The sequence below is a fragment of the Thunnus maccoyii genome, chromosome 18 (assembly GCF_910596095.1).
Source record: "Thunnus maccoyii chromosome 18, fThuMac1.1, whole genome shotgun sequence".
Taxonomy (NCBI): domain Eukaryota; kingdom Metazoa; phylum Chordata; class Actinopteri; order Scombriformes; family Scombridae; genus Thunnus; species Thunnus maccoyii.
Genome location: NC_056550.1, coordinates 3,020,514 through 3,092,602, shown reverse-complemented (window position 1 = coordinate 3,092,602; position 72,089 = coordinate 3,020,514). Strand labels below are relative to the sequence as shown.

At 42.2% G+C, this 72,089-nt stretch overlaps 4 protein-coding genes across 5 annotated transcripts in view; all 4 read right to left on the bottom strand.

The window, feature by feature from the left end:
* Nucleotides 1-10,905: 10,905 nt before the first annotated feature.
* On the bottom strand, nt 10,906-17,767 carry hoxb4a (homeobox B4a). Of its 2 annotated transcripts, XM_042393813.1 has the most exons (3): nt 17,086-17,767; nt 15,095-15,318; nt 10,906-11,121 (listed from the first exon to the last, which is right to left on the bottom strand). In XM_042393813.1, exons 1-3 carry the CDS (start codon nt 17,555-17,557, stop codon nt 10,921-10,923), a joined length of 897 nt encoding a protein of 298 aa, XP_042249747.1. In that variant the 5' UTR covers nt 17,558-17,767; the 3' UTR covers nt 10,906-10,920. The 2 variants fall into 2 exon arrangements, with proteins under 2 accessions (XP_042249747.1, XP_042249748.1); XM_042393814.1 differs by lacking the exon at nt 10,906-11,121 and having other exon boundaries at nt 14,339-15,318.
* Nucleotides 17,768-37,639: 19,872 nt separating this feature from the next.
* hoxb5a (homeobox B5a) lies at nt 37,640-40,750 on the bottom strand. Its single transcript, XM_042393812.1, has 2 exons — nt 39,927-40,750; nt 37,640-38,489 (listed from the first exon to the last, which is right to left on the bottom strand). Exons 1-2 carry the CDS (start codon nt 40,615-40,617, stop codon nt 38,242-38,244), a joined length of 939 nt encoding a protein of 312 aa, XP_042249746.1. The 5' UTR covers nt 40,618-40,750; the 3' UTR covers nt 37,640-38,241.
* A 4,718-nt stretch (nt 40,751-45,468) lies between these two features.
* Nucleotides 45,469-49,564, bottom strand: hoxb6a (homeobox B6a). The gene is made up of 2 exons (XM_042393815.1): nt 48,719-49,564; nt 45,469-46,634 (listed from the first exon to the last, which is right to left on the bottom strand). Exons 1-2 carry the CDS (start codon nt 49,290-49,292, stop codon nt 46,354-46,356), a joined length of 855 nt encoding a protein of 284 aa, XP_042249749.1. The 5' UTR covers nt 49,293-49,564; the 3' UTR covers nt 45,469-46,353.
* Nucleotides 49,565-66,372: 16,808 nt separating this feature from the next.
* hoxb7a (homeobox B7a) overlaps nt 66,373-72,089 on the bottom strand; it is an 8,589-nt gene continuing 2,872 nt past the window's right edge. The window contains exon 2 of the mRNA XM_042391546.1: nt 66,373-67,761. Within this exon, the coding sequence (XP_042247480.1) occupies nt 67,496-67,761 (266 nt within the window). The 3' untranslated portion in view covers nt 66,373-67,495. The remainder of the gene's footprint in view (nt 67,762-72,089) is intronic.

Below are 72,089 nucleotides of genomic sequence, written 5' to 3'. Positions count from 1 at the left end.
AGATGGGTATTTTGGGGCATATTTACCACGATGTTAAAATAGCCTATGATTCAGTGAGAGGGATGCGGGCGAAGGCGGCGCAGCGGCGTAGAAGATGAGGAAGAAGAAGTGTGGTTTCCCCCCATGCAGTTCCCTTCCTTCCGCAATACTCACGGTGTCCACAACGACCCGCAAGACGCACACCCGTCCAAATTTGTTTTATTGCAGCCTCCTTCTCTCTTTTCTCTTCCTCTCTCTCTCTCTGTTGGCGTTTCTCAGTGTCTCCTCTTCTCCCCCCTCTACCTCTCTCTCTCCTTTTTTTTCTCTCTCTCTCTCTCCCCCTCTCTCCGCTGCTATAGGGGGGCTTGTATCTTTTTTTTTTTTTTTTTTTTGAAAGGACAGTTGAATTTTCCACGTCAGACACACACACACTGGAGCAGCACCATGTCTTACCGTTATATTCCTGACGAATACATATCTATTCTGCAACCTCTGCATTAATTATTTAATGAATCACGTGACGCGTTGGTCGGGGGCTGGGGGGTGTGAGGTGGGGGCAGTGGGGGGTATCCGTGCGCCTCTCTCCGTTCGTGGGACCCATCCGGACCTGTGCACGCATGCAGGGGTGCTGTTCGATGCAGGACTCTGTTTAAGTTATAAAAAAAATGAACATAAAATTCTATGGGATGACTTCTGCTCACCTTTCAGCCTTTTCAGTGGGAGGCAGTGAGTGGTGTGTGTGCTATAAAGTGTGAGGTGGAAGCAGGGGTAGGCCTGTGGCGGACAGAGAGAGACCGATAAAAGATGATTGTCACCGACTATGTTCGTTTTAAAAAATGACTGCACGCCTCAGACTCTTTCTTCGTTATTCCTCACTGTCATCTCTTTCTCAGGTCGCCGTTAGTCGGCAGAACAAGGGGAATTCCTTATATTGTCCTGTCTTATATTTCAATGTATCTGTTCCCAGCATTTGGAAATATTCGATGTTGAGGGCACACAGCACGAGCATATTTTTTATCAGACTATTGAGCATCACAGCAGAGTATATTCCTCCTATGTGGTGTCATATTCACGCGGCCTGGAGCTTAACTAAATATTTAACAAACACTCAGGCCAACTGTGTCAGTGAAAACAAATCGTGAAAGTGTCTTTTTTTTTTTTAATAATTACAAATTCATCTTCCGCATCGAAATGTGAGTTAGGCGGCTGGAAATCAAAGAGAAAAGGGTGTAAACCCTGAACACAGACAAGGCCATGCTTTTCTCTCATCTCTTTGTAATAATACGATTTAGAATGACATATTTAAAAAAAAATATAAATAAATACATTGTTCAAACGCGCACCTTCTTTTAGCCTTTTAACAAGTTCTCCTGGCGGGGTGGCCGCAGAGGAGAGGGAGACAAGGAGAGAGGGAGAGGCACTAAGGAGGCAGAGAGAAGAAGAGGGAGAGAGAGAGAGACAGACGAAGAAACAACGGAGAGACAAAAACCCCCGTTGCGAGGCCGTGCAGGGCAACAATGGCACGTTGGAGCCTTTTGGCTCTGTCTCCCGGTTGCACAGCTCCAGCCGCCTCTAACAGAACAATGGAGCTCGAGATTCAAAAAAAGTGCTCCGGCTGCTATAACAGAGCTAACCTAGCTACTGAGTATCTAAGAAGAAACACTTCAAGGTCAAACAATGGGCCTGAAGACACGTTGCTGCTCCTCAGAGGAACACAGCACCGCCGCCTCTCCGCCACACTACCGGTCTCCTCCGCATAGCCTACATAGACTTCATTTCTACCAGGAGTGTCAATTCAAACTTAACCAATATTGTTTTGTATTTTATCCAGCTAATTTTTAAAGAAGTGGGACGCCAGAAAGGGAGACAGAGACAAGTAGTGACAAATAAAAGATGGTTAATATCTAATGCGATTAGCCAGAACTACTTTCTGGTGAGATCAGAGCAGAAACGCAATCGGCCAGTTTGGATTGTTTGTTACTAAAAATATAATCTGCAAGATGACAAAGGCATAAAAACAATTAGGAAGAAGGAAACAAATGTAGTTCTGAACCTATTATCGGTGAAACAGTTGGGTGGTAATTTATTTATTCCACTTTTTTTTGACGCACTAACAACGCACAGATGAAGTCCTTTAAACTTGCATTCCAAGCACCGCGGCGGTTCCATGAGATTTTACCCACAACAAGATTGAAATCAAACATTTGCGGTGGTGATGATGGCGTCTGTAATGACGGCCATAAATTATAGCAATCACAGTGTGAAACAACAGCAAAGATAAGTAGCAGCAGAGACCTGGGCCGGCCTGACAACAGCAATAGGAATCAGCTCTGTAAACTTGGCACAGCCGCATATAAAGCTATTACACACAGAAAACCATTTCAATAGCCGGAATATCTGAATTATGATGGGCGGGGGGGGCTGGTAGAGTCAACTGTAGTGTTATAACGCTGAAGATGAACCATTATAAACATGCATTTAGTGACATTAGACTGCCGCCATAGCTGCATCTGAGTAAACAAACAGGGACGTCTTAGTGACATGGCTACACCACTTTAAATCATTTGTTTGCACTTCAGTATTTTAATATCATGAAAACAAAACGACAGAGATATTTTAAGTAGCTTGACAACACTCTCTTAATGTAACCAACTAATACATAGTATAACCACAAAATACAAGCAGATACTGTATACAGGAAGTCAGCATTAAAGTATGGCTTACAGCTTATTCTAATGGTTATTTGAACATTTCTTATCTAAGTGCAAAATAATAGTAAGAGCCAATAATAGAAGTGATGTTAGAGTTCTTTGGGATCGTGGGGGTCTCTTGGTCCGTGATGGATTAAGACAGGTAGATTCTTCCTCCTCGTTAATGATTAACTAGGCTTTGAATAAAAAGAGAGAAACTGAAAATGTCTCTTTGTTAAGATGTAGAATGGCCATAAAATAAAAGTGTCCAAGGCCTGTTTAAGAGGTTATATATTAGATCAGTAGAGATGTTTTATTAATAATGTATTATTATTATTATTATTATTATTATTATTATTATTATTATTATTATTATTATAGACTGATTCGAAAGAGAAAGAGAGACAGAGACAGTAAGAGAAGAGAGAGATTGATTTACCAAGCCCCGACATCTCGCCTTTTACTGCGGCTCGTAAATCTGTCTCGAGACGGCAGCACGCGCACAACCGGTTTTTGAAATATATTCTTCTGCTGCGCGAGACGTGAGGTCTTCCCCTCCCCAGTTATGGGATTGCACCAGAGACATCCCCGGCCGGTCTCCCGGGCGGTGTAGCTTGGCCGGTGGAATCCCATAACCCCCCTCCATTATTATTGTTCTCTTTTTATCTGTTAAGTAAAGAATAAATCAATAACCTATAAATAACATTTGAGTAATTAAAAGTTAAATATATATATTCATGAACAAAGCCAGGATCCTTGATATTGTAATATTTGCAAGCCGTCGTCTGTACTCTAAACAGGCGATAGAGCGCAGTTTAATAGGCTTGTGTGAGTGTTTTGTTGTCAGACATGACAGGATCAATGACTTTTGAGCAATGTTCAAACTGTCTCGCCATTGTGGACTTTATAAAGCCTGGGAGAGATCCTGCTGAGTTACAGTACACTGTGGATCAATTACACCTTACAATTACACTTCTCATGTTGGTCTTTTAATTGAGTGATTCACACTGCTTCCAGTCGTAGATTATAAGAATATAACGATCTGAACAACCATCACAATTTGTAACACAGTTAAGCCACATGCTTTTGTTTGTTTTGGTTTAATACTAATGGATAAGTACCTCTGGATTACTGGTAATATTAACTGTTGGCTGTACTGAGTGATCTTGAATGTAGGCTACAGCTCCAGTCTTACAGAATAACTGACAGTAAACTGGACGCACGCTAAAAACATTTTGCAACAAGCGCTTCATTTGCCAACATATTTATTCATCTACATATATGTCTGTTTTAAATCATGGTCCATATATGCGGGGACAGGGATAACTGGCGAGTATCAGTATTAACAGTAAGGAATTTTACACCGTCTTTTGGGTCCTTAGGATGTTTTGACGTTATTGAGGCTTATTATCAAGCTTTTTTTGTGGATTTCTTGTTCCTCTACTTTCTATTTGTGATCTCACTACACGACCAGCAACAAAATCACTTCTAGTAAACTGTGAAGATATGCGACAGGCTGATTTTGTCAAACCCGAATTCTAATCTTTGTGTGTTTGAGATTTTCTGTCCGCAGGATGTTATTATATATGATATAACAGCAGTCAGCGCGTCCTTGTCATTAGGATATTGATAAGTAAAAGGTAAAGAGGGGCTGAGGGGTCGTTTAATATTTTACTATCAACACGCTGCTGTACGGGCCTAATGTCCCAACATTAGTCATAAAGGCCACAGATGCCTATTTATCACTCACATCTAACGGATATGAGCGCTGCTGTAACAAACAGAGGTACGATCATCACACCGCAGGCCTGCTCGCCTCCATTCACTAAATGCAGCATCGCTGATACCACGCTGTCTAACAGCACTATCACTTTGCAATAAAGGAAACTTACAAGGTGCATTATTAATCATTAATAATTCATTTATTATTGAATCAGTTCAAGTTAAAAGGCCCTATGATGCTTTAATACACTATGCAGGGTATTTGGGTTGCCAGGTTGTGATACAACTGCTGATTTGATGTAAAACGATAACAAAGAAAATTGTTTTCCGATAAACAATCAAACCAGTTAAAAACTTTAAAAGTAATTCATAGTTTTGTAAAGATGTTGTGAGTCAAGAGTCCACTAAAAGACTCTTCTTCCTTCCTTCCTGTTGCTAACAAAAGAACAAGCAGTGCTGGCGGGATGCACCAAGAGATTTAGTTTGGATTTTTAAATTCTTGTTTGCATGAAGACTCCGATATCATAATATATAATCTGTTTGAATCATTTGAAATAACTGCTGATAATTGATATTACCTATTGACTAACGTTACACTCGGAATCACCGCCATGCCACAACATTTAACAGGCTGGCCGATAAACAGAAATAGTGTATGTGGCTGCTACAACTTGGCAACCATTATTTGGCTCTCTCTTTTCAATATTTAATACATGTCTACTTTTAAATGGCTCTCTCTCTTTCACACACACACACACAGCCGGTGCAGTAGTAAAAGCCTGGCAGCCATATATCTCTCGTGACGACCTCCTCCTGCAGCCCGCGCGCCTGCACCGTGACCTCCTCGGCTCCTCGCACTCTCCAGAATAATAAATTTCTCGGGCAACGCGGCTGCAACAAGCGCGAGGGGGAAAAACCGCGCAGGCGATTTGTCTGGCAATTAGCAAACCACCGCGAGACTCCCCGGGCCAGAGAGAGAGAGAGAGAGAGAGAGAGAAAGAGAGAGAGAGAGAGAGAGAGAGAGAGAGAGAGAGAGAGAGAGAGAGAGAGAGAGAGAGAGAGAGAGTTGTTGTGACTGTAGTTTTATGTGTGTGTGTGTATGTGTGTATGTGCCACACACACACCGTGGAGACATATTTGGTGCTTGTCGTTTTAGCATGCATGTCACAGTACATGTAAGTGAGTGTGTGCATGTGTGTGTTTTTGTGAACCCTGAAAGCTTGCAGCTTCCTGTGTTAAGCTGGCGTTGAAACATCAGCTCCATCAGCTGGTTCAAACCCTCCAAACATCTCAGTGACAGCAGACTGTAAAGCTGGAAGCAGCTTCTCTATAAACTGCAGGTCAGAGTGAGAACCATATCTCACCCGCCTGCCTGACCCCTGCTGCTTCATGCTTTTACTTTACAGTTATTTAACTACTAATACCACTGAGATTACAAAAACAAATCTCCTTTTGGATGGGGAGAAGCACAAGGGCGAGTAATAAAGCTGCAGAAAAAAAACAACAGTGTGTAGCAATGTGCAAAGGCAGAAACACACTTAAAATCACAAAAAAGTAAAGTCTGGTTTCATTAAATGAGAGCTCAGCGGGCGTTTATGCAGCGGCAGAGCAGCAGGAGTTTTAATTTAACAAGCGTGTTTTTAATGAACCTGCGTGAGCTCAGGGCAGAAATTAGATTTTCTCCATTCAAGGTTTCAGGATGAGAAACTTTACAAACTACTGCAGAGCATTTCTTTATAAAGCTGAGGAGTGAAGCTATGGCATCAATACTACTAACTTTTAATTTACCTGGGTATATCATATTTATAACATCATGTCACCTGACTGCAAGATTTCTCACTAAAATGCATAAACACACTGAAAACATATGAAGTTTTGCTTTGAAACCTGCATCTTCTTCTCTTTGATTAGTGCACTGCTATTACAAGCATTACAGCTATCAATTTCTACTGCCAGTAGCAGACATGTATAACCTCATACCTAAATGACAACATACGCTGTTCCTCAACACTTTGACCACCCAAACCTCCACATCATACACTGCACTGCACTGGGAATTCCACATTACTTCATCCTTGATGTAAACACATTGTAATGGTATCTGAACAAACAGCCAATGTCGCGCGCGTGTGTGTGTGTGTGTGTGTGTGTGTGTGTGTGTGTGTGTTGTGTTAGTTCTTGTACACATGTCAACATAATACAAGATACAAACAACACAGGAAGCTGCTCATCGTCACTTTGCTCTACAGCACCACTAGCTTTCAAAAACTCCACAGGGCAGCTTTAACCATACATAATATACTTTAACTTCAGTCAATATGTTTCCACAGCAACATTGTTACTTTACAAAAGTGCAAAATTACAGTTAAAGCATATTACAAAAGACAGTGCTGGAGGATTAGCTTGTTGGCACATCATAAAGAATATTATGAGGATGAGTTTTGTTTCTACAACATGTATTTTCAGTGAGTGTTAGAGAATTGTTCTCTGTTCTATCTTCAGTCTGCTGAATGAAGCCGCTCTCTTCTATCTGTATCAGTTCAATACTTTGTGGAAACCCTTCCATGTCCCATTTAACAACAAATACACAAAGTAATAACACATGCAAGGGCAAATAACAGAACCACAATAAAAAAAGCCACATCTGTTTGGTTCCCTTTATCATCATTCTCCATCATCAGTGATGATTCCTGCCTCACCAGAATCACATGTAAAGGTAAACCTGTAAACCTGTGGTTGAAATATGTCCGTGGCACATATAGAATATGAAACGCAATAGAAAACGGTTTAGTCCTGAAAGTTGGCACTAAATGCTTGGTAGATTAATTAATGCTGTTACTATTTATTGCTTAATCAAATATTGGCTTATTTGAATTATACTTTTGAAATTCTACAGACTGTAAGTTATTTGAATACTTCTAGTATTAAGATAAATAACACACTGATGCAATTTATATATTTAAGTGTATTATATTCAGTGGAAAAATAATGCTGTTGTAGGAAACGTACTCAGCTATGTAACATTTATCTTGAAATGGGTCCTGGCACTCAGGTATCATATTTACACTGGTTCCTTAGGATTTTTAATCATCCCCAAAGTGCTGTGACCTCTGACCTTTCATATTATATACACCCCTATATACCAAATGATGATATTGAATCATCATTAGCATCTTGTTTGCTGTAAGTGGAACTTTCTGAAAAAAACACAGAGCTGAGAGAGCTGTGTTTGGATGACGCAAGGGAGCGTCTTTTTGTAAGCAACTCTGTGGCACATGATTGGCACATACAGTATTATTGGACAAAGTTTAATTAAATGTAACAATCTGTCTGCTCTACATCTTTCTGCAATACATAACCATGCTGGTAAAATTGCAACACCACAGATCTGATGCAGCTCTTCTTTCTGCCTTACAGGTGAGCTCTTCCTTCAGCAACTTACACAACACACACAGAGAGCACTGAGTGGCTGCTTTAGTATGTTTTAATACGTGTAATATATCAAGGATTGGGATAGTAGTTTAAGAGGACAATTAAGAGAACAAAAAGTCACAGGAGTGATCCCATCAACAGCCATGTGTCCCATTAAAGAGTCCTTGAGGCAATACTGAACCACATCCTGCTTGCACCATTGAGAGCAGCAGATCAAAATCAGAATATTAAATACTTCCAAAGTCAATTGACGTTTCTGGATTGCCACAATCAGGGCATGTGTTGCATGTGATATGACAATATTTGTTGGTGTGAATTTGGATGAGGTACAGATGATTATTAGACTGATTTAAATCCCCTTTAAGACAAAATTCCCCATAATTCAATTTGATTTGGTGTCTTTGGATACTGACATGGATCTGAACAGAGCTTTATTTCACAGCAAGTCAGTGTAAACATGGACCCATCAGTGGGTCTTGCAAGGTACCAGAGATTGTATAGACAGCACTATTAAATGTTGCATGTCTAATGAGACCTTGGTCAAATGTAGAGCAGAAAATACAGAGGGAAATCTATGCTATATGGGAAATATTTTATTGCAATGAAGGCATAGTGGAACCAGAGTGGCCTACAGTATTTCCCCCATATGCCATTGATTTGATTAATCAGTACCCAACCAACACACACACACCATCCCTGCCCGTTGCAGGTCGGATTACCCAGCTGGAAAATGACCAGCAGCCACCAGCCCAATGCTGGTAAATAACTGAATTGCACTATGATAGTACAACTTTCGCAATTCTGATGTATTTTATGTTATTCTTTGGCTACTATGAATCAACTTGTCAAAATGAGTGCTGTTATCCTGAATTTGACCAAACATAAACTACAACATGGTAACAGAGCTGGAACTGGCTTGGAAGTTAAAAGGGCTGCTCAGCAGCTTTTCAGCAAGGCAATCCGGAGGGGCAGGCTGTGTTTACACTAAGCTCCCAGTCTGTCCAAATACTGTCCAGTATCAGGCTGCACATTCTGAGCCCGTCTAACAAGCCTGGCTGATTGTTTCATACCAAACCATACAGTTATACATCTGTATGAGTGCCCAATGCTTTAGATTGAGACAGAGGACCAACTTTGAAACACTGCTGGGGGGATATATTGACCGAAGGTTGAGAAAGCTACTCTAAAAATGATAAAACATAAACATTTTATTTTGGGCGAGGCGTATTTCATCTTTTATTTTTACATTTCAGCCAGCCTTATTTAACTGACAGTGAGCAGTGGCCTGTAGCTGACCCCTGCCTAGGTGGTTGGCTTACTTGTCATCCTGTCTGTCTGGTTGTTTGGGTGTGGGAGCGGAGATATCGCCGCCGTGCCCCCGGGTTACAGTGCCCTGAACTCGGCCTGTTATGACTAAGTGGCCCGGGGGCTCCGGAGGTCTGGGAATGTCCAAGGGAGCGGAGGGTCCAACAGCCTTGCGAGGTCAAGGGGGACCAGGAATGATGGGGGTAGGAGTGGTGTGTGTGTGCGGGGGTGGGGAGGGGGACTAACCACGGGTCAGCCTCTGGCTTCAGAGCCAGTGGACCTCATCGGTCAGAAAAACGTGTCCTCTGGTTGAACCCTCTGTGGCCGCAGCTTGGCCATTCCACTGCCCCTGCATGACCATCGATTTTTTCTCCTCCTCCACCTCTCTCTCCCTCTCTCTCTGCCTTTCCTTCGATACCAGCCACTTATATTTCTACCATTTGTTTCTCTTACTTCTCCACGCATCGCATCACGGCACGGCCTGAGTCCCCATGAGAGGCCGGAGCCCCTCCACCAGAACCGCTGCCCTTTTATTTTTAAACGCGTGCAGATTGATTTCTGAGGGGGTCAAACAGGAGTGAGTGCGCTTCCTGCGGCTGCTACTGCTCGGATCAGCAGATACCGGAGGCCTGAGCGCGCACGGCGACCGGCGATCGTTCGCAGTTCATTTGGAAAGCCTTGAAAATCGTTTGTTTTCGAGGTAAATTGTTTTGGAGCGCAACCGAGAGAGTATCCATTAACCAGCGCTCAGCTCACTTCTTTTAATTTTTCTTTTTCACCTTCCCCCTCCCACTGCACCCCTCTCTCCAATTGAGCGCCGTATTATTCATATTCCCACCGCAGTCTCTGTAGCCTGTTTGCACCTGGCCAACAAAACACACGCGCGCGCGCACACACACACACACACACACACACACACACAAACACACACACACAACTGTATCTCATTAAAAGCTGCAGGCCTAAACCACAGCAACACTTTATAACCACAGAAACACAGCCAAGACAAAATGCATAATAAGCTCTGGGTGAACCAGGAATTATTCACGTGCGCCATACTGTCATACAGACCTCTTCTGAATTTTCCTAGAGTAATACGACCCTGAATATGCAACTGCGTTACTCTCATAATGCAATTGCATCATATAATCCATTTAAGCTGAATCTTATAAATTCCACATAAATCCCGTGCGTAAAAAAACCACACACACACGATAGCACATTTTACGCACAACAGATGCTGAAGAAGCGGCAGGCCTCATGAGTGGCAAACAGACGCTGAAGTGACACCACCGCAGCAAAGGGGGGACGGAAACAGTTGCACAAACTTTGGAGAAAACAGAAAACAGCACAACACAAGCCCGTCATCTGTAACTGTATACATTGCATGCAAACACACAGTCACACACACCTTCCAACACAAACATGTAGCTAAAATCAAAGCCCCCGCGGCCATACATGCCCCCTTTTCCTGACCTCGCCAAATGCGTAGGGGGGCAATAAAACCATAAAAACGCCACCGAGCCGTCAGACACAGAGGAGCAAGAGAGCCAAAGACAGAAAAGGGGAGACAAAATGAAATTCCCAGGCCTCTTACCTTAGACGCCATCACTTTCAGGACTTTCTGGACCATTTTCTTCTTGTGCTGTGAGGGCTCTCTGACTGGTTTGTTGCAGGGATTTTCTTCTTTCCAGTGAGGAAGAAAAACTTTTTTTTCTTATGGTAGGATACTTGTGGGGTGTAAAAATAGCTTGTGAATGGGTGGGAAGGGGAGGGAAGTGTATATGAGTGTTTATGTGTGTGTGTGTGTGTGTGTGTGTGTGTGTGTGTGTGTGTGTATGTGTGAGGAAGGGAGGGAGGAGGAGGGGGGGGGGTGTCTTCCAAGTGTCTTCCAAGACGTCTTCTTTTTCTTTTCCTGTGTCTCTCTGTTCCTTGCCCCCTCTCTCTCTCTCTTTCTCTCTCTCTCTCCTGGCAGAAGGGGTCTTGTGTGTGGCTGCCGGATGACAATAGAGAAGAAGAAGGAGAAGAAGTGTTTAAAGAAGAACAAGTGATTAATGATTTTTTCTTGTATAATTCTCGCATTTTTCTTGAGGTGCCGTCCCCTCTGTCCTGTCCAGAAAATAATGGCGGTGAACTTTTTCGGAGGGGGGGGGGTGGGAGGTTGGGGGTGGGCATCCTCACAAAAAAAAATCTGCGCCCATTCACAGAAGCAGCAGAAGGCCCCGGCTGATAAAGGAGGCTAAAAAAAGAATAAGGATTCCTTGGTGGATTTTATTGTGCGCGGTGTCACCCTGCACACAAATTCATTTATTTCAAATCGGACTGCAAGTGCTCAGGGGATTTAAGGGTTATTGTGAAGGCACATATGTGTGTACATGTGTGTGTGAATATTGGGGAGGAGGGTGTCGAGATGCTCCAGTATAGTACGGATGGTAGTGTTGCGAAAATTACAGCATTTGGACACAAATATTATCTTATGTGAGGAGAGGTAGACCGCCTGAGGGTTTGCGTGTGGAGGAGGAGGTATTAAAGCTCATAGCATTCTATAGAAGAGGGAAAATATATATGTTGCTCGTTCTCACCAACTGGAAATTAATATTTTCTAGAAAAGCTACAACTTAAGTGAAACTGGAGTGAAAACGTGCTATAGTCCATTTGGAGCAGAGTGTTTAATATTAAAAAGGGAAAATAAAAGAGTTAACAGGAATGAAACAATGGAATGCGCGAGGGTGCAGGCTTACAAGCCTGTATACGAGCCACCATATGTAAGGCTTCACGCTTTTTGGCGCAGTGTGCGCGTGTTTGAGCAAATGTAGGTGTACAGTTTGATAGGAGGGCGGTCTTGCGCTGGAGGAGCCTTTCATAAATAGGAAGAAAACAGATAAATGGGCAAAGGGAGTCTCTGTGGCAAGAGGCCCAGGGAGAAATCAACCAACAAGTAATAGGGAATCTTCTCTGGGCCGAGGAATACGAGCGGACCAATTTGGGGGGCAGACTTTTTTTGTTTAAAGTTCATCGAGAGGAATGCTATTTTCTCGTTCTCCCCCCCTCTTGCTCTATATTTTTCGATACCTGCTCTAAGAAAAGAAAATGAAAATTAATACAGGAGCCGAGCCTTACAAAAGAAGCCATTCGTCTTGTTGATTATCTATTTGGTTGTCAGGGTTTGAGCTATGGCGCCGGCCCGCTCCCTTTTTGTAATATATAAAAAATAAAACACACATGCGCGCACTGCACCGATGCAGAAAACACAGACAGAAAAAAAACTGTTGTGCAAAAATTACACTCATTAAAGCATTAAAAGACCACGAACCGAGAAACTATTTAATTTTTTTTTTTTCTTCAGAAACAGAAGAGTAGGGGAGGGGGTGTCCCGTACTCTGTGTCGGGCCGGTGCAAGCGCGTCTGAGCAGCCGTTAAATTAACGGGAGAACGGGAGTGAAACGGAGGGACGGTTTGTGATTTAAAACGAGATTACAGGACGTAATGTACCAAGATCACTCACGGCCGGGACAGATTAATCATTGCAGGCCCCTGATTTCTCAAGACAGGTTGCGCTGTGCGATTGTAGGCAAAACCAACAGTGAAATTAAATGAAATTATTTATTGTGTGTGAATGTGGAAGCGTGAGTGTGACTGTGTGTGTGTGTGTGTGTGCTTTATATGCATCCTTCACCCTTAAATTTCGCTGAGAGGAGAGAAGAGGGCGTATGTTTGTTCTGTCAGACCTGCAGTGCAAAGCAAAATGGAAATTATTCTCTTCTAAGAATATAAAAATATATAAAAATTAAACCTGTAATTTAACAGGTAACATTTGAAAACGTGATTTTATAGTTAAACTATACAATTTTATGAGCGTTTGCATAACTCCAAACCTCTTGACTTGGTAATATTTCACAGCAGATGTTTCATTTTAGAACTGACACCGAACAGAGAATGAGTTGGAGAGAGGAAATGAGAGAAAAGGGTAGAAAACGATACTTTTTCAGCCATTTATTTAAATTTCTATGAACTATTTACAAATAATAGGAAGGTAGACACACTGAGGAGGCATAAGCAGAGAAAGGAGCAACTTACATATCGGGGGAGGTAACACATGTTCAACAATACCATCATTATTATTATTATCATCATCAATAACGATAGAAACGGATCTTTGGAATGTAAATAAAATAACATCAATTTTTTAAAAAAAAAACACTTGCAGAATAAAATATCTAAAAAGTGGCACAAGGTGAAAGAATAGAGGGAGAGGGGTATAAAGAAGTGTGCGCGCATTTAATGTGCGGGGAGAGACATAGAAGAAGAAATAGAAAAATAAATCAACACCATTCAGACATGCAATAAAAGGCTCCTTATTTTTCTGAGTGTCCCTGGCTAGGACAACTGCTTATAATTAAATTACTTTTTTTTTTTTTTAATTTTCCACTTAGCCTACAAGAAATGAATAGCGCTTTTTGTATTGCAGGTAATAATAATTATTATAATAACTCGTCACACAATTCCAAAAATATAAAAGCTCGAAAAGCTGTCACTTCATTAAACGAGCAAAAGAAAATAAGATGACCAAAAAAATAAAAAATATATAAGTACAACTGAGGTAATAGGTAGTACATTGTATAGTGCTGCGTTTATACTGTGTTGTGAGCTATTTGTACCAGGATTTTGGTTTTGGATATTAGTGTCCTTTGTTTAGGCAGCTTCATAAACCCTGTTTGGAAAATGCCTTATTTGAACTTTATTTGACTTTAGTCACCCTGTCAGTCTGTGTTTCCCTGTATACAACATCACAAAATGAACAATCAACGGACCACATAAACGCTCCTTGTCATTCTCAGCAATAACAGCATAAAGTAGGCTATCATTTTACAATCAACACTGAATTCAAAAATAACTATAATTAAAATTTAAAAAGCTATATTTTGTCTTTAAACAAAACAGAAATATCGACAGTTAAAATTATAACAACAAGACAGAAAACTGCCTGATGTCATTTTGGATGATACGGAGGTTATATTTCATGTTAGAGTGATGTAAGGAAGGACGGGGGGATATGAGCATGCGTGGTTTTTGTATGCGTGTGTGTGTGTGTGTGTGTGTGTGAGGTGGGGTATAAGAATACTATTCTTGACGACACGATAGTTCCATTTATTACACGCGCGTGTGCGTGTGCGTGTGTGTGTGTGTGTGTGTGTGTGTGTGTGTGTGAGGGGGGGTGCTGGGGGTGAGAGGAGCAGTGGTGTGGGGAGGGGTTCAGTGGGGTAGGGGCGAGGGGTAATGGGCAGAGCCGCGGTTCACCCCTTTGCTTTGTACCCGCAGAGTAAACATGACAAATGGGCCCCGAGTTTGGCATGATTAAAGATGAAAACGAGGATCCATCTTCACCAAAAAAAAAAAAAAAAAGTCTAGAAAAAAAGGAGTAAAGAAACCACACACACGCAGGCATATCTCCTGCCTGCCGTGCTCTGTCAGAGAAAGAAAGAGAGGAAGAGAGAGAGGAGTATAAAAAGAAAAAGACAGGAGACAGAAATATAAAAAGCAGAGAGAGGCAGGGAGAGAATGGGGGGGTAAAGCAAAGAAGCGGCCGCATCATTTCCTCAGTTCTTTCAGTCTCGTTCTTCGCCTACTTTTGTTCATTTCATGTTTTATGAATGGGAAATCTCCCCTCCACCCCCCTCCCGCGTCATAACGTCATATTAGTGTGTAACATCAGCACAGATCAGGGCCGAACAGGCGGCAATGACATCCCTCTCTCCCTCCAGAGCAAAGGCGTTATTCCGGTCCAAAGTGCAGGTTTCGGTGGTTACAAGCGTGGCTGTCGCTTCGGCGTTCAGTTTGGGAATTAGAGAGGAAAGGGGAAACATCAGACAGAGAGCCAAAGAACCGGGCTGTAGGGGTCCGGTAGAGCGGTTCTAAGAGCCGGTTAGAGCCTGGGAGTTTGTGTTGGTGTTTGTCCCGGAGCGGACCTTGGTGTTGGGCAGCTTGTGGTCCTTCTTCCATTTCATCCTCCGGTTCTGGAACCAGATCTTGATCTGCCGCTCTGACAGGCAAAGCGTGTGCGCTATCTCCACCCTGCGCCTGCGCGTCAGGTACCGGTTGTAATGGAACTCCTTCTCGAGCTCCAGTACCTGCTGGCGCGTGTAGGCCGTCCGCGAGCGCTTGGGCTCACCCCCTGTGTAGTTTGAAGAGACTGTGGGAGAACAATGGGAATAGATGATCATCACAACATTAACTACTCAAGAAAAAAAGAAAAGAAAACACAACAACCACAATACCATGATCCCCAAAATATAACAACAACAACAACAATAATAATAATAATAATAATAATAATAATAATAATAATAATAATAATAATAATAATATATTGGCTGTTCTATAAAACAGAGTATCAAGACACTGCTTTCTGGTTTACAGCAGTAGAAAAACAGCTACCTGCACTACTACTACTACTACTACTACTACTACTACTACTACTGCTACTACTACTACTACTACTACTACTACTAACAGTGCTGGCTTGCGGTAAAAATACATAAAGTGATGACGCAAGACTGTAGTCTATGGTAAGTGAAAACAGCATATGAAGGGAGGGAGAGAAAGAATGTGAGAGTGTGTTATGAGCATGCCAACGAGGAGAAATAAAGCCGCCGGTTGGACCCACAGAGATAAAAAAGAAAATGGCTGCAACACAGGCGGACAATTTATTGACTGCAAACATCATTTATCCCACAATATATTTCTCCGTGCATTCAAATGCAGTTGTGAAAGCTGAGATTGTTTATTTTACAGCATGCTTTGCGTTTTCAGTGAATACATGTTGTCAGGTGTCATTTTAGGCCCTGCGGCGGTGTGAATCCTCGCGGTACAGTCAGACTGACGCTGGTGTCCAAATGTTGTGATATGAGAGCAAATCGGGGCCACGGCAGCATCTAAGGTGGAAAACTGCTGTTCTGACACGTTTGCGCACCCACGGCCAGGAAATATAAATAGCCTACATGAACACAGCACGAGCAGCGACGAGCCAAGCATATCAGATCAGTTACTGTTCTTTCAAGGGTCGTATGCACAGACGCTATGAAGTGAGAGAAAGGATGGTAGCATTGTCTGCTCTGTATAAATTGGTTGTAGAATAAAGGTGGTGGGGGTGCAGCAGCTACACGGCGGAACTGAATGGCCGACTGGGTAATGATTCAACAAATCCCCAAACTACAAGCGGACAGCAGAAACCAAACATGCTGCCTTGAAGTCCAGTGTCTCCTAAGACAGGACAGATAAAATAACAATGCAAAGAACATGCAAGAAAGACTTTTCTTACCGAGTAAACATCCAGTGGAGTGAATGCATTACGGTGACTTTGCAAAAGTGGCATTTTGTCGCTGCGCGAGCATGAGCTCCGATTATCCCTCACGCAATAGGCAGCAAGTCTATTATAACATTACAGAGAAGCCATAATAGACTGGAGCTATTCGCTTTTACATTAGTGTTTTACGGCCGGCTCCATAAACATGAATATTTCAGCTGCCATAAAACTTTCCCTCCCCTGGAACAACGAGTGGGGAGGGAAGGCTCGACAGAGTAAAGTACACCGTTTATACAACCCGACCACTTAAAATCAAATTACCAAAGCATAAAAGCTAACTTATGGGCTCGGTCTGAGTTGTCATAAGGCGAGGAATTAGAGCAGAGGACCCTAAGATCGGACTTCAAAAGGCACCTCAGCGGAGAGGTGTAATAAAAATTTATGGAGGGTGTAATTATATTGGCCCTGCAAACAGACGATCGTAAATCTTGACCCAAGGGCTATCGTCTACTTCTAACAGAAAACAGGGAGGGGAAGCCGTAGATTTTGACGGTGGACACCTAGCTGACGGCATGGGTTTCAACTGCAGGCACAAAGGCGCAGCGAGAGAGAGAGAGGGGGAGAGAGAGAAAGAAGTTTGCATGCAGCACTTACCGATGTTTACATGGACTTTCTTCATCCACGGGTAGACTACTGGGTCCTTACGAGTGCTCGCGGGGGAAGAAGTGCTTTGGTTGTGGGGCGTTTGGCCGCAAGACGGAGGTGGAGGCGGGCTAGGTGTCACCGAGTCGCAGCGGTGGCTCTGCTCCGGGACGGGGGTGGTCTGCAGTCCGGCCGTGGGGAGGACGTGACCCCGAGGCGACATCACCACCGAGGCAGGCTGCCCTGCACGCTGGCACGGCGTGTACGGCGGCTCGGCTCGCTGCTGCTGGTGGTTCTGGTGGTGTGGGTGTTGTTGATGGTGGTGGTAGACAGAGTCCGGATGAAAGGCAGCAGGCTCCTGCCTCTGGGAGCTGTAATAGTCCGGAGAGTGGCTGGGTAGATAGTCGCTCTGTGAGTATTCCTCGCACGGTGGGAACTTCGGGTCCACATAGTTGGAGTTGATCAAATAGGAGCTCATGGCCATTAATTTCAGTCTTTTTGTGGAATTGCACCTACTCGGAAAATATATAACTAAAATTTATATCTCATCCCTTTACTCTTCGGTTATTCCTGTTCCGTTGAACCCTCCTACTTTTCTGTCAAGTGAACAAAGTTAAGAAGACACGTGACGGCAGCCAGCCAATGGCGCGGCTCCAGGACGAACCCCGGATAAGGAAATGGGATTAAGCATATACACGGCCCCCGCACGCGCATCATCATATGGCCTCAGTTTGTGGGTATTCACAGTGTTGCCATACTTTCCCCGCTCCCTCCCCGTCTCTCTCCTCATGCACCGTTCTCTCTATATATCTCTCCGCCACATGTCGGCACGCATGCCGCCCTAAGCAGGCAGAGAATCACAACAATAACAAAGCGCGTCCCACATGCTGAAAATACATTCCGCTGCAGCTGCAGCCGCGCAGAGGAACGCGCGTGCAAGGACACACAAGAGCAACAGAGTACAGTAGAGATGACAAGTACTCCCTTATTGCAAACGAACCCTTTCCCCCTCTTACGCGTCTGGCTGGAACTTCAAATAGAAAACGAAGGAAGCAGAAAAAAGCAGCAGAAAGAAAGCGCTTGGGGGGATTTAAAGTGGCGCCTACACCACCCTCTCTGTATATATTTGGGGGTGTGTATGTAGGGACGTTCTTGCCAAACCTTTTTTTTTCTTTCTCTCGATTCTTTTAAATCACTAATAACGGGGAGTAGGAGATTGGCCTGGCCAGGCTGCTGCGCCGCCACCCAGCAGCAGCACCTTGTCAGAGATAAATCTGGCTTGTTTAGGATCGATAGAAAATTCATCAACTAATTCAGGTTACACGGCCTCCTAAATCACTAGCAGACCTTTGCATTAGGAACGAGCATCCAGCACCGTTTCCCTCTTTTTTAAAAACCCGTGTTGCTCCCAACAGGCGCCCATTCCACATTTAACTCCCCTTGCATGATAATTCAGCCTCAGCCAGAGTCGCTTTTTGCTTTGCATGAATGAACAGGATTTATTTCCCCCCACTTCCCGATATTAACATCACTGGCATAGTGAGTCCATACTCCCACTCCAAGGCATATGCCCCATCCAGATTGCGCGGCTGCTTTTGCCCTTGAGCTGTGGCATTACTGAACTGAGATACACCACTCTTTGTTTTTCCTCCTGACGGGAATTCATTTTCCCAGCCGTGACCCACTCACACTGGCTGCCACAGACTTACATAGCCAAATATACCACATAACACACAGTCTCTTATTGTCACTTTCATATTGATAAAGCCTTTAACAGATACATCCCACCGCCCCCCCCCCCCCCCCCCCCCACCCCCACCCCCCACCTCCCAAAAAAAACCAAAACAAAACACAAAAACAAACAAACAAACAAAAATGTTTTGCGTAAAGACACAGAGAAACTAGACAGCATTATAGAAAATATTAATAAGATTCTTTCCATGATCTCAGCAAACAGGTTTTACATGAATCTGACTTTAATGCCAGTAAACCTGCTCGCTGCATTCAACATCATAAAGACGCCGAATGCATCACAATATACACAAACTGCAGCGAACCAATAGAATAGAAACGAATAGAAACAGAAAATAATAGAATAGAATTTATTAGAATTTTTCTCAATCAAAGCGATTGTGTTGAGCACTTTCTAACTAAAAGTGAGCGCACACACAGACACACTAGGAAAATGATGGAGATATCCAAGTCCTTTGTTTCAAGAAAATTGACTGTCTCTCAATCGAAACCTTACACCCTCCCCACACACACACACACACACACACACACACACCCAACCCCCCAATACGCCTAGATGAACAGTAAAGCCAACCGCATCATTTTTCAACAAGACAAATAATAAATAAAAAGAGTCCAATTCCACCTGGAGTTGGCCTTTAAAACTGGCGAGGCGGGCGGATGATCGAAAAAAGAAATAAAATGTACAAAAGTTGAATCGAGTTTCCATCACTTTGGAGGAGAATATACACAACAATATGCTGGATTCATACAAACGCTTCAAAATCAACGCCGACTATCATACAGTCCTGAAATAAATACACCGGCATATGTCCACTTTTACCGAAAGCATTTTCTTCACCTGCACAACTCCACTTTTAGACTCTCTATAAACAAAATCAAATGTAAAGCAGCGACTGAGTGATGAATAAAGGCGTTATAAGACAATGATCACAGCTACAGGCCTCTGCTGTCTGTGTTGGATCCATCGCTGCCGTCGTGTATAAATCTACTATATACTCCCCTAGAAGCGAATTTGTGATTGTTCTAATGATTTTCACACAAATCCGGATCTACAGGGTAGATATAGAAGACAGCGGCTCTCAGGAGGCAGAGGGTTACACCGTCGATAGACTTTTATTGCTTTCATAAACTCCCTGTCAGCCACACTGGAATATTTTCATCCATCTGTACTGTTTCTGACCCCTGACCCGCACGCTGCTGGTGGGGATCTGGGAAATGAAGTTATAATGCTGTAACACGTCCTGTAAGTCAGGCGCGTCCATTAAAAAGCTAGGTCGAAAACAAAACAAGAAGGTAAAATCAAACAAATATGTTGGCGGGTTTTTTTTTTTGTTTCACTTGAATGCAATAGAAAGTGATGAGGGTGAGGAGGAGGAGGGGGTGGGGGGGACAGGTGGGCTCTAAGCTGCATTACAGGCCCGTTTAAATGATCTTTCCATACGACTTTAAATGCCAAACAGCGAAATAAATCTTTACTATAAAAATCTCGGCCTATTTTCTTTATTTCAATTGGCTGTGCACTGAATATTTAATCGCTCGTTGCTATTTTTAAGCTTTTACAATGACGAACGAGAGTAAAGCACACAGGCGGCTAATATTAGGCCCCGGAAATTGTGAAATATGATTTATGATATAAAATAATACTATTTATATCCGGTATAATGTTAAATACTAGTATTTTACTATTGGATTGTTTGAAGAGGACATCCGGCCTTTTTTAATAGCAATTTGTATCTGCTTTTTTTTTTTTTTTTTTTTTTTTTTAATCAATTTGATTATTTCCTTGGTTAATTTAATTTCTCACCACTGCTTTTAAAACGAAAGTTTTATTCAAAATCAAAATATAAAGCTTTAAATAAAGCACACAAGATTTAAATAGAACTAGAGTTATAATTATCCAAAAGAAAAAGAAAAGAAAAAAAAAAAAACTTGGCAGCGCCAACCGTGGACCGTTCTAACAGAATGAGCACAATTTAATGAAAGAAAAGACAAATCGCTTGGCACGGGGAAACACTGTCCTATCAAAAATTGTTCTGAATGATCTGACTGAAGAATGGATGGACCAATGAATAAATGAATAAATGTCCCCTCAGTATAGTAAATGAATTGCGGCAGCCTGTCTCCAGAACTCTGATTTTAACTAAATTAAAAAGTGATCTGACCCGCGCACACAGGGCCTGCACTCCTTATGATGCTTATTTATTTTTCTTTCCAAATAAATAAAATAGATCAGAGTTCAAACAAAGCGCAGGAACATATTTATTCTATTCTAACTAAAAGCAGAAGACATTCTCTCTCACTTTCATTTGAATTGTATTTAGCCTTGAGCTAGTTTACGTTGTACATTGTATTTGAGTGCATATCATATCACAGTGATCGGGTTAGAAGATATATAATTGTCTAGAGTTACACAGATAAAATGATTGATACATGAGAATGCTGCTGCTTGTGGTGCATTCTGAAGCTCTTTGTGTTTTCATGTAGAAATGTTTTCCTTCTATATTCTCCATGTAATTTCTATCGGGTGTTGTGCTGCTCCTGTGCTGCTCCCACATTGATTTTGTGACACTGACACTCCCTCCCTGCTGCAGGCAATATTGCTGTTCTCCGTTTCCTCCAAAAGTTGCTCATACATCACCAGACTGGACAACAAAAGCAGAGAGCACGAGGCTCTTCAGGCTGGAGGGAGAGGCACCGTGCTTCCAATCTGCATCTTTTTCTTTTTCTGTTCTCAATCTATTCTTCATACTTTCTATTTTATCTTCTCCTTCTCATCTCCAACATGAATCTGCTTTAATGTGTAGTGTTTAGTTTCTATTCTGTTCTATTCTATTTGGCGCAGGTGTGAGCGTGTTTCTGTCACCTTGACCTCCCGCTCTGCTGCGGGTCATCTCAGGTATCGATCAAGGTGTGGTGAGTCTGACTGCGGCACTTCCCTTCCCTCTGTCAAGTTTGTCAGCAGCCGCCATTCAGTTGAGTGGGAGCCCATTGTTTCCGGCTACAGGTAGAGGTCAATGTGCTAACCAAAGATCCAGACACACTCAGACATATTCAGGAGAAAAACACCAGATAGATCTACAAGATTCAGATAGAATGTAATGTGATAACAACAATATAGAAATCTCTCAGCATCCGCTCAAAAACAATTACTGATGTGATTGAAATGTGCTTTTTAAAGTAATCTATGCAAAACAAACAACACTCTTTGTTGTGGTTTATGTAAATATTATAAATCCTAACCTCTCAGAAAGATAAGGACCTCTTCACTATAGCTGTAGCACCCCCACCTGAAAAACCGGACTGTCCTGTTTTCAAACCACACACATAGTTTACTGATGCAAGCACACGCATGCACGAGCTGCTCCACACTAAATAATAATAATGATAATAATAATAATAATATTTTTTCTCTGCTGTAACATTTAGACATAATATCAGGACACATTTCAGTGAAGACACTGAGAGACAGAAGATGACATACAGCGGGATACAGTGAGGAGTGGGGGTGGGGGGTGGGGGGGGGGGGGGGGATTTAAACATGTGACTTTTATTGCGGGTCAATTCCGTTTACTCCTCAAACACCAACAAGCTCAAACGGTAACTTCCCGAGGTTGAAAGGTTTTTGGAAGGGAGGGGGTGAAATAAAAAGCAATAAAATATTCAGGGAGCGGAAGAGAGCCGGGGTGAATAAATAACTTTAGAGTCCCCCTCACAATTTATGACCTTCTTAACGAGTTTGTCCCATCAGCGGACTACAAACTCAGTTTGTTGTTGGCAAAGCTGCTTAAAAACTGCGAGACCTGTCACTCTGCAGACTGCGAGTTACGATAGAACTTCTCTCTAAAATGGATTAATTTTTAACGCGCATTAAGGTAAGATTTCACTGTTTGTATAGGCTGCTCTTTCCAAAATGAAGGGATAAATTGTGAGATTTAATAGTGAAGACTGACAGGACACACTAGAAGAAGAAAAAAAAATCTGCTGCGTATAAATAATATCCCAACAGACTAGATTTTAGTGTTCATATGTCCTTTTTAAACTAAGCCTAAAGATGACATTAAAAAGCTGCTATGAAGACAATGATAAAATGAAAATGAACATATTGAAGGGTTGCACGGCCTCATTCTCTGCGGCGACCGGAGTTGTCAATGTTCTGAAATATTACCGAGGACAAAACGCTAAAGGAACAACGACGAAGAAGAGAAATGTGATTTTGCCCCTTTGTGCAGTTTGAAAAATAAATCGGGATCCATTCTCCTGGTTATTGTCATGCAAAGTAACGCACAGAGAAAAAGAATGAAGCGCTGCAGAGGCCTGTCCTTCCGTTTGGCGAGTATTAATCTCAAGGTGTTTTCTGGGACATCTATTGTGTGGAAATTGGAAGCTCGGCTCTGAGTATAAAACTAAAATAATTTCACAAAGCAGGCGGCGGAGCAGCAGTGTGCAGCGTGTCAGGTAAAAACAGCAGATATTTAAGAACGGGCTGAAAAATAGAAATACTGTTGCACTTTCATAAAATCAAATACAACTCCGCTCTGCCGGTCACACCTCTACTAGGTCCTTTTATCTCTTACAAGTCAAATCAGACGAGTGACAAACTGTATCTCCCATCAAACACAGTTTGTAATTTCCTCCACTGCACTATGTTACACAACTACGTCTCCGTCTTTATACTGAGGAGGAAAAAAAAAACGAAATTACAAACATGCTTTCAAATGATAAACACACACACATCCACTGTTGATGCTAAACAGCAGCACATCTTAAAGCCTCTAAAATGAACTACTGGCGTATTTAGACTGGTTAGTCAACGCAGACTTTATGCACAGCACCAGCACAGTGTTTGTATCGAATGGGCAGCATAAATAGATGAAAAGAAACAAATGTTCCCTGAGGAATCAGAACATTTGATTCCACAGCCAGCTTATAATCAGAGAAGCAGCACATTAACAATCAGCGGAGGAAAATAAACAGCTGAAACCACTGCCGCTCTCTACAAGCTTAATACACCATGTGCTTATACATCAACACCACACATCTGGATGAAAATAAACCGCAGCAATGCACAAGTCTATTGCAAAAAGACTCGCTTCACCCACACTCCATGTATTTTCTTCTCCACTTTTGTCTACAATTATACCACATGTGGGGCATTAACAACGAATTTCTTTGTTACTGTTTCAGGAATGTTTACAATAACAGAAATAACTGGAACATTTTAAGACACTAAACCTATTATAGAATATTATAGAAGTGCGATTTTCAAAATGAATTTAAGACTAAAGGGGGAGAAAGTTGGTCAGTGTGACCTTTAACCTTCCACTGGCCACGACCTCGCCTTCACCCTCGGTAGCCATATATAGTGTGTGTGTGTGTGTGTGTGTGTGTGTGTGTGTGTGTGTGTGTGTGTGTGTGTGTGTGTGTGTGGGTAGGTGGCGGTGCATCCAGGCCTCACGAGGTTAATAAAAACACTATCTATCAATACTGATTTTAACCATATCATATCAGATCATATCAGATCATATCAGATCAGATCAGATCAAAGATGAAGTTCTTCAAAACTTAAATTCTTGCCAACAAGCGTTGGTCCTCCCTGAAGTCACACAGCCTTAAGTTGCTTAATTAGATTAACTAATGAAGCAGCAGGATGGTGAGGGTACAGTGAAGGAAAGGAAACTTGCAAAGAGAGCACACACAGTTCAAATATCCATGGCGTGACGTGCACAGCCTCTAATCGATCAAAGATGTTAATTGATCCTTAAACTAAAATCTTAACATGGAAACGAGGAAGAGGAGGAAGGGGAGGAGGGGGTTCTGCAGCAGCTCCTGCAACACGTGGTCTTCCCTTTCCTCCCAGCATGGGCAGAGCACCTGCCACACACACACACACACACACACACACACACACACACACACACACACACACACACACACACAACCATATGCAAATGAGGCAGCTTCTTCTTCTACAAGGCCATTTGTGTTTTTTGTGTACTCACTCCTCTGTAGCGCGCGGATCCGCCTCTCCTTTCTGGAGTCGTCGTCACATCGACTTCAAGCATTTTTCCTGTCCTCATCATCATAATATCTTCTTCTTTTTTCTTACTCTTCTTCTTTATATGTCCAACAAACCGCTCAGCCGACAGCTGTGTTCCACTCCTTCTTTTTCTTTTTTTTCTCTCCATAGAGAAAACCTTCCTACTTCAGCATTCACACCTCAGTTCCCCTCTCTCTCTTCTTCCGACGCCACAGGTTTTTTTTTGACCTCTTCGGGATTCTTCGTGATATCTAAAAAAAAAAAAGAAAAAGAAAAAAAAGAAAAGAAAAGAAAAATCGTTGTCATTTCCGCGGACACCCCCGCTCTCATGCGCGCATGCACGCACGTAGAGACGCGCACCCTCCGTTCTCCGTTAAAGCTTTAAACACGACCGTATCCGAACTGCGTCGCTCAGAATCTGAGTTCAAATTAACGGAGTAATACCGTTTGGTTGAAAGCAATTTGACGGTGATAATCCAGCGAAAACAAAGACAACACGTCACCGTAACGTTGCGACACCAGCACCGGGAGCTCCGCGCGTAAAACCCTGATCAAATCTGCCTTAAATGATAAGAGGAAAACCCCCCTCACCGGTGACCGTTCCCCGTGTTTCCCGGTGTTAAAGCCAGCGGTTTGGGGCTGAGGGAGACCGAGCAGGGCTGCTGTGAAGACTGTGGGCTCTTTAAGGCATTAAGTGTTGTGTGTGTGTGCATGGACTCAAGTTTTCAAATTAATCTGCCAGTTTGGCACACTCTTTGTTTAACGGGCGAGGCGTGTCACCCCGCGTCCCCGGTACACATTTTAATATTGGTGAGACGCGCTGACCTCTCGTTCACCCCGAGCACAGCCAAGCCCCTCTCCCCCCCCCCCCCCCCCCCTCTCTCTCCCTCTCTCTCTCACTCTTCCTCCCCCTTTCCCATTTCCACACCCTTTCTTTCTGCCATTTCTTCTCTCTCTCATCCCCCTCTACCTCCCTTCTCTCCCCCATTCTCTCTTTCTGTCATTTCGTTCTTCATCCTTCCTACTCTCTCTCTCTCTCTCTCTCTCTCTCTCTCTCTCTCTCTCTCTCCGTCATACTAAATTGAGTTGGAGTCATTACTTTGAAGAAAAATGGTCAGTAGATGTGGAGGAGGGGGGTGCTTTTTTCTTTCTCTCCCTCTCACACACAGATTTTTCTTTTCTTCCAGGATCATTTCTCCTTTTCCTTTTGTTGTATAAATATAAATGACACCGCCGTGCACGCTGACATGTGAACCCACAGCGTAACCGCACCATCACTTTAAAGACTTAGCTATCTGAATATAAATATAAATATAGAAACAAATGTGTTGTATGGCAGCTTAGGTCGCGTAAACAACAGTTATTTGTATGCTTAACGGGCTCTGAGCCGTGCGGGTATCAGGCGCAGAGGTATCAGGTGGATTTATATTGATGTTATTCGACTCTCTGCAAGCCGCCGATGGATTTTTATCGAGTTAACTGCAGCCATATGTCCACACTTCTCCCCACGCATTTCACTACTACTACTTTCCTTATATTTCCACATTTTATCACTATCGTCTCGGTTACAGAAAATAGATGCGTATCATAGTCTCGTCTGTTCATTTCCATTTCGTTTTACATGTTTCTGTGAATTATAGCAGCCTGGCCTGTAGCCTACAGATGGATTTAGCCATATAAAAACATATATACATATATAAAAACACTCTTTTTCATATGTGACGTTTTAGAAAGGCCGTGCACGCGCAAAGGGTATAGATTACATAGACAGACCGACAGGCGCGCGCTCCGACCTAAACTGGATTAATTTGGTGAACTCGGGATGAACCCGGGAGAAAGACGGAATCTGTAACGTAGTTATTCAGCCATTACCTTTTTGGGGTGTGTGTGGAGGGGGAAACCGGACCGTGCGGAGTCGCGCCAGCTTATTTACGTCAAAAAGAGGGTTATTTAATTACTGAATTATCATTTTTGCTCTTCAGTGGCAACTCATTTCACCTCCTCTGCCGCCCCTCCTCATGTGAAGCATAGCTCCAACAATATGTGTCCGAACGGTGATTCAACCGGAGGAGAGATGAAACGACTTGGAGTTTGTTGCATTGTTTGTTGGTGCTGCTGGAGGTCAAAGCAGTTAGTTCAAAACAGGCCTGGCTTCCCTCAGGCTCGCTTATAAGGTGACAACAACATGGAGAATTTTACTGCCACTAAATTGTATTTTTCAGATTTAGCCAAATTATTTTATGATTTATTTTATTTGCCACATCCGGTTAACTTTGTATGAATTTCTCAAGATACACTGTAATTTTCTACAAACTGCAAAATCTGTAAACTGGTTAGATTTAGGTCATCGTTAAAGCTTATTTTAATAACAATGACAATAATAATAATATTAATATTAACAATAACAATAAGGGTTATGTCATTAGAAAAAAAATGAACTTTTTCTCTGCAGCTTAATAGCAACTTATACTATTGCAAGAAAGAAAGAAAGAAAGAAAGAAAGAAAGAAAGAAAGAAAGAAAGAAAGAAAGAAGGGGAATGAATGCAGGCAGAGGAATGGACAGAAGAAAAAGGTTTAAGGCTCATTCTTCTCAGCTAGAAAAGTAAACAGGGCCAGACATTAATCTTGCTGTGGAAAAATCAGATAAGAAGAGTAATATTTTTGGGATGGAGCGGGAGATAAGAGTTTACTTTTGACAGGGTTGTACTGATAAGGCTGAGGAGAGGAAGAGCTCTGCTTTGCTAAACTCCCTCTCAAAAATTGTTTGGGGATATATAAATAGCTGTTAGCTCCAAGCATAAAACCACCACTTTACCACCACTAGCCTCAGGCTACACAAGCATGAACACACACACACCTCTAGTAACGCGGTATTACCTTCCCTCTATTAAGATGTATTAATAATATATCTTGGTGTAATACATTTTTGAACATGAAACATCATTATACACTACAGGCAGCCTCATTAACTTACTCAACTATTCTTGCATTTGAACATCTGAATGTTTTACAACCACATGATATTTTCAGTGGATATTATGAGGATTTGGACAGCACGTGTACTCAGACCGGCTTTATATTGTCAATAGTTATCAAAATATAAATGATTATAGACGGAGGTGAGTTTATACAACTGCATGAATGACTATTGCGAATGTAAACATGAAATACATATTCAGTGAGGCTGAGGCTGTTATTTTATGGCCTATTATTCTTTTTCAATTAGAAACGTATTTAGATCTAGTTTCAGCATCCAGTGGTAGAGAGATAATAATAATAATAATAATACGGGGATGATACAATTTTATTTTTTATTTTTTTTATTTTTATATATATATATATATATATTGGGCTACCTACCCCTTTTTCATTTTGGTTATATTTTTCTTTCACCCAAGTAAAATGACTAAAATATCAAACAGGGTAATAATCTTTGGCGGGGAAAGGTGACTCTTTATAGGCCTATATGAAATACAAATGTTAACCGGTGTGAACAAAATGTGCAGCCAAACACCTGCACTCCCCCCTCCCCCCCCTCCCCCCACCCGACGACATTCACCCACCCACCCACCTCCATGTCACCGAATACCTTCCGCCCTCCCACCACCACCTTCAACCCCTCCATTTTTCCTGTCTTTCTTTTCCCTTCATCTCTCTCTCTGTACATTGCGGCGGCAGGAGGAGCTTTGCTTTTGTTACCGGGGAAGGGAAGGGAAGGTCAGGCCTTCACCTCTCCTTTGCCTCCTGCTATCATTTCTCTCATCTGTACCCCCTCCCTACCTCTACTCCCTCCCTCCCTTCTTTTTTTGCCTTTGACATACAGCAATTGGTCTAGAGGCGAGGGAGTGAGGAGAGGCGAGGGCGGAACTCACGCACGACGGTGAACTTTTGACCCTTCAACTCCGTGAACCCAGCTGTAGGCTGGCTTGCTAGCTTGGACGTCCAGTCAGGCTGTTCTCTTGATAATAGCTGAATTCTTGCTGCTCCGCTTCAGGCAGGAAGACAGAAGGAGGAAAAGAAGGAGAGAAACAGCAACAGACTACAAAGTCTTAATTCACTTGCTAGCTGACGAAAAGCCTATAGCGGCAGAAAATCATCGACAGCGCCTCCTTAAAATGGCATTTTTTTAAAATCTTTCTCTCTGTACGTTACACTTCAAGATATACTCGTGTGTCTCTGTACACTCACCATGAATCATTTGCAAAAGACGGAGACAGTTCTGACAGTTGTGTATTTTAACAGCGAGGGAGAGACGGGAAGTTGTTGCAGGTTATCGACGGTTAGGATTCAGACGGACGGGGGCGCGTGCTTGTTGGGAGGTGGGAGTAGAGAGGGGCTCGCGGGCTGGCTCGTTCTGTCCTCCTGGTCTGAAGCGGGCTCTGGTGGTGGCGGGAGAGAGCTGCATTCACTGCGAATATATAGGCTATATAAATATACATATGTAAGCTACGTACATATGTGTGTGTATGTATGTATGTATGTATGTATGTATGTATGTATGTATGTATGCATGCATGCATGTATGTATGTATTCCTGTACTACTAATCATCGTTATATATATAGGCTACATATATATAGTAATAGTTCACCCTAACATCCCTTTAATAAGACCACAGCCTACATTTACAGACTATATGTGTAGCCCTCAGTCGCAAAAGCCGTATTAGCAAGCTTACATAGAAATAACCTTTAATGTTAAGTATTTTTAAATCAGTCTAACTACTAACTATGGTCTATCAGTAAGAGTGTGTTACCCAGACGTGAATTTAATATGGCATAACCACAAAAATAAACATAATACCCGCCCATGACCAGGGAAACTTGAAATATTTGCAGGGTTATCGGCTTGTTATAAGCCATCGCCAAGACAAACAAACCCCATTCTGGTTTTATCCAGGCTGTGTTCACAATCTCGCAAAGCGGCGCTGATAAAGGCTTTTATGGACTGCAAACACTTTTAAAATAATAACCCAATCAAGGCTTGTTTCCCTTCATTTCGACCATTCAGCGTTGATTTGAGACATAAGATTGGTTACTTTGCAGATTAATTCACACAGATAAGTGTGTCACCGCTTTATACTGAAATCTTGTGAGACTAATGGTAAAGATGTGTTTGCATTATTATAGATATCATGGCTGTAAGCCTAATTGTGTGCTTAGCCCTATGTTGTGTTTTTTTTTTTCTTTTCTTTGTATGTGTGTGTGTGTGTGTTTGGCGTGGTTGAACGGTCGGGTTACCACCGTGTATTTACCCAGCCAGCCTGATTTAAATTGTGGAAGTTTTTCGTTTGTCTGAGGCAAACTTCTCTCTCTTCCGACCCGGACATGTGAAACACTGACGAATAAATAAAAGCAGACAGCTGTTAATTCCTTTCCCCTCTGTTAGAGAGGTAAACAAACGGACACACAAACACACACACGCATGGGGGGGTTAGTGCTGTTCAATGAGCCTTCTTCCGTCTCCTGCGCCTGCGCGGCGGTCTCCTCGTGCAATGCGTGGCTCGAGCCTGTCTGCTGACCTCGCGCTGACTCCTACTCGTGCATTATTCATGAGCCGTGGCCGAGCAGTTCACCCCTATCAGTATGCAGAAGACATTAAGGCTTCGCAAATGTCGATTTAAACGTAAAGCAATCACAGGAGATGCTGCGATGGGAAAAAAGAGAGAAATCAGTCAGAGCAATGAGTGTGCGCATGTGTGTGTCATTGCAGGGGACAGAGAATAGGATTTCTGTTTTTTTTTTTTTTAAATAGACTAGGCTTCATAATAACCCTAGCTACTATTCACAAAATGGGATTTTCTGTAAGTATAAATACGCAGCAAATAGTCCAAGTTTAATGTACTCACCCCAAATGATCAAACTGGGACTGAGCAAAAAGCAACCAAGTGCTACACGCCAGTGGTTTCTTTCAAAACACAGACAGGATCTTCCCATGCCCGGGTCATTCACCTTTCTCTCTCTCTCTTAGCTCTCTCATGCCCTGCCAATAAACCTACCAAATACAACAAAACACACCTCAGTCACTCCCACACAAAGTCTCTCACACACAGATAAACACACACCTTCGCAATGCAATGAAAAAAAAAGGGCCAGTCGCATTAGTTACTCACCCCACTCATCATCACCAACACACAGACTGTAAAGCCAAACTCAGCGCCTTGTGACAGCCTCGACAGGTTCAAAGGAGCAGCAAGCCAGTACACATAATACACATAATGCACATAATGCCGAGGAGAGGCTGGAGCTGCCCTGTGTACATAAACGGGAAACAGATGACACACACAGCAAAAACAAAGGAGCCCATACAGAGCTGCTGCTGCGCCTTCATGTCACAGCCTCTCTCACTTATACCGACAAGAAAAGGAACTACAGTTGTGTCACGCATGTCATGTCCCGTCTCTCTGTATGTGTGTGTGTGTGTGTGTGTGTGTGTGTGTGTGTGTGTGTGTGTGTGTGTGTGTGTGTGTGTGGGTGTGTTGAGGGGGATCCGCTGGAGCTGTGGGGGTGTTCCTGTATCATCGTTAAAAGGAGGAAGTTGATGAAAAATGAAATGGGGAGTTTTTTCGTCTTCCTGTTTACTGAACTGAGACTTCCTCAAGGACCTAGGTCGCTCTGACACACACACACACACACACACACACACACACACACACACACACACACACACACACACACACACACACACACACAAGCTGATATAATGTATATATATATATGAACCGTTATCTCACACCGGAAATACAAAATTCATTTTTGTCACATGGTTGACTCAGCTAAATTCATAATTATTTTTATTATTTTCCCCCTGTTAATATTCGTTATTATATGATATATTACAGGTTATGACTGTTTGTTTTAGGATACTATGGATAATTGTTGCAGATATACGGTGCATGACACCGTATATCTGCCGTATATATTCTGTGGGTACATATAAACAATATACTAGTACTATTTAAAAAAAATAAAAAACCCTCCCTTGATGAAAGTCATGAGATACGGTTGAAAACGTGGGGAAAAGTTAGTAAGTGGACCTTGAGTTCTGATTTTTTTGCCCGAATTGTGTTACTCATATATACGAAACGTTATAGAATACATCTAAAGCATATTTTTGAAAGAAAAACAAATCAATAAATACATGGAAGTGCGGTGGCATCTGTTGTAATATAATTAACATATTTTTCAGAATTTTACAGAGAAGAAGACCGTCTTCCTTCATTTTTTTCCTTCATTGGTGTCTGAATAATTTATGGTATCCCGATCATAACATTCTTGTGAAGCATGTGAAAAATCATTGTGATGGCGGAGGGCAGCGCCAGGAATCCCCAGACTGAAAATGCATCGGGCAGTCTGGCCTCACATGTAAAGTGAACATAATAAATGAGAGTTTGAGAGCGGAGAGGAACTTCCGAAAGCAGAATCCTCCTCTCTTGTTAGTGGAGTGCAGCGGACACCAGATTAACTGTGTGGTCGAGACGAGGAGAAACACACTCACATTTGAAGTAGATATATAAATACTGTAAGAACGGGTTTAGTTTAGGTTCACTTCGACTGGGAAACACTTTGTAAAAGAAAGAGGGAAATAAGCTACTTTATGTGAGAATGTTAAATAGAGTGGCGGGAGAAAATGAAAATTAAAAAAGTAAATTGCACTCGGTTGAAAAGGCTTTGCAAGAAAAAGACATTAGAATCCATTTAAAACTGGGCCTATATTTTAACACAGTAAATCAAGAAAACAACTCAAGGTCCATTACTATTTTTTCCCGAAGCTTTCAGCTGCCTTTCAACTGTTTTCTTCAGCGGATGGAGGTTATATTATATTATTTTTTTCTGATTGTTGCTGTCAACTTAATTCTTAATCAATCCAAATATCCACTATGTGTAGTTTTAGTCTCTCAGCGCTGGGAATCATCCGTCTCTCCATACTGTGTGTTTGTCGGCCTCCTCAGGGCGCCATGTTGCTGTTGGCCTTCACACAAAAGAAGCACTATTAAATTTATTGTCAGATAGTGACGTAGCTCAGCATTGGCTGATAGTAATCTATCGGGGTGCTTCCACATTGATTAAAGGTTTTTTTTTATATAAAAGTTTAAAACTCCACTCGGTATATACCGCAATGTGAGCTTTCGCAGTGACACGAGACATTAAACAATTTACATGATGGATCTAAGCAATAAGGAGGGAGCGTGCGCGAGGCCACGTGACTGGTAGCCGGACTGTTTGACAGCTTCGGGCCCGCTTCAGACATCAGAGGCAAATAGTGTAGAGAACTAATAAAGATTTACAGGGTCAGACACTGTACTGTTAACACCTCTGCCTTCTCCCCCTTCATTCAGACCCCTGCCTGCAGTCATTTCACTTCTGTCTCAAAAAAAATGCTTCACTTGTTGATTTATTTTGCGGCATTGGCACTCTCCACCAATGGTGTTTTTTGTTTTTTTTTGGTGACTAAATACGGTTTAAAACAATTACACTACTGCTGATTTTAAGGGGTAAAGGATGTCTGGATGCCACGTTGTCAAACATGTATTAAATTAAGAAATATTTTCAGTATTTGCTTTAGAATCATGTTCACCTTCCATGCTTAAAGGATGTCATTTCAGCCGTTTTTAAATGGATAGATTTGCTCTTATTCTATTTTATTTTATTTTTTTCAAATTTTGTTTTATTATGAAATTAATTAGTGTCACTGGTGTATCTGTGTTATTTAACTGGTGCGTTTTGGAGTGGCGTCGCGTGTGGTCTCATAGAAATCAATTACTGGTTGTTTTAATGGACATTTTAGGCGTCATGTGACCTCAATATTGCTTTAAAGAATTCCATTAATATTTAATTCTGTCCAGTCAATTCCGCGTACCTGCTGGTTTCTATAACAGTTTTATAAATGTGTACTTGGCTGTTAAATGTGATATGAAGGCTGTTGCATGAGCTTCAATGGAAAGTTTTGGTGTCGCTGTTATTTTTTTGGATTTTAAGTTTTAGGATCATGAAGGATGTCTTCGTGTCACGTGGTTTAATCCGCGAGTAACAGAATGTGATTAATTCTGCTTTCAGTTGGGAGTGTTGTTTCATTTTGTTACATCTGTCTATTTTTCAATGTATTACAGCAGTGCCCTACTCTAATAAATAATGTGACAATTTTTTGGGTCAGTGCAGAATTTTGCCTTTACGCAAAATGTCAGTAGCACATGGAATAAAAACTTTTTTTCAGATGACAAACTAGCGTCTTGGAATTCTGTATTACAGTTGGCTTAGATTGGGAGTTTTTGTGCCCCATGGAGGTTTTTATCAGTCTGGGATTCATTTTGAAAGCTCGATAGTTTAATTTATAGGCTTTTCTCTGCGAAAGCAAAGCTTGAGTTGTGCGTATTTGCTGAGAGTCAAACAACAGGCTGAATCTCTGGCGTAAAATAACCTGCAAGGACCCTGATGGTGAGGGAGCCTTGGGAATGTTTGTATCCACGACGCTTTTTCACTCACACCCATCCTGCCTGGAAAATACAAGGGCGGGGGGTGGACAAAGATCTTCTTGTGCCCAAGGACGCATATCACTGTGTGTGTGTGTGTGTGTGTGTGTGTGTGTGTGTGTGTGTGTGTGTGTGTGTGTGTGTGTGTGTGTGTGTGTGTGTGTGTGAGTCCTTGTCCATTTACTTGTTGGTTAATGTTGGCACACACGGGCATTTCTCCAACTCTTACTCCTTTATTGAAACCATTTTTACGCACAAAGTGGCTGTGCGTAAAAGTGACAAAGGAAAGGCACAGAATATGAAACGCCTACTTTACAAATAAGCTGCAATTAAAGCCATCAGAGAGGAAATATGAATTCACTTCATAACATCATCGCTATATATTTCTCCTGTGATCTACAGGGAGAGATATCATATGAGTCGGATCACTTCCACAACTTTAAAACAATCATGTAAACGACAACCGACAACATCTGCTGCTCTGGGTCAGTTCATCAGCCTTGCATTGAATGCATTATTCAAACAGTCCAACAAGTCCATATTAAAATTTAAGAAGTAACTATCTCATGATAAAACCATGTCTATCGTCATTGTAACCACACCGGCTTATCCTTTTCATTCTCCTTTTGCTAAAGTGTTTAGTCTGATTCACACGCACACACAGATACAGCACCACTGTACGGATGTCAGCCATTCTGTGACTGCTGCCAGCCACTTCTGCACATTGAGAACCACTTCAGCATACAGCAAGTCTCCTGTGTGCCCGTGTGCCATCATTACGCACACACTAAAACGCATACATACACACACACACGTTTGGAGGGCTACACAAAAGTACACGCGAATGCGCGCGTGCACAAAAGGCAGAGGCTCCCTCAATCTATGACGCCAACACCGCCGTGGCCCGGACCAGCCACAACAACGAATCTCAAATATCTCAAATACACCGGAGCTTCGCTGCACTCAGCGAGCGCGTTAATACAGCAGCATTACAGAGTGAGTGAGTGACATGGTAATTACGCTGCTCTCTCTCTCTCTCTCTCTCTCTCTCTTTTTACCACCCCCACTCCCTCCCCTCTTTACTAGCCCCCACTTACAGGCAGCCTTCAAACACTACTGCACGTCCTGGATCTTTCTCTCCACCGGCTTTTCCCAGCGTCCAGAGCGGCACAGACCGGAGCTCGTCGGGCTCCATGTGTTAACCGGAGCAGGAACAGCGGCCGATAGTAGTGGCCTGCTCTCTCTCTCACACACACTCCCTCCTTCTCTCGCTCTGTCTCTACTTTACTGACCCCTTTAGGATCCCCGCGAAGCCGTTAAACCGTCACTTGCTTTCTAGAATGTGAAATATATAGTACATTGTCAACTCCCCAAAACCATAAAACTAACTTTATGGGCCCCACGTGACCAGAGGAGAGCCAGTGAGAGGTATCTGTCTGAGGCCAGGTCTGATCTTTACGATCCAACTTGGAGATAAAAACCCTCATCCGTTTGACATGTAAATGTCAAAGCTGCCTTCTTTTTTTATAGTTTGGCCCAAAGCAGAAGGGGTTAGCTTTAAAAAAAAATCTCAACACACATACACACATAGACAGGAGGCAAGGGATAGCGGTTGTGTCCAGATGAGGCTCGGAGCAGGACCTCGTACCCCCCCACCCCCTGCATCAGCTCAGAAACAGAACCGTGTATGAGCAGGAAAGCTGCAGCAGCATCAGCCGGTGAGTTTAAAAGTTCACTTGGTTGTTTACAGTTTGAAACCGGGAGAAGGTAACCTAATTTGGCCGGGAGTGGCCTCCGTTAGGACGGAAAAGAGAGGTCGTTTAGAGAAAAGTGACCAATTTGTCCACCGCGGGCAGTTTGTTGTCTTGTCAGACTTGGTGAGCAGAGATGAAAATTAGCCTGTGAGCGTCTGTTCCCTGTGTGTCTATGTGTGTTTAATGCAGCCTATTTAGTGATGGCGGGCATGGCACTGGGGTGTTGCTGAGGTCCTGGAGGTTGTCGCCTTGGAAATGTGGCGTTCAGGGTTCAAGTGAGGCCTGGAAAAGCGAGGGTTTGCGTTTCGTCTTTACGCAGGATGCAGTTCGGGTTTTTCTATCTTGAATTTTGGCAGAACGGAAAACGGACAGTTTTTAAAGCTATTTTTGAATTAGATCGATTACAAACTACACAAAAGAATATCTAAAATTGGGGGAATTGGGGTGAAGATTGAAATTGCAAGGAATAATTTACAATGTTTATGCAAGAATTGGATTTCTAGGTCAGATAGTTAGCCCAGACCCACTTATGGTTTAACCCGGATCAAACCACACTATCCCGGGCTATTTCTCAGCCCGATAGACTTTATAATATGACACACCGAGCTCAGCGTTTGGCAGCTGATAGCTGAGGTCATCCCGAGACACACATTTGCATACGAAATATATGATTCACAATAACTTCATAACGACAACTGGCACATATATCCCCGATTGATTTGTCTGAACCTGAAGGCTTCTAAAACTACTGGCTCGGGTATGTCTCATGCGGTTTTCAACCCCAGGTACGCCATTTGTGCGGCGGTTTGGAATATGAGCAGCTGGTTAAGTCTGTCTAGTTTTGATGAGTAGGCTATGAGGAACTTTATTGTTGTTGTTGTTTTTTTGTTTTTTTTTTACTTCAAGTTACAAACAAATACAAAAAGCTCATTGGCAGAAAGCGTACAGGCCTTACAGGACGTTAGCCATTTCCTTAACATGCATACACACACATACTCTCTCTCTCTCTCTCTCTCTCTCCCGTTCTCTCTCTCTCTCTCTCTCTCTCTCTCTCTCTCTCTCTCTCTCTCTCTCTCTCTCTCTCTCTCTCTCTACTGCACACACATGTAAGCAGGCACTCACACACAATACAACTACAAATAGCCAACTGGTCACATTTAAAAATGTCAATATATATCTATATACATCCTTTTTGAAACATAGATCCAATAATTACAATAATAATAACAATAATATACAGTTACACTTTTCTTGAATAATAGAGCTATACACAACAGTATGAATGGATACGGAAATGTAGGCAGGGCTGATTTGTTTTTAGACAAACACACACACACACACACACACACACACACACACACACACACACACACACACACACACACACACACACACACACACACACACACACACACACCTTCCCTGCTTCCTCAATTAAAAACAAAAAAAGTAGGAGTAGATTTGAATGGTAAGTAACTGACAGAGGGGGGGTTGGGGGTGGAGGGGAGGGGAGGGGGGGCTGACTAGTAGGCTATACACGCGTTACTGGCTGTAAATAACTTACAATAAGAGCTCACATGCTAACTTTTCTAGAAAGCACTTTGTCAATTACAAAACATCGCACTTGACACATATAACGATATTTAGACATTAAACAACAGGTAGGTAGCGAGGTTGTAAGGTAGGATGTAAGGTAGAAAAGTAGTTAGGTAGCATTATTCATCCTTTCCCTTTTTTTTCGACTCCTCTCCTCCGAACAGCTATTTTAAAAACGACGAGAACATACACGAACACTAAGTTTTTGTTTTTTACAAGAGCAAGTACCACAGTCATTTTTATACGTTGCCCTAAAACACCAAAGACCAACATGCCGAACAAATAAAAAGTGCTGCGCTGCTGTACAGTACTCAGTTGAATAAGAAGTGTTTTTTTTTTTATCTAGCTTTGGAATCTGTTTGTAATAGACATATTTCTTCATCACCGCCTTCTTTTGATCCATCTTCTGCTGCCTTCTTCTGTTGTTTTCTTCAAGTTTTCTTTATTTTTTTTCTACTGTTTTGTCTCTCTTTTTCCTCCTGGGAAGCCTGTACATGGAAGTAGCCTTTCCAAAGTGATGGACGGATGCTTTTTTTTTTTTTTTAATGGATCAATTTCTAGGGTTGGAAGACACTGCCGCCGGTGGCGAGGGTCATACTTTTCAGTTTGTTGTCCTTCTTCCACTTCATCCTCCGGTTCTGGAACCAGATCTTGATCTGCCGCTCCGTGAGGCAGAGAGTGTGTGCAATCTCGATCCGCCGTCGCCGCGTGAGGTACCGGTTGAAGTGGAACTCCTTCTCCAGCTCGAGCGTCTGGTAGCGGGTGTACGCCGTCCGCGCCCGTTTCCCGTCGGGGCCCGTCATATCTGAGGGTTTGGAGCGGACAAACAGTGGGTGGCTGTTAGGGAACGTGTTTGGATGCGCCAACATGTGACATAAACGGGTGATTATTTAGAAATAAACTCAAACAGTGGGTGGACAAAATACCACAAACACCTTACAGTACATTATAATACATCCTGATATACATAACCATCAACTACGCCCTAAAAATAGCACTAGATCAACACCTTCCAGATTGAACATTATTCTCCACAAGATAGTGTTTTCTGCAGGTTTACTGCATTGAATATTGAAGCCACAGGTGTTGATATTATTGTGTCCACCCCCTCTATACCCCTACACACAATACAGAGTACAGATTTCAGTCACAGGTTTATCTTTACCTACGTGCGTAAAGGCGCAACAAAGGTGCGTAAAACTGTCCTTCATTCTAACAGCAGTCTTTCACATTTTATTTTTGCCATTTCCACTCCACAGCCTTTGCTAAAAGATTTGCTTTTATTTGTCACATTATTGTTTTCTTTTTTAACCACCCCCTTCACCATCACCCTCTTTCTTCCCCCTTTTCACTCCTTCTAGCTCCCTTCAGGGTTTTATTGCCCCGTCCTCTGCCTCACCTCCCTAATAAAGTTCCCACACGTAATAAAGCTTCACTTTTCAAAGGAGCAACAGTTTCCAAAGCCTTCCTGGCCTCTCTTTCTTTTTTCTTTTCCCACCCGGGTCTGTCTGCGCTCCTCAGCCTGTTGGGCTTTGCTTGCCCGGCTTGCCTCTCCTCTGACAGATTTATGACGCTTTTGTGGAATTTGCTAAAATAAAAAAAAGGGGGAGAAAGACAGCGGGGGCAACCATCCGGCGTCCCTGGCTTCTACAGGAGGGAAATGTAAAACGAATTGCACCCCGATGCACTGAGAAAACACACTAATACACAACTTCAGCTGGTTAACCAGAGGGTGACCAGCTGTCCTGTTAAGTTACTTTCTGATTTCTAAATAAGTACAAAAAATAAAGGTTAAAAAAATAATCTGAAATAACTGCATCTGCTCGAAACCAAGACGCAAAATAAAACAGATTTTATACTCTCCTGGGAGGTTCACACACCTCGCTGACTGATTTTTGACAGTCATGTGAAAATATTAAATTGAGGCGGTGGAAAAAGGCTTTGTGGGGTGCACACAAAAACGAGGACCCGTGTCTAATTGGGTGTCTTTCAGCTATTCTCAAGCAGCCAGTTTACTCAAATCTCATCAAAGCAGCAATAAGTCTGCTGAATATTTAGTGTGCATACAGAGAGGCACAGAGCACCATGGCTCCCCGTGTAGCTTCCACACGCACTAAACTGTCACCATCCCCATGTGTCCAAACATATAGGCTACAATCTATAGACCCAGCATTAAGAATATTATCGCCCTAGCTTATATGATACAGAGCTAATAAGCTGTAAACACAAGAGCAGCATGTACCATGGCTAATGTGCAGCTTTCTCATCCAGGGGAATATCTGTGGTGTCTGACCGTCGCTGCCCGCTGTGCTGCCAGTGGCTGATCCCGCCGGGCCGCCTTCCTGCTTGTGCGGCTGCGGGTGCCCGGTCCTGGTTGGTGGGTTGCCGGTATCCCGGTTGTGCTGCAACTCGTCGGACTCTGGCGACGCGTCGTCCAACTCCGTGAAGCGCTGCGCCGTGCCGCCGCCGCCGCCGCCGGAGGAGGTGGATGACAGGTTTGGAGAGCTGAGATTACCGCTTCCTGGTTGCCCCGAGCGGGGAGACGAGCTCTGGGCGCCCAGCTTACTGTCTCCACAACCGGGTGACAGAAGGGAGTCTGCCGCGGAAGCAAGGGAGCAGCTGGACGGTTGTCTGAGGCTCCTCTCCGGGGCCGGGGAGCCGAAACCCCGGGAGTCCCCGACGACCGAGCCGCCCCCGAAGTGTCCTCCGGTGTTGTCGACGCTGCTGCTCCCCCCTCCCCGGTTGGTGACGGTCAGGTCCATGCCATTGTAGCTGTACCCGTAAGAGCCCGTCGCATGGTGCATGGTGGCGGAGGAAGAGTCCCTGTACGTCCCGCCGTTCATTGCGCCGCTGCTGGCTCCATAATTTAGCAGTTGATAGTCGGGGCCATTTGGGTAGCGCCCCGAGAACGAGTTTACAAAGTAAGAGCTCATTTAGGTTGTTTTAGAGAGTTGCAGGCTTACAGTTGAGTACTAAGGGGCGCTTGATTTGTTAGATTTCTCTTGGTCGTTATAACGCGGGTACTTTCAACGATTTATGATGTATTAGTGAATTATGGCGTTGCACTGTACTTCGTTTTTAGCTATGTATGCGCCGTCCAAATATGGGGGTGGGGTGGGGTGGTGTGTGTGTGTGTGTGTTGGATAGAGGGGTGTGTGTGTGTGTGTGTGTGATGGGGGAGGTGAGGGGTGAGGTGAGGGAGGAGAGAGAGAGAGACAGAGAGGAGGGGGAGCGGTCACGTGCTTTTGTTGACCAGTCGTAAATTCTCGCCGATGACTTCGGAGAGGTAATTCATGCTCTGAGGTTTCTAATGATGAAGGGATGGGCGGGGGCAGCTCTCTCTCTCCTTCTCTCTCTCTCTCTCTCTCTCTCTCTCACTTTATCCGCTGCTGGAGGTGCCGGGGGTGAGCTCAGAGCGCCACCTACTGCAGACATAATATATTGCAGTGATTAAAGAGGCAGGAAAAAAGAAGGCGAGGGAGAAAGTAGAGACTCCAAAAAGAGTCTTAGAGAGCTGTTATGAAATATTCTCTCTCTGCCTCCCTCCTCCTCTCTCCCTGTGTGTGTGTGTGTGTGTGTGTGTGTGTGTGTGTGTGTGTGTGTGTGTTCGCGCGCGCGCGCGCGTGTGTGCATGTGTCTCTCATCACTCAGTCCTGTTAATTGACCTTTGCTTGGGCTGGAAATTAGGAACCAGTGACCATGAACCATAAAAATTCCCGTTAATAATGGAATATTTAACATGGCAGATAATAATAACAGCAGTCCGTCGATGCTGCTTCCACCTTCAGTTGAGAGTTTGGAGAAGTTTGTGTTTAAATTGGAGTGAATAATTAAAATAAGTTTACGTTTTCGATCCCCAATACGGACACATACAAAAATACAACACAACAACAAATAATAACAACAACAACAGTATTAATAATGGTAACACAGAAACGATTCAAATAACACTGTCAGTAATGTGTCCGACGTCACAAATGTAAACGAAAAAAACGAAAACTAACACATTACTGCGCCATACAGTTAATGCCGCGAAGGCCCATTACTGCGTCATAATGCGCTTTTGTGGCACCATAACAGCTGCAACAAGATACAGTGATGCAATCAGGGCCGCGTGAAGCCAGCAATTAACATCATTACAACAATTACCATGGCCGACGGAAAGAGGGTGATTCTTCTACTTTTGCTAAAATATCTTTAACAAAATGATCAATATTTCGCCCAGACATCCACTTTACTCATGAGCCATATTTACCAGTTTCAACACCGTGATTATGTATTTGTTTATTTATTATTGTTGTGGAAATCTTCTTTGTTGCATCTCCTCCAATGGGATGATAAGAAAACAGAGCAGATTCTCATTTTGTCATGTTGACAATAAACAAAATGACCAAAATCTAACCATAACTTTAACCAAAATAAGCTAACCACCACACACACACACACACACACACACACACACACACACACACACACACACACACACACACACACACACACACACACACACACACTTTCACATGAACACTGTGTGAAGCCACCAAGTTATGACTGAGAAGGAAAATTTGGCCTATGATTGTGATTCTTTCTTTCTTTTTTCTTTCTGTCTTTTTTCTTTCTTTCTTTCTTTTTTCTTTCTGTCTCTCTCTCCTGCACTCCTCTCTCTCTCTCTCTCTCTCTCTGCAGCCTCCCTTCCAGCTGCAGAGGAGGAATGTTAAACCTGATCTGTGACGTCCACACTGGATGGAAATCTACTGATTTATGATTTGTTGATTCCCAGTTGGGATGCATTTCAGCTAGGGTGCCTCTCTGTGTGTCTGGGTAAGTGTGTGTGTGCGCGCGTGCGTGTGTTTGTAGTAGGCCTCAATGTGCACTAGCATGCATGTTTCACGCGTACATGTGCATAGGCCAGAACATGGGACAGATGAAGAATTCCAGATTTTTGTGTGTGTGAAACGATACAAATGAATGCACTCTGCGGGACAGTGTGTGTGTGTGTATAAATATGCTCATGCATGTGTGTGCAGTTTCAGGCCACATTTCAGACACTCAGATGCTCTCACAAGAGCAAAAGAAAGCAGCAGTTGGAATGGAAATCATCTTGAATATTCCAAAGTAACCAGACAGAAGAAAAAGCAACTGCAAGAGGCAACAACGGGGGGCTAAAATCCACAAAACAGTTATCAGATTTATTATTTTGCACACTGTTTTGATATCAACACTAAATCAGCAAAGTGTCGGCCTGAAAGCAGGCTTAGGGGCTTAATAGCACAGAACCCGAAGTGTGCCAGGAGTGGCCTGTAAGCCGCAGGAGGATGAACAGGAGGAGGCACTGACCCAGTTGGCACACACTTCTGAACACACTCCCTCGTTAAATATAGATTTCCACCATCACACTCAATATTTGTACTGTGAAACAGCTCACTGACCAGTTTGGCCCACACAAATTCCACAGATTCAGGCAAGAGAGGTCAGCGGCTATGATCTAGAATACAAAATTGAAGAACCGCAGAGCATCTAACTCTTGTGTTTTGAATTTTTATTTTCACGTCTAAACTGCACCATGAATTCAAATCCCCTTATTTCTAGCTGGTGTTGTGTCCAATTTCTGTACCACTCCTCCTGCATTTTATGGATGTTTTGTTGGCTTTCCAGTTTGCTTGATAGCTCTGAAGTTGGTCAGGATTCAGGGTTTGAAACTCTGTTATTATCAAGCTGGAGCTACACATTCTGAATGTGCTTGTGATCAGATTGTTTATGGATCAAATCATCCACTAAAGAGCAGATATTCTCTCAGTGCACAAATGTGAGCACGATTCATTGTAATCCATGGAGTACTTAAACCCTCGTTTCAAGCTGCGCACAGATGTTAAGATACTGTCAAGATGCTCAGACTTTGGAGATTTTCATATTTGAACAGAAATTGAAAAGTTAAAGATTTTGTTTAGCTTGTGGTAAAAATTTAATTGCTTCAGACTGAATTAACTCAGAATGTCATGGCATTAAAAAAACAAAACAAAGCAGCTTTCAAAACTCCTGAAAAGGGTGTAAATGGGAGGATGTTAAAATAACACAAAGATCCGTAACATTCTTTGCCCCAAAAATGTGAAGAACACCCAGACAAAGTGTACAGTTAGGGTGTTGGTTGGTAAATTGAGCCCTCTGGGTCACAGTGAAACCATTTCTACTGTGTTTAACATAGAACATCTGCCAGCATGCATGCAGTTCACCTTACAGCAGACATTCTCACTGTGGGAATTGAACCACCAACCCAGCAGCATCAGAGCCAAACAGAAACCTAGAAACAGCAGCCAATAGAAGAAGTGTACAAGCAACAAAAGCGTGGCCTCTGCCTGTTACACTACTTAAACCATACCAAATAATATTATGAGGAGATCACTTGACGGGGAGTCTAAGCTTATTTCTGTTATTGAACCGAGTCTCACTGGAAAACAACATTGATTACCAAAGCTTATTGCACTGAATTAAATCATATCTTACTGTCTCTCTCACACACAGACTGCAGGAAATGTTTTATTTTCTCAGCGTGGTATTAATTATTAACTGACTTGGCAGAATGTCCCACAACTGACCAGACTTTCCATAACTTATTATGCCAACTCAATACATTCAGGGCAAGTGAAATCGCATTTAATGAGCTAGAAGTTTACAGCAGATGTGAGTTCCTTCAGCAGGCACATGCTAGAAAAAAACTAATAACACATGCATGGCAGCGGGAACTAAATAACATCATGGTAACGTTATAATTGTGCATCATTTAGAGAAAGCAGACTGATCATGAGTGTTCTTTAAACAGTAGAATAACATTTCATACAACCTGATGTTTTCTATCTGTGTGCTACGTTAATACAAACTGTCTCTGTAAGCTAACTATGAATTACAGCAACGTCATAACGAATAATTTGTGTTTATTCGTGTTCGTTCTAATTCTTTTATTGTTCGTGTTTGTATTTGTCACTCGCAAGAGATAAAGTAAAGTAGAAAAAAAAGCGTTTTTGTGTTTACGCGCGTGCATCACTGAAACAGAAACCGCCGCTTGCAGAGAGATCGAACGCGCGCGCCGGTCACTCAGGGGACAGGCGGAGTTCAAAGGGTCACGAGGACATTGTCCACTTTGTTTGGGTGAAGTGTGTGTGTATATGTGTGACGTGTCTGGCTGGCCGGCTCGAGGACAGGTCAACTTTCGCTCGCTCGGTCTGGTCATCAATTAGTTCAGCCCCGCCATCAGCAGCAGCTCGCGCCCCTTTTCACTTCCCCTCCGGACCGCCGCGTGCGCTTACTTGGCCCCGGCCTCGCTCTCGCAGTAAATATGTGTGTGCATGTTTCAAGTAAGAAGGTAAAAGGTTTATGATTCTTTGCACGCGTGTTTAAGTAGGGCCAATAAATCATACAATAAAAACGTTCCTGCTTCTGAATGTTCACTTTTTTTTGGCGCTGGACGAAAATGCGGCTGTTTGTTAATGTTTGAATGAATCAACAAATCGTTTAACAAGCATTAATAAATAAATAAAATAACCTTTCTCCAGACTTTACATTTCATTACATTTTATTGAACATCTGTCATAGGTAGTATACGTAATTACTTGACAAAAACACTAACATAAACAATGTAAAAATTCATAAAATATACACTTTCCTGAACGTTTTTAGGTAGTTTGGAGAATAACATCAGTAGGTTAACACCCCCTCCCAAGCGCCCCCACCCCCCCCACCCACCAACCCCACCCCTCCCTCCATACTGAAAAAAGTAAAACCGCTGGAAAGGTTAAATTACCCCCACCCCGTTCCCCAGTTACATTATTTTCACCGTACAAGGTGATTTTTTTCCTTGCTTATTTCTATACAGTTTAAATATCAACACCATATGACATACATACATTTCTGAAATAACTTCCTCCCCACATTGTTATGAGCACGTGTAATTGAAGGTATACAACACCTTTAAAAATTAAGAAACAAAAACAAAAAAATAATAATTGCGGGGGAAAAACAGCCCGAAGTCTCCTAAAGCTTCAAAACAAGTGCCTGACAAGTACATCTGAGAATTTCAAACAAAAAAAAAAAAAGTTTTCTAGGAATGCAACAAGAAATTGTATCTTCAAACAGCTCGTCACCGTTGGGTGGCTGGTTACTTATTTAGCCTACTGTATTTTTAAATACACTTTGGGTGACTTAGAGTGCCCAACATTCTCCTTTCTCTTTTTTAACGCACTTCTGTCTCTTGCTGCTCTCTTTTTTTTCCCATTTCTTCGCTTTTTTCTGTCATGATTTCTGTCCATAGTCACGCGGTTCCTTCTCAAGAATCTTTTACAAATTATTTTTCCAATTTCAGACCACACAGAGAAGCAAATACAGCGTTTAGAAGCCGTTTGACACAATATTTAGGTGGCTGGCAATAATAGGGCGGTTAAAAAGGAATCTTCTTCCTTCTCTAGTACATGTTTCACCTCTGCTCAGGTATAAAAATAAAATAAAATTGCTCAAATGTAGGCTACTTTCCCAGAGTTTTCACAGCAGACAAACGTCTGAAAGAACTTTGAGACGGGGAGGGGAAGGGATTAACCAGCATGTCTTTTCTTCCATCCTCCTCTCCCTCCTTTAAGTGTCTTACATCAGTTTATTTCTTTTTTTTTAATTTTACTCCTCTTTCACTCCGTCCGTTTCTCCTCTTCCTCTCCCCCGTTCACCGTGGAGGAAGAAGAGGAAGAAGAAGAAGATGAGTTGATGAGCTTGTTCTCCTTCTTCCATTTCATCCTCCGGTTCTGAAACCAGATCTTGATCTGCCTCTCCGTGAGGCAGAGCGCGTGCGCGATCTCGATCCGCCGCCGCCGCGTGAGGTACCGGTTGAAGTGGAACTCCTTCTCCAGCTCGAGCGTCTGGTAGCGCGTGTACGTCTGCCGACCGCGCCTCCCGGGGCTACCGAAGGTCCCTGACACAGAAGGAAACACACAGATAGAAAGTTACATTTTAAACAGAGCGCTAGCACGTGAGCTGTACCTGCTGCCAGAGACAGAAAGCAAAGTCACCTTCAGGATGGGTCACTGTCTTTCTTTCTCTTTCTTTCTTTCTTTCTTTCTTTCTTTCTTTCTTTCTTTCTTTTACTTCTCTTGTCTTTTCTTGTCTTTTCTCTTCTTTTCTAAAACATCGTAATCAGCGTGTTACGTCATTGCTTTAGCAGTTTTATAAGCTCACCGTGAAAAGTAGTTTATTCTGTTCCCTACGTACCACTTGAGGATCAATACAGTTAGAATTTAATCAATCAGTAAATCAATCGGACATTAAGTTTTTAGGTGATACTGAGAGAGCCAGATAAAGTTTATTTATCTCATTTTTAGCTTCACTTCAATGAAATATGTGTTTCAGCCTGCTAGAGAAACAGGTTTTCTGTTATTATGATTTTAATTATTTGTGGAACCAAAATAAAACACTATAAAAAAAATAACAGCTCATTTATTAATCAAACTCTACAAATCTTATTAAAAAACAACAAAACAACACAACATGAAAATGACGATGTGATGTCGCTGCTGGTGAATGGCAGCATTGAGCGGAGAAGAAAGAAACGCGTTGTTTCAGTTTTACAGCCCACACTCATGATGATAATAACAGTTATAATAGTAATAGTAACTATAATATTTCACAGGGTATTCCCCCCGGTGAGGATCAGCTTCCAGAACTTCAGTCCCCTGATCCTCACTAACAGTATTTTGGCCCCTGGTGGTAAACAAATCGCCATGTTGTCAGTTTAGCAGCTTCAGTTTCTGTATCGATCTGAAAGACAGAGCATGGATGGATAACCGCACGCTGCTCAGGGCACATATCTAAATCCAAATATCCATAAATAAAAACTCAGCCAAACAGATTTATGGAGGAGCACTCAGGGTTTATGTGCCACTCTGTTCTCTCTCCAGCTGCCATTTACATCTTCAACTGTCATTTATAGCCCGCGTTGCGTTTTTATTCTATATATTTCTTTGCGGCGGAGGCTGTTTCCACCTCATCTGTCATAACTCGGAGTGTCCTGCAGGGCTTTGTACAAGCCTGCATCATCCACCATTACTCATTTCACTCTCAACAGGCCGTTTTTCTCAGTTAAACAAAGACACTCGGTAGCTCACAACCAACATGTTATACTTTGGTTGAATTCAAAACAAGACGGATTTGTACATATTTTTAGAAGTGAAATAAATCAGATGATCCCCCTCCTTAAGATTGGCCTGAATGTTTCACTGTCACTCAGGACTTGGCAGCATTTACAGGCTTGATTGTTCTAATATCTAATCTGTTGGTTATGAATAAACAGCGCATAACAGTGTCTGCGGTGCAAGGTTAACAGCAGCCTCCATTTCAAGATAACAGAAGTTGAGATAAAAAAGAAAACAGCAGCAGGAGATGTGATAATATTCTTTGTTTGTCAGTTTATAAAAAGTTTATAAAAAGGAAAGAACATTTCCCCTTAAATGTCAGCTGGTGAGCTGTTTTTCATTTTATGCGTTCAATAATTTGTTCGTTCCCAGAGGAAGGCTGGGAACTAAAGAAAAAAGAAAACAAAAATTTTTTTAAAAAAAGGGGGAAAAAGAGACAGAGACAGTGAAATAGATAGCTGACTGGGAGTAAAGATAGCATGCTTTTAGTTTCCTCTCCGACTCTTTATCCATCTTTCTATCTGTTTCTTGTTTTAACCCACAACACTCTCTGACAGGCTTTTCCTCTCGGCTAACTTTCTTCCCCTCTGCTCGGTAGCAGCGCCGGTCAGCAGGTCACATACAGTAACAGGAGCTGCAACCCAAACAAACCCGGTTTATGACGGACAATAAAATACCGAGCACATGACTGACTGACAGGGCAACAAACGGGGATCATAAAGCAGCTCGTGGGAGAGGAGGAGGAGGAAAAAGAGAAAGGGAAAGACAGCAGAGGGACTGACAGAGGAAACAAACGTCAGTTTTATGACGGGGATCATAAAATATGCAGGAAAGAGAGGAAGAGGAAGAAGAAGAAGGAGAGACTCACCGTTGCACGCGTTCATCCGCTGCATCCACGGATAAATGGGGGCTGATGCCGACTTGTCGTCCATCGTTTCACCGAACAGCCCTTTCCCACTCAGCCCCGCGCACTCCGCTTTACGGTGTATGCCGTCCTGACTCAGGGCGAGATGGTGCTCTTCCAGACTACACGGGTGATCCTTGTCCCGGTAAAAGCTCGTGGCAGCCGCTGCCGCCGCCGCTGCCGCCGCCGCTGTGGCATAGTCGCAGGCACCGGCTCCGGTCGCGCCCCCTACACCGACCCCCGCCGCTGCCGCCGTCGCCCGGTGTCCGCCGTACGCTCCGTTGGCCGCCTGCTGGTAGTAGGTGGACGCCGAGTACGGTTTGTCCTGGTGCACGCCGCCGCCGCTCGCGCCGTACGCCACGGCCGCGGCAGCGGTAACAGCTGCTGCCCCCGGGTAGTGTCTGAGCGGGTGGTCGGCGGCGTATCCCGACGAATAGAGCGGGATCTGACCCAGGAACGACTCCGCCGCCGCCTGTCCACCTCCACCCGTTCCCGGTAGCGTCACCGGGAAAGAGGAGTTGACAAAATAGGAACTCATCGGGAGAAAGTAGGAGAGGAGAAGAGAGGAGAGGATAGAAGAGGAGAAGAAGAGGAGAGGGGAGGACAGGAGGGCACGAAACAAACACAACAACAACGCGATGAAGAAGAAGGAGGAGTAGAAGGAGGCTAACGGCTAACGGCTAACGGTTCTCCCTCCCGTCCTCCTTCCTCTGCCTTCCCCTGCCTGCACTTTATGATTTGTTGTGTTTTATAGCCGACAGTCCGACGGGCTGCTGCTATCACTTAGTTTATCGCAGATTGGGAGGAGGGGGTGAGGAGGGTGAGGGTGAGAGGGGAGAGGGGGGGTATCTGGGTGGCTGAGTGCCAGTGTGTGTGTGTGTGTGTGTGTGTGTGTGTGTGCGTGTGTGCGGAGAAGACGGGATGGGGTGAGGAGGAGGGTTGGGAGAGTGGTATGGGGGGGGGGGGGGGGGGGGGGGGGGGGGAGGCAGAGACCAGCTGACCTCGCACTGACCAATAGGGAGCTTCCGTGCCTGGCATTCGTTCGCCCTTTTTCCTTGCGTTGGAGAGAGGAAGAAGAGGAGGAAGAGGAGGGGGGCTGGGAACTACCCCCCACCCCCAACACCACCACCACTTCTCTTTTTCTATTTCCCTTCTTCAATCTCCCACTTCCTTTCTCTCTTTCTAATTCTCATTCAATCTCGCTTTCTAATCTTTCTCCGGTTCCCGGTGAGATTGCACAATCACACCGGAATCCTCCGCGCGTAAAATTGATTCTTTCTCTCCCCGTGTGTCTTCCTCCGTCTGTTGTTGGAGCCATAACAACCAGCAGCTCACACACGCACGCACGCACGCACGAACGCGCGCGCCTGCCCTGAGGGGGGGCTTGCTGCTGCACCACTAGAGGCAACCGAATAATAAAACACATTCCCGGCGCTTTGCAGATAATACCGACCGCATTAAAATGAATTTGGCGAGCGTAAATCACAGCCGGAAGCGCGCACGGGCCTGTGTGGTCCCGTGTGCGGCGAGTATATGAGTTAGCTTACAAAATAACGCGGGATATGCAAAGCTATAATTGAGGTGTTTGTACATTTGTAATTGGTGATGCCTATTTGGGTAGGTGGGTTAATTTATGCCCCCCTCTCCGGTCAGTGTGTGTGTGTGTGTGTGTGTGTGTGTCCTCTTCTGGCTTTTCATCGCGGTTATTTTCTCCATTGGACTTGATAATCTGGAAGGGATTTTCTAAACATAATCTGATAATGTCTCATTGATGGAAGATAAGCCAGGTGAAGCTGCTGGTGAAGTTGTATGAATGGATGTTATGTGTTTAGTTTCAGGCTGTGGTGTCTGTGGAAACTTGAGGCTGAAGTGTTCCAGGAGTATTTCTGCAGGAGCCGGTTCGGTTTGATCTATGTGTGCAGTGAATTATTAGGCCTATTTTCTTCTCCTGTGGCACTGATTAGTCTCCCGGACTAAATGTAAAAGAGAGAAAAGAAGAAAAGAAACAGTCCCGGGTCTGCTCCAAGTTTTCCAATTTTTCCCGTTTTCTTGACACTGATTACAGCCTTGCGCCTGAAACTCTGTCCACAGTGGCCATATATTCAAGTTAAATATATTTATACAAATAGCCTACATATAGCCTAAGGCACTACGGTCTTAAGAAAGATTTAAAAAACAAAAACACCGTATTTTCATATATCTCTCATAGTTTAACTCATCCACCAAATTTTAAATGGTTATGAGCTGATATTAATTAAAGGCCTATGACGCTCATTTTCAGGCAACTTAATTCAAAATATGAAAATAATAACTCCCGAAGCTATATATATATATATATATATATATATATATATATATATATATATATATATATATACATCTGTATAATTAAATATATAATCTGAAAACAATTCTAATTAATCAATTGTCCATTTAAACGCTATGAAAAATAACACACACACACACACATATACACACAAATACATGTACATTATTAAAAACACAAATCATAATTATATTGTGGCTCAAACAGCTTTGAGTTTTCGAAATAATGACTTAAAAAGTAATAATTCAGTGTAAATAAACAGTGAAGCAGTGGCCACACACACACACACACACACACACACACACACACACACACACACACACACACACACACACACACACACATTGCATCACTAGATATTTCCATCTCCTGCTTTTTTTTTTTTTTTCACGCAACTCTGTGAACAAAGCTTGGTGGATTTACAGAATTATAAAAGTGAGATCACAATCGACACCATCTCCTTCTAACACTTTCCCTTTTCTTCTGAGGGGAGAAAGAAAGGAAAGCTAGGGGGACGGCCTGCTTTTCATTCGCACATACAAACGGAATATGTGTCGCTGAGGTCGTAAAATAACCGCAGCCATAAATAAGTCTCTCTGTGTCTCTTTCTCTGTGTTTCCCCTACAGGCTCTGACTTGTCTGCATGGCCAAACTGCAGACAGTCCGACTGACAAATAGAGACAAAGACTCTATTTTTACTTTACCCTCCCACCCCCGTCCATTCCTGCATGTCTTCTCTCCTCTTTTTAAAGTAACACTGTTCAGAGCAGAGAGAGCGATAATCCTCAGCTCTCGCTTTCTGTGCAGGATCACGCAGACAGATGGGAAATCTCTCTTTTTAACTTTCATTTTGACCCCTCACTCCCTCTCTCTCTCTCTCTCTCTCTCTCCCTCTCTCCCTCTCTCTCTCTGGCAGGACGCTCCGTTTCCTCTCCGCTTTGTGGGAACGGGAAGCAGCAGCATTGTGTTGGAGCTGACTGTGGTTTAATCATTAATGAGCACTAACAGTCGGGACAGGACAGGCATGGCCTACAGCCTGGGACACACACAGGACGGTAATACTATTATTATATATACAGCTCATATGCATTAGCACAGTCTCAATGTGATTGCGGCTTTGCCATAATATGAGTGGTACCTGCTCAGCAGCCTGTAGAGTAAATATGACTCTCTGACACAAGAGTGACATATTCAGATGGATCCACTGTAGCAGACAGTCATAATAACTCAGCCTCTTTAAAACAAACACACTGGATTGTTATGATGTTGAAAACGGGCGTAGCATGTGTTCAATTAAATGGTCTCACGCAGCGTAAATTAAACCTCAGCAGGTGAGATTTGAGTGTTTCTAATAAAATGCTGCTTATATATAACAGTGCAGCAGATAAGTGGACTACGAAGGCTCAGCTGTTTTGGGATCATGTTAGTCCAACCTGCGTCAGTGACATATAAAGTGCATTTGAATTACATAATCAATTCAAATGACTGAATCGTCTGGTGCAAATATAAGCGAGTAACATGACGTGTTAACACAGAATTCTACTAAAAAAAAATGACACATTGTTAAAATTGTAAATGAGACTATTAGCATGAAACTAGCCTATAAGACTGCACTCAGTGTAACACTATGACATGTTAATCCTGCTGACTGGGGACCCGCAGACTGTACAGGTCTATTTTTTGTTATATCTCACAGGTGTCTAATGACCTCATATAGTTGTTTTCTGTTTCTGTTTTAATTAGTGCTTTTTAAAAAATTCCAGTGTAGTGGGGTCCTGGAAGGCCCCAGTTAAAAGCACCCAATTCCACAGTTTTAATAGATGGAAGTATTTACTGAGTTCTGAGTTCATTTAAAGTATCACACATTGTCAGGAGGGTTATAACACTCTGTCAGTTAATTTGAAGGCTTTGTAGTCAGATTGTACTTAGAATAAAAGCTGAAATTTCTATTAAAGAAAAGTATATACTTTGATTTTACACAATATACAAATTAACTGTATCTTTCCTATAATGATAATAATAATGTGTGTTTTTTTCAGATGATAATAATTACATAACTAATAATGTTTTGAGAAGAAACATTTTGCTGTGATGGTTGTTTCTTACAGTAGTTTATTCTTGGGGTCCTCAGGGGCCCCAGTCGATAGTCCTTGTATGTTAAATATGTTGGTAAGATGAGGGTTAAATACTGCTAGCTTTTCACCAACAACTAGATAGACTATAACATCAAACAGCACGTGCATGTAGGAAGAACGAGAAGCCTTGTAGTTATATTACAGGTATGTGTGGAGGAAGATTCGCACTGAGGCATAAATAGATCTATTATGACGTAGAATATTTAATACCACATAGAAAGCAATCAGAATATCAACAGAACTTGAAGGCAACAATGTGACCTAATTTCTGCAACTGTATCATGTGACGGCCTTGAAATCTTCATACAGTGGCTACATGTCGGCTGTCTGCTTGTAACACGCGGGTTGCTGGTTTTTTTTCTTCTTCTGTTGCAGTTTGGAAGAAGCGGTGGCGGCAAACGGCAGGAAAAAAAGGAAGGATAGACTGGAAACTGTGTGCCGGTGTACTACATGAGAAACGGGGAGCGTGTCCGGTTGGAAGCAGCGGCTACACTATTGTCACTGTGAGAGAGAGAGAGAAAGAGAGAGAGAGAGTCACAGGGCGAGAGACAGTCACCTCCTCTGTCACGCTCTCTCACTGTCGCTGTGTCGTGTTGGTATTTGTGGTTTCCTTCCGTAAATTTGCATACTGTAGTTTCACTAAATTTGAAGCCTCCTGTTTGCAGGAAGCAAACACTGAGAAATAGTTCAGAGCGTTAACGTTACTACCGGACACTAGTTATCAGTAAAGCTTCTCATTACTTGTATAACTCAATGCTGACATGTTCTCTTCTTAGCATTAAATATGTCTATAATTTAACTTTAAAACATTTAAAAATAAAACGTGTTTACATTAATTAACTTGGCTTTTAGGCGACATTTGTGAGAGAGATGGAATAATGAAAGATTACTAAATGATAACAACAATACAGTACAAAATATATAATATAAAAAATATAGTTAGTACAAATAATACAAAGAAATAAAAAACAGCACCATCAATAATAACAACAACGGTTAAAATAATAATAATAATACATTAGAAGCAGTTTTCTCAAATAGCGGAAACACATGAGAATATACTTTAAAACAAAATAAGATGAGTGTAAGACTGTGAAGGCTTTTCATTTGCAGCGGGATAATAATTACTAGTTGCAACAATTATAACGGATGTGCGTTTTAAAGACTGTTTTATTCCCGCGCAGTAAATCAGAGTGTAGTTGTGACTGAGCTGCAGTGCAAACAGTCGAGAGGTGCAGAAGGAACTCCAGGAATCTGAGAAACTTCAGAGATTATCGACAATTAAAGCTGAAGGAGTCAGACTGCTGCTTTATAGCTTTATGGCTCTTTTTCACCTCGTTTGTGTGTGCGTGCGTGTGTGTGTGTGTGTGTGTGTGTGTGTGTGTGTGTGTATGTGTGTGTGTGTGTGTGTGTGTGTGTGTGAGAGAGAGAGAGAGAGAGAGAGAGAGGGAGTGAGAGACCTCGGGACTTTTATGGCTTTATGACCGTTTATGACTCCTTGTAAAGTCCGAGGAATGGCGACGAACTGAAAAACATGCCCGCAGCAAACAGCAGATGAACAAATGCGCTGTGCTGCACACGGGGACGCGCGTGCACACACACACACACACACACACACACACACACACACACACACACACACACACACACACACACACACACACGAGCATTGTACAGTTCATCTGCGGTTCACTTCAGTTTAAAGCACAACCCCAGCAATGCTCAAACCGCCTACGTTTTGCTCAGTATTATTAACAATTATTGTAAAATGATGAACTGTCTAAGAAATTAAACCATCACTTTATATTTTATAGACATTTTTTTCTAGCCAGTAATAGTTTTCCAGCGGAGAGAACATTAGACTGGAAAATATTCAGTAAGTGGAGTTGACAGTTTTACACTCTAAAATGTAAAAGCTAGAGGTTACATCCGGCGTGTGCTTACATTTAAATACAGATCCATACATTTATTTTTGATTATTGAAAAAACATCGAGAGTGGGGGAGGGGGCACTCTACTTAAAGGAAAAACTAAAAAAAAAAAAAGTCAGAAATGTACTCATATAAATATCATAATATCAAATATTACCGGGTGATGGAAGAGAAATAATTTAAATATATTTATTAAAAATTCATATCTTCAAAGGTGAGTGTGTTGACTGTAGTGGCGGTGATTTGTTTAAATTAGCGCGTGTATGTTGCGTTTGTAGAATTATCAGACAAAAATAAGAAAAGAGAGACTTAATAATAATTCTAAAATATCTGTTTAACTCCAGCAATGTAGAAGTTTACACACACACACATAATGTCCACGCACTGGACAGGAAACAGTGTGTGTGTGTGTGTGTGTGTGTGTGGCGCTAAGCGACCTCTCCTGCAGGAGTTAATGACAAACTAGAAAGAAACTGCCTGACTAGTGTTTTTTTTTTTTTTTTTTTTTCGCTTTAATGTATTAATCGTTTCCAGGCAGCGCGAGCCGGCTGGCCGCGTCCTTCACGGCACCGTGAGCTCGTGCTTTGAGTCAGTTCACCGGACCGACACCGGCGGGCGCGAGCCCTCGGCCACAGGAGGGCCCCGGGGCGAGTTAAAGATTAACGGACGTGTGAATGCAGCATCACGGAGAGGCCCGCTTGTTTTTCAAGAAGTTTCTACTAAACAAGGAAGAGGCGGACACGCGCACATGCAGGTGCACGTCACAACATACCTATTAACAGACCTGCTGAAACTACTGCTTTATTAGAAATATATTACGGTAAAAAAACAAAAAAAACAAAAAACAAATACATAACACGCTGAGATAAGTTGTAACAATGATAATAATAATAATATATTAACTATTATTATGAATAATAATAATAATAATAATAATAATAATAATAATAATAATAATAATAATATGTTTAGTGTTATCGGTGGTATAATTATTGTTAGAATGCTAGGGTGAACTATTCTTATATCTATTCCTCTACTACTAATCATCATGGTTATTTTTAATAGCTATAAGTCAGTTAGTTGATGGATATCTTCACCTCTGAGCCTGCAGTGTATTTCTAATATTCTAATATTGCCAAAGCGCAGAGGACATTAGCTTTGCATGAACACGGCGGTGCGTTTGAATCGTTTATATGCAGCTGAATAATAATGTGGAATTCCCTTATGATGCTACCGTCCTGAACAGAAAATCCAATCGAGCTGTTTGGCTGTAGAGCAGAAAAGAAATAAATGCGAAAGGAAAACATATTGATTTTCCATCCGATCTTAATGCACTGAAGTTGATTTTGAATGCCGGATTAAAGTCAGATGATGCTGGGGTCATAAATTAAAGACAACACTGCGGAGCGCTGCCACCCCCCCTCCACCACCACCGCCTTCCCTCCCCTGGTGTCTTTTAAATGATCTCTCTCTCTCACACACACTCACGCGCACACACACACACACGTACACACGCACCTTGATGCATATATTTGGGGGGTGGGGGGGTGCACAGCAGATCTGTAGATAAGCACCAGTAAAGATGATGAAATCACAGAGCAAGGACGAGTTATTATGTTTACACACACACACACACACACACACACACACACACACACACACACACACACACACACACACACACGACATGCACGCACACAAAGGAGCCGGTTGCCTCTGTTTATCGAAACAGCGACCCTGACCAATCAGCACAATTTTTACATCCTAAGCTTGTATTTCCTATTGGGCACAGCGTGCGCGCTCAAGCACAGAATCCACTTAAGGCGCGTTTGTGTGTTCTTGCGCGCGCATGGCTTTCTCCACGGCTCATTCAGCACAGTGTAACAGCAGCCAGGCCTAACCTTGGATAGCGAGAGGGCCACAAATCTGTCTCTCTCAGCATTTACATCAAAGAAAAAGAAAAAAAAGCCAGCAACCAGCAAGACAAAAGACAAAATGTACGCCACCTCGCTACCGGTGCCACACGTACATACGCATGCAGGTGCGCGCGCACACACACACACACACGCTCCTCTGCCTCTCATCATGTCTTGTGTTGTGTCATTCCAAAGCGTCACTGAGAGGGCAAAAACAAGTTAAGTCGTGGGCACATCATTAGTTTGTCAGCAGCTCATACAATGCAGACCTCACACACACACACACACACACACACACACACACACACACACACACACACACACACACACACACACACACACACACATACATACGCGTTGCTAACAGCACTTCACACCTTCTAACGGCGACAAGAACACATTTAGACATTGACACCGGGAATCATAGCGTGCTTGTGTAAGAGTCTTTGAACTCAAGTGATGAGTGGGTATTAAAAGAAACGTGTGTGTGTGTGTGTGTGTGCGCGCATGTTTGGGAATTTTTGGTACTACCGTCAACGCAACGCTAGATGGCACCAGAGCGTTTTGCAGGAGCGTGTTGGGGTTCCATGCTCGGAGCTCGGTGCCGAGCAGCAGCGGCGGTCCAGGCTGGTTGTCAAGTGAGACCGCTGCTCTTGGAGCTCCTGGAGATGTTAGTCCTACAGTAATGTTGTTCATGTGTGAGTCATTATTTCCCACAGCCCAGACACATGGAGCTCAGAGGACCTGGTGAATCAGCATTACAGAAAGTCCAGCCCCGATACTGCACAGCTCATCTATTGACATTCTACTGTTTGAGTGATGTTGCAAAATCTTATTTTTAGTTAATAATTTTCCGTTTATTTCAATTGCCTTTGTGTTGTAGATCTTCTCTTAATATTTGTCAGAAAATAACCATGTGTATGATATATAGTCTATATAATCTGAAGCCGGTATACCACACTGATGTGTACTGAGGATATGAATGTACATATGAATAATAATTGTACAAATGTTTCTGTAAATAAACTTATGAACTTGACTTGAGCACCGCGGCTGCTTACTGCAACCTGAATCACTCACTCACACACACACACACACACACACACACACACACACACACACACACACACACACACACACACACACACACACACACACGTTTAATACGTTATCCAATATTTACATTACAAAGTATAACACGCAATGTCAAAGAATATACCTGACAGCTCTTTTTTCTTTATGTCTTTTTAAATATGTATTTATTTTTGAGTAAGCTGCTAAACAGACCAACAACTGATACTGCTGCCGCTACATAAAATAACCTAAAATAAGGCAGACATTGTGGAAGTAGCCTATAATAAAATACTATTATACTACTACAGAGCATATAATATAATTAATTATGAGTAATATTAAGAATTCTTATATATAATAATTAATTAGCCTATATTGTTAATAATAATTACTTCCACTACTCCAGTATAGAGAAAAACAACAACAGCGACAACTGTTACTAAATGACTGCATTGCAGAGATTATGGGTTTCTTCTCTGTTTATTGAGGAGACTGGGACTGTTCAGTAAATAAAGTTAACAGTTTGAGATTTACAGTGATTTACAATAGAAATGTAATATTTAATTAAAGCATATTTAGGTTTTAAAGCTTAATTCTGTGCCCAAGCTGAGCACGCGCTGTTTCTTTGTCTCTCACACACACAGATTGTGTTTTATACATCAGCCAGTTTAGCGGTGAAATGTTTGTATACAACAATGTGGGAAGAAACCGGTTTATATACTTAAAGCAATTATAGCAGGCTGATTGCATAAAAGCCGCAGCCTTTATTATGACAGCCCAGTATCATAACCGCTGCAGTATTTACCACATGCACATATTCAAGCAAGAAATAAAAACGCCGATAACGGACGTAAAACAACAACAGTAAAAAAAAAAAAAAAAGTCACTGAATTTAATCAAGAATTTTGCAGAATTGTACAATATCGACGTTCTCATCTGGCGACAGGGCTGCAGCATGAAGGCTACTAGTGATAAGAAGAACCTTATAAATGCTCTGAGCCATCACTACGTTTATGGGAAATGTAGTAGGCCACTAGCGCTTTCATGTTAGTATTACTTTGGTAATTAGTGTTGACAGAGCTGAAGCTACTGAAGTCCAGCACTGCTGCTAAGACTGTATTCCTGTATTCTGTATCATTATGCTGTAAGTCCACTCATACTTTTTTATTTTGTTTTTATTTTACTGATGATTATCATTTTGATTACAGATGATCACTTTCTTGGTTCAGAAAGTTAGAGAAATGTCGAGTTTTGGAGTTAACCCATGTGTTATTATCCTGCAGTGTGACATGTTCACCAGAAAAGGAACCAGTGTATCTAGTTAGATATGTTTCTCATATTAACTGGACATGGTGGAATATCAACGTTATTAACCTACTGAATAAAGAAGAACCTGCCGGATATTCAAAACTATCCAAAATGTCTACTTTGAATGTCTGTTTTGTACAAATGTGTGCCAATTTCTTGTGATTGATTTTGAAAAATACCATAAATAAAACAAGTGAAAACTCGTGTTATTTACATTCTGTTTCCACATCATTCGCACAGGAATGCGCTTTTCTAAGACAGATATGTTTCCTGGTTATAGGGCAGAATTTCCATATCAGACCTACCACGAATATCTACAGAGACTATGGTCCATTTAACTGCACGCCATGACAATATCCGTGTGAGTATCAGTCAGTACTAGTCCAAAAGCTAATACAACAATACAAATTATAAAGAGTTTGCAAGAGACTGCGCAAATATAGACCAGTTCAGACACTGCAACTACCCAGCACAAATTAAAAAAGAAATCTAGTCGTACTTCATTTCCATAGGACACCAAGTTGTGTCGTTTGCTCTCAGGCCTGACTGTAACTAGCAGAGTTCAGTGCTGTCATACACAGTAATGGAAAATATGCAAACATCCACTTGTTACAAGATAAACTGACATGCAGCCGAACACTGACATTCAAAACCATATTTAAAAGATATGGAGATGGTACAAAGACCTAAGGCTGTGGAATTATTCTAAGGCCAGGGGGCAAAAATGTCTTCTTATGTATCCGTGTGTGTGTGTGTGTGTGTGTGTGTGTGTGTGTGTGTGTGTGTGTGTGTGTGTGTGTGTGTGTGTTTGGCATGAAGGGATTCCCTCCAGTAGACGTGTTTGATATGTGAGACCAACAAAATGGAGACCAAAGAAAAGACAGACAGACAGACCTGCAGATGTGTCTGTGTGTGTCTGTGTGTGTGTGTGTGTGTGTGTGTGTGTGTGTGTGTGTGTGTGTGTGTGTGTGTGTGTGTGTGTGTGTGTGTGCGTGCCCGCCGCAGGGAGGAAATGAGAAGGGAAACAAAGTCATAAAAGTGGGCTGGACGAACCGAGACAGAAAAACATTCCTGTGTCTGCACACAAACACACACACACACACACACACAAACACACACACACAGGCTGTCAGTCAACTGAAAGAACCTGGAAGCTCTTCCACTGAGATCTGGAAGTGAATCAATTTTAAAAAACACAACGAGAGCACAAAAGGAGAGTTACACAGACAGAGAGAGAGAGAGGCAGAGGGACCACAACTTACACTCACTCTACCTGCAGTCTGCTAAAGACAGAAACATCTGGCCAGATGCACAAACTACAAAGGAAACGTCTCTCTCTCTACTTTAAAAAAATAAAATGAAATAAATGCTATGAAATAGTGATTTCACAGACTCGGCACACCTGCCCTTACATCAAAGCCAGTCTCACTCTCATGGACATATCTACCCTCCCCCAGTGCAACGCGCACAGCTTGGGGCAAAAAAAGACATGAGCTAATCTTCCGGATCTGAAACACCCGAGTTTTAACCGATGGATGGCTCTTCCGCTGCTAATCCCACCACTTAGAGAGCCAGTTCATCTGGAGAATTCATCATGGAGCCTAATCCAACAAGGACAGGCTTTAATCTATGATGGAAAAGTAACGCGTAATTTATAAGGTTAATGTATCAGTCAGAAGCAGCAGAATCACGCAAAGCGCTGCAGTTGTTCAGTTGTTTTGCTCCTTTAACAATGCGCATGCAGCCGGCAGCGCGCGCAAGGGGCTGCCGGAGGAGGAACGTGCATGAACGACTCTTACCGTTTGTTGATAATCCGTCACGAGCCCCACACACCTGCAGCTCACTAGGGCGTCCCGCGTGCAGGCAGCCAGGCACCCCAGAATGGCACGAGACAGCCCTGCCGTGTGTAGACCGGATGGATGGATGGTAATTGGATGGAGGGGTGGCGGCGCGAGGAGGATGAGGATGAGGAGGAATTGGATGGGTGGAGGGGGGTGCAGGGGGGGGGGGATGTGTGGTGGTGGTGGGGGGGGGGGCGTTCCCCGCTGTCACCCGGTCCTCAAAACATCGTCGTCATCTTCATCACCGCCCCCATCATCATCATCATCATCATCATCATAATCATCATCATCATCCTCGCGGTGACAAGTGACAAAATGAATAAAAGGTGAAATTAAAAAATGAAAATAATGAGGTCATCATCACCGGGATGCTTTTCCCGGTTAGGTCTCGCGGCTCGCTCTTTCTTCGCTTCATCACAGCGGAACTGTCCCCATCTCGGTCCGCCGATTTAGCGTAGACAGCAGCACGAGACCAGACGGAGAGCGCAGCCATAGCGGAGGAGGAAGAAGAGGAAGAGCAGGAGGAGGAGGTGGAGGGAGGGAGGGAGGGGGGGGGGGGGGGGGGGGAGGGTTGTTGTCAGCGTCTCCTCGTGCCGGTTTCCACAGTCACAACTAGTATTCTCATTAACTAGTCCGTTTAATTACAGCCAGGCGTTCATCTCGCGGTTGCCGGGCTCCGCGCGGGCGTCTCGCCAGAGCAGAGGCGGCTGCTCGGCCGGAGCGGAGTGCAGCAGCAATATAGCCACTTGGGGAAATCATAAAAAGTTCATGTTCACGTTAAGCGCGTCCACATGACCAGCCCGTCGGCCAATCCCCGCGCGCGGCCACTCATAAACTTGTATCACAAAGTTGTAAATTTTCATAAAACAACAAGGAATTTATTGCATTTCTTCATGGAGCGCTGTTAGAGGGGAGCTGCTCCTCCTCTTTCTCTCATTCTCCTCGCCGCCATTTTCTTCTTCTTCTGTCCCTTTTAAAAGCAGCAAGAAAGCAGCCAAAGAGACAAGAAATGGAGAATTTAGCTTCTGTTGACGTCTTTTCTTTCTCTTTTTTAATGCCTGTGTTTGTGCTGTGTTGCTTGAAGGCAACATGGTGAGCTAACAGTAGGTTACACTGTTTATTTGCTGATGTTGGACTTGCTTATGTGAATGACCCACATCAGAGATTTGTCTCTCAGGTTGGAGTGACTGTTTTCAAATATATGTTATTAACATTTACACCAAAAAGATTAAAATAATGAACTCACAGTGGATAAAAAGACATATTATCGGACATCATAATGCGGCAGGTCTAACGCAGAATGAACAAAGCTTTATATTCATTATTTAATGATGATCTATGTAAAATTCTGCTGCTATTGATGTGAATGTGAGGATCTTTTGATATGAAAACGCTGAGCTTTAATGTGACCAGAAGAATAGCCAACAGTTTCTCTATGTTCACCCACTAAAAAGGTGTTTTTGAATGAGAGCAGCTGCGAGGTGAAGCCTGGCTCTCCGGGTGTCTGCACCATAAAGCAAGAAAACTCGAAACACCGGTGAACACTGCTGTGTTGTGAAAATCTCAGTTTCACGGACAGAAACTGGAATTATTCTTTTTTTTTTTTTTTTAGCAGCCACATCGGTTTATATGATGGTAAGTCATGTGGTGTGATTTTATTAAATATATTTTCTGCTCCAGAGGAAAACAGCTAAAACCTGGATGTGTTTTATTGTCTTTTACAGAAGCGTCTCTGCCCCTTGTGTCTACTGAGCCGCAGGGAGATGACATTCTGCATAACACACTGTTTAAAATGAACTAGGCGAAATAGAGCCCGAAGGCAATTTACAGGCACAACAACAGCATCACCTGAGTGTTGGTGCGGGCCTGAAACGCCGTGAGTAAAAGCGGTTTCGCAATGCGGCAAAGCGTCACCATTTTAACGGCCTGCAGGCCCGGAGACGCAGGATGCTCAGAGACGCAGCAAAGACACAGTGCAGTGACTTTTTTTTAATACAAAAAAGCCCTTTCATTAAAACAATTCAAAGCAGCACGATGCGGTTAGACGATGACTAGAAGGAGAGATGTGAAAGCACACCTGAATGGCCGGAAGCTGAATTTTAACCGCTGGTGTTTTGGCGAAATGTGTTTCCTCTGTTTGACTCTTGTGTTAAAATGCTTAAACACATCTATTTGTGAATGAATTTGCTTTCCTCTCACAAAAGAATCCAAATCTAAAACAAGCAAGATGCTCCCTCCTTTCCTGCAATATGCAATATGATATGAATTTAATAAGAGCGCTTAATGACAGTCCACATAGTGAATCTGTTGTAAATGACATCAACAGTGCTAACTGACAAATTTCCAGAAACTCTCTAATACCAACACCAGCGCACTGGACAATCTAAATGCGTAAATGCGCATTTAAAAAAACAAACAAAAAACCCCCAATTTTATCTCCTCAGACTACTTTCCTGTTTTGCTGGATTCCTCAGTCGTTCATCACTGTAATTTTCTCTCTCTATTATTATCCATCCAATGAACAGCTGGAATAAAGCCAGCATCTGTGTCTGTGTAAAATAATTTCTTCTATCAGCGGGACTAAATAAAGAACAATGGCAAAGTAACGCCTGGATGGTCACAGAAAATCCGTTTCCAGCACAGACAGCGTGCAGATTTGAGTCTTCAGCCTATTTCAACCCAGAAAACTTGATTTTAAACCTTCAGTGACCCACATGTGACCTTTCCAAACTGCACAGTGTCTGGTTAGCAGGAGACGCGGATCCAACGCTTCCTCTGAGTAAATGTCCAAAGTTAAAAATTAACTTTTAAAAAAAGAAAAAAGCAGCAACACAACGCAAGAGGCACAAAGAGGCAGCTCGATCCCTCGTTCTGTTGCTTTCTTTGTGTGTTTGTTGCTTTTATTGGGGTTTCCGGCCTTTTCATGGATGCAATAAAGACACTAGGACCTGTTATAACATCCCCCCACACACACAGCCGCCCTCCTTTATCAGCTCATCGCCAGTTTATGTGGTCTTTTCGGGTTTCCGCAGACAGTCGAGGACTTCCAGAAGAGGAGGATTTGGTGAAACTTTGTCCAACTTCAATAGAGCAGAGCTGGATGCTTTTGACACGTAAAGCTGCAGAAACTGGTAGCTTAGCGGTTCCTGCAGGGAGCTTGGAGTTGTGAGGTAAGGGTCACTGTCGGTTTGGAGGGAGTGCAGTTTAAACACAAATCTTTTATTCTGGGGTTTAAAATATCATCATCACATCTTCAGATAGTATGTGGATAATTTCCTTAAAATAAGACAAATAAAACCTTGAAGTTCCAAGTTCACCTTTGATTAGGAAAAAGCTAGAGTTGATTTTCATCACGAAATATGTTGTATTATTATAGCTTTGTGTTTTTAAATGGGAAATCGTTCCACTTACAGTGTGTGCAGGTCATGAGTTCATTTATTTTATTATAGACACATTTTTTTTCTGTATGGAACATTGAATTGTTGGTTTTTTCAGTGTCTTTCTTGGTACATTTTTACATAAAGAGGAATAAAGTGATATGAGAGTATTACAGCATAATATACAGTCTCTGTGTGTCCAGTCTGTTGCCACATAGAACATAAACCGGAAGACGGGTTTCAGTCTGTTTCAGAAAAAAATAAACTTCATATGTTGTTAAAAAAAAAAAAGGTCGACCAAAAGATGTGATCTATTACCAAAGTTGACTTACTACAGCTCTCAAATACATCTCATGTTCTTCATCAGCGGGTGGAGAAATATCCCATTTCTTTATGTATTGAGGAGCAGATTTAATAGTAGCAAACTGTTCATTCATTTTCATTTTACAGTGTTAAAGACTTAGCTCGTGTGATGTGCATGGTGGAGATATAAACATGCATGTGTATATGTTATTTTACGTCATATATTTTATTTTAGGACATCTTAAGCTCTGGTTTTTATAACTGCTAAATAAAGATGCAAAGGCCAACGTGTAAGTGATGAAAGTTTAACTTTGAGTGCTATTAGCTGTAACAGTAGGGGTAAAAGCCATTCATACATTTAAACCTGTAAACAAGGTGAGGGCATTTTAAGAGCACATTGGCACTCATTACTGAGGTTTATAATCTGTGAAAGTAATGATTACACTCCCGAGTCAAAGTGAAAACCTGTAAAGGATGGTTACAACTTAATGATTCTATTGCAGGGTGCATGTGTGCATGTGATGTTTAACAACTGAAAACAAACAAACAAAAAAACAGCTAAATTCTCTTTTGAATAACTTCAATTATCAGATGACGACAGACAACTAGAACGTGTGGAAATTCCTGTTCACTTTTCACTTTTTCTACCATAAAATCATCTTCATGTCTAACACATGTCTGAATGTGGTTGAGATGTGTGTGTGGATTTTCACATGTGAAAGTCAAACCAAACTGAATGCATATTTGTATTTTCACATCTTTATTTACAGGAGTGCAGAATGTGTTTTTTATAGAAAGCTTGAACTACTTCAAGTATTAAATGACTGCTGCTTTAAATGACTGATGGAAACTGTTTTCACACTTCATGAAAACTGACTGATGACACAGGAAAGCTTACAAATGTTCAGCCTTGGATGGACTGTATGCCACGTCTACTTCACAAGAACTGCTTGATTTGATTCATAATCCTGGACTTTACTCTCCAAACTGTGGACTTTGTAGAAGTCACGTGGTATTTTTTTTTTTTTTTACATATTTCAACATTGGCTGGAAAATATTTCAAAAGTGAAGCTTGACTGGATGAAATAAATGCTGTCATTTTTTTTTTCTCTCATACAGACATAATCCAGATTTAGAAAACCACATGTTGAAGTTATTGTCTCTGACTATTATTGATGACCTGCTATTGTTACTGACATTCTTATTCTTACTGACAGTGTAACAGTCTTAATAGTCTGATTGTTTAATTTTATAAACTGGTTTTTATCTTCCAACAGAACCACAACAATACAAAAGTTTCATACATAGCTGCTGTCTTGGACTATTTCCAGGTAAAGAGGAAATGAACAGATGACAAAAAGCTCATTGTGGTTATCTTTTTTTATTTTTACATACAAGGAAAAAAAAGTGCATTTTAGTCTGGACATGCATTAAGCAACATGAAAACACAGCTGCAAATACAGGAAATAATGACAAAAAACAGCCCATAATTATTTGAAAAGCATATAATTCATTCAGGAAATGCTAAACTCCATAAGTGCCATGTATGAACACAACAGAAACACACAATGTGCAGGAACTCATTGGTCAACTATTTTTAAAGACATCCCTTCTATTCCAATTGAATGTGGACAGATTGTTATTTGAAACTGAATTATTACATTAAACGTCATCTTGTTAATAGCGCTGACACCACCAAATACATTAGGTTTAGCTATCCCTGCATTCTTAAAATGTTGATCCTGTATGTGACAGTCAGAGCTGTAGCCATAGAGAACAGAGAGGTCACAGTGTGATACTGGCTACACATGTTGACTTTTTAAGGCTGATTCTGTTGTTTGTGTAATGCTGATTATGCTAAATATCTTCAAAATGAACAGCTTTTAGGCAAAAGCCACCAGAATTATATACCTGTAGATAAAGGCTGATAACAACATTAGGACCACAATGTATAGGTAAATATAATTCACAGACAGTATTACAATTGAACAGTTAAAGGAATTGTGTGATATGCTTTTTTTTTTTTAATTGTCAGAGTTTGGTTGGTAGAGCGCTGTGGAGTCCTGCTGGAGGAATTTGGACTCAGAACACGTGACACTATGCTAATAATCCAACGATTCCAGCCTTATATCCAGCGATATTAACACCGCCAGCAAGCATTGTATGTACAGACTCATGAGTGCTGCTGTCTCAGTCATCACATCAACAACTATTGTGTCTCTTTGTTGCAGATCAGATGAGTGAGGCGCACTTACGTCAAGGATTATAGATCTGAAATACTGTGAATATATTTAACAATAAAGGCAAAAAGATAAACTGATATAGGCTGAGTAAGTAAAATATGTAATGCTTGTCGTTTGAAACGTCATTGTGCTCATACTGGCAGTTGTTGGCTGGAGGATGATAACCTGACTGAAGGGCAATGGACACTTTTACATCACTAATGACAATGTAATGCCAGACCTAAGAGCTAAAAAACCTTTAATGCAGCTTTACAGTTTCTCATCTTAAAGTATGTGTTACAGTCATTATCACTCATCATCATCATCCTCCTCTTCTTCTTCTGCAGTAGGTAAGGCCGTTGTTGGGAAGTCACTTCCCGTCATCCTGTTCTCCTTCTTCCATTTCATCCTCCGGTTCTGGAACCAGATCTTGATCTGCCTCTCCGTGAGACAGAGCAGGTGCGCGACCTCTATCCTCCTCCGCCGCGTGAGGTAGCGGTTGAAGTGGAACTCCTTCTCCAGCTCCAGAGTCTGGTGGCGCGTGTACGTCTGCCGGCCGCGCCGCTTCTCGGCACCTGCACACACAAAAAACATATATATACATATATATATATCCCGATATCCTGTCAAAACTGCTCTCTCTTCTGAAAGACAGTCCTGTGTTACAGATGGATGTGGTGTAGCAGGGATGCTGTGTTTTCATATAGAATATCAATAATGAAAGTCTATTTACGTCAAATACGTCTATGAAGTTAAAGTTATGACAGATATTCTGCAGAGAATGTTACTTATTTATTTGCGGTATGGAAGTGTAGAAAACAGAAAAAAATATTGATGAAATGATCAAAATTATAACCGCGAATGTTGAATTTTTTACTTTCTTAAACTTTATATCTTTTAAAGTTTATTGATTCTGAGTTATAATATTTACTTACAATACCTTTGACATGTTTTAAGCCTTCCTAGCTTTCTGTGTTTATGTAATTATTTTGTGTATGTGTTTCTGTCTTTGTTGTCCAGGAGAAATTCACTTCCACACAACAGCGCCCACACATTCTAAAATGACTTCAAGTTATGTGAAATCATTGTGTGTGTTTGTTTTCTGGCAGTAAGCTCATACTACTGGACTGTATTTTATATGAGACAAAAGATGAAAACAGTTAAAGTTAAAATTCTGACTTACGTCAAAATCATGAGATAGCAAACTGAGATTCTGACTTTTCCCCAACAGTTTGAGATAGTTCACATGTTAACTCACTGTCTCATAATTCCGACTTTAAAAGTTCAAAGTTATAATTTTAAATTAGAATTTGTATTTTTTTATCATTGTCTGTTTGGAGGCAGAGTTTAGCCTTCCACTGCACTGATGGAGTTTGAATCTAACAGGAAGTTATATTGTAAACTGAACTGCGTCAAGATATCAACAGTGAGCTGGGAGGATTATTTTGGAATACAGGACCACTATCCAATCAGCGAGTGTATCTGTTAATAGTAATTAACGGAGCTAAAAGTTCCAGCTTTTAGCGCTTTTAATTAATTGAAAAATGTGTCATACATAAAGATTTACTTCACACTTAATATCTAAACTAATATATCTGTTCATTATATTACAAAAACAGGAAATAATGATTTAACTATTAATTATGAATTCATTTCTATATTGTCTCGATTACTAAATATATAGTTTTTATTTTGTTTTTGTTTTATTTAATAAATAAACACTTTTACTCTGTAAATCACCTCTCAGCGTCTCGGTTCCGTTCACTCACTGTGCTAGTTGCCGCCTTGACATAGTCATCACCTTCACTTCCTGGCAAACACATTTGACTTGTGGCTTGGTAAACACCATAAAGCAGTTACCAATGATGTGGGCTCAGCTGTGTGTCTGGCCCACTCTTCACTATTCACTTCAGTGTTTACCTTTAAAGCAGACGTTCGCAGATTTGAACACAATGAAAGGAGGAATTCGAGGTGGGAAAGAGGTGCGAGACGGGACTGATGGTTGCTGATGTGTTATGGAGGAGCTTCCAGCACCAGTTTCCTTGGATAAATAGGCCTAAAGTTAGCGGAAATACACACAGGCCTACTGTTGTAGGAGCATGCTGAGAGTCAGGCCGCTACTGTACAATAAACATGTTAGAGCATCGCTAATTCCATTACAAGAAAACGAGGGGAAAAATCCATTGCTCTTCATGTGAAATATGCTGGATTCACTGGTGAGTGTGAGCACAGAAAACATGTTGACCTTCTGTCTTCACGAGGTCACGCAGCGCCTGAAGGTTAAAGCGAAACTGGGTCACATTTTCACAGCTCAGAGGTTGCCTGCGTAGCACAGAAACGTTTCAAGTCATTTCCTCTGCAGATTCCACGCACAGAGAAAGTCTCTGAGAGGTGACGTTCATCATACAACTTGAATTCTGGATGTTCTAATCATGTAAACTCTGCTGGCTGCTTGAAATAAAAGTTTAGCATATTTTAAAACCCTTTTATTTTGAAATCTCAAGCTTATGGTTTCATGTTTGTACTACATGTGTGCTGTCCTGCAGAGGAATCTGTAAATAAGCCCGGGCAGGCTCAAGCTGCAGGTCATCTGAGCTGCTATAAAATGTCAGACTGTAAAAAATCAGCCTGGGCTTTGTGACTGTTTGTGTGGACTTTAACGGCATTAGCTGGTGTTTAGTGAAGGCTCGTAAATGTGTGATGGGACATTTTCTGTTGGAGAGAAGCAACGGAGATGTAAACACAGGAAATATACAAAGTCACGTTGTAGCAGCCAGCTTCATCTGATGGACTATTTACAATGTAAATGTTTTTACTTCTTTAATCGTTAGAGGCCCTGCTGCTGGGAGGAGATCATGAGATTAGCGCTTTTACCACACAGATAAAGTCACTCAATTCAACCACATTTATTTTGCAGCCGGAGATACCTTCCGCCAGGTCTTAAATAAATCTTTGGGACTTTAATCTTCAGCCTCCAACTGTCCTGTTCTCTGGGTGTAAATGAGCTGGATTTACTTTGATTTGATATTGATTTTCTAGCCTTCTTTGGTAAAGAGTACAAGCTCTCCACGCAGAGAGTGTGTCCTCACCGCCGTTTGACAGATGCAGATAGAAGCTTTATTGCGCTCACCGCAGGACTGCTTCACATGTATCAGTATATATGTGCAGCACTGAGGCTGCTGAGGTCAGACTCTGTATTTTGTCTGGCAAGCTGGGGCTTAGTTTACATTCTATACAAGTCTAATCTCAACACGTAATTTTAAGGGATTATTCCAGTATTTAAGGCTCCAAAATACTTATGTTGTGTGTGTGTGTGTGTGTGTGTGTGTGTGTGTGTGTGTGTGTGTGTGTGTGTGTGTGTGTGAGAGAGAGAGAGAGAGAGAGAGAGAGAGGGAGAGAGATATTTTCTCATACACACACACACACACACACACACACACACACACACACACATATATACATATCTTATTTACTTTGGGAATATAAACATATTTCGTTGCCTGAATAAAACAAAGTCTAAAGTTAGAAATGTTTTAAATGAGTAAATGTCTGATCTGATAGTTTTTGATAATGAGCTCTGACTCTATCAAGGATTCTCCAACAGAATTTTCCAGCAGTGTAGAGGCAGCTTTAAAACAGCAGTCAGACCTTTACGTTGGAAATTAAAAATACAGATAATATAATATGTAGTATTTAAAATCCAAATCATTATTCAATGATGGGATTTTGTGCTTTGGTTCCTCACCTCAGTATTAACTTAACTTAATTCCCTGTCCTCACCACAGACCGCTCACTGGATGAGATAAGTGTGTCACAAATGTGCTACGATAATAAAGAATGTCAGAGGATGATGATGAAGCTTTAATTCAATTTGTCTGTGGTTTTAATTCTTACTTTTTGTATAGCTCTCTGTTTCTCTCTCTCTCCAACAGAACTATTACCACACACACACACACACACACACACACACACACACACACACACACACCACATCATATGAAGATTAGTCTCAGTGGCACACAGTAACTAATTTAACTTAATTTAATAACTTCCTTATTCATTCTGTTACTTAGTTATTTATTTCCTTGACCCCTGTATGGCTCTGGTGAATTCTTTGTAACAACTTTCACGTCTCTTTATTTTTATTATTATTTTTAATATCGTATTATTTTATTCATGTAAGAGCAAACACGCCTTAAAACTGATTATTGTCCTTTTCTTCTGTGTGACAGAGCTCACTGAATACAACTGTAATGATATGTATTAAAGTCAGATACACTAAAATAATTTGTACCTATGCTATTTTCCTTTTTCTATATTTGCATTTAAAAATATCATGAACGCCAGAGTCCAAAACATATTCAATAAAAAAAAAAAACTTTTATCTCAAATTATCATCCTCTGAAATGAGCGCACCGCCCTCCAGAAAGATCTCTTTACTTAAATCCAACGCTCACCAGCTACTGTGTTCTCACAGGTTAAACTAAAAATCGTTTTTTTCCGTTTTCCGTGCGCGCGCCACAGTTTATTGAAGGCAGTGGTCAGTATGTGTGAGTGACTGAGTGTCAGCAGCCTTTAAGTGTGTGTGAGATTAAGTATGTGTGTGTGTGTGTTATGTGTGCTTTTATCTGTGTTCCTTTCTGGTGCATACTGAAGTAGCACTGGTGTGTGTGTGTGTGTGTGTGTGTGTGTGTGTGTGAGAGAGAGAGAGAGAGAGAGAGAGAGAGAGAGAATTCATCTCCATTGGTAATATTTTTCTGCTCTCGAGCTGTCGGCGATGATTTGTTCGCGCTCGAGCTGGAGTTGGAATTCTCTGGCAATCAACAACAACAAGGGACTCTATTGTGCTCTCTCCCTCTCTCCCTCTCTCTCTCTCTCTCACACACACACACACACACACACA

Coding starts and splice junctions, on each gene's coding strand:
- hoxb4a (XM_042393813.1), bottom strand. CDS start 17,557: ATGGCCATGAGCTCCTATTTGATCAACTCCAACTATGTGGACCCGAAG. Junction 15,319..17,085: donor GAAAGTCCATGTAAACATCG/GTAAGTGCTGCA, acceptor GTTCTCCCACAG/TCTCTTCAAACTACACAGGG. Junction 11,122..15,094: donor ACAAGCTGCCCAACACCAAG/GTCCGCTCCGGG, acceptor GTCATCCGGCAG/CCACACACAAGACCCCTTCT.
- hoxb5a (XM_042393812.1), bottom strand. CDS start 40,617: ATGAGCTCTTACTTTGTAAACTCGTTCTCGGGGCGCTACCCAAATGGC. Junction 38,490..39,926: donor AAAGCTGCACATTAGCCATG/GTACATGCTGCT, acceptor CCAAACCCTCAG/ATATGACGGGCCCCGACGGG.
- hoxb6a (XM_042393815.1), bottom strand. CDS start 49,292: ATGAGTTCCTATTTTGTCAACTCCTCTTTCCCGGTGACGCTACCGGGA. Junction 46,635..48,718: donor GCGGATGAACGCGTGCAACG/GTGAGTCTCTCC, acceptor CTTCTGTGTCAG/GGACCTTCGGTAGCCCCGGG.